Raw genomic sequence first — 69,513 nt, forward strand, 5'->3', positions numbered from 1 at the left:
TCTTCCTCCCCCTAGCAGTTCAAAAATAAAGGAAATGAAACACCAAATTCCTGGGTCGGAGATCTCGAGTGACAAAGCAATGTCCCCAAGGATTTTGGTGCTTCGAAAATATTTTTTGGAAATTAATTTTTTTTTAATTTGTTTGAATTTTCTTGTTTTTTTTTTCTTTTTAAGAAAGCAACTAAACTATTTACATAGCAAATGAGTATCCTCAAGATTTCCTAGGTCAGTGCAAAAATAAATTTTGTTTCCCACTTTACCTGACCTAGGAATTCATTAAGGACATTCATTTGCCCGACCATCCTAAGAAACAATAGCAGATGCATGTAGTGGAGTTTCTTCCACCACATGCATATCTGTATTGTCTCTGTATATCTTCACTCTGTGCCCATTTACCATGAAAGGAACTGAGTTTGGGGCGCTTCCTTAATCTCTACAGCTCCATTTGCTCAAAGGCCAATGATCATGTATGGCCCTTGTTGGAACATATATACTAAAAAGCATTTTTCGAGTTTATTTTTGAATTTGATAAATTGCTTGTATATTGTAAACACTCTTCATTTAATGAGAATAATAAATGTTTTTTTCACACTGTGTATTTTACTTTAATGGGTATTGACCGTATTTAATTATATATTAAATTATATAATTAGAACGCCGGAAAGTAAAATCAGTCTAAGTCTTCTACATTGAAGGTTGGGTCGTGGAACAGGTCATCACAGTAGGTGGCCCAACCGGTACCTTGCAGAAGTAAAACTTTTTCACAACCTAGATAGGCTTTGGCTACCTATCGTGAAAGGTTGCAGTGTCCATCCGAAAAGTCGTCTTTACCTTGAGAATGACTAGTGACACTGGTGTGGTATAGCATTGAATGGATCTATAGTATAGACACGTCTTTGTTGCTATCTACTGTAAGACGATGTCTTGGAGATTTAATATTTCCTAATCTTTGTAATAATATAGGACACACGTTATTTAATCATACGCTGCTTTGACTTATCAATATGTGCGGGTTTTTCGTAACCCAATATTCCTGATATCTTGGGTAGTAGTAATTAATAACTAGAATGGTGTCAGTTTTATTATTACATTGAATCGTGTGCCCGCGTGGTTTGACTATATCCCCAAGAGGTGTTCGAGAGAAGTTCTATTATTCGGAAACCCGGCCGGTTTGGATTTAATCCAAGAATAAATAGAAAAGGAAAAAGTATATTTTTAATATACATCTCGTACTAGACAAACTCTTGGAAATAAAGATATTGATTAATTTAAAGTCTATAGCAGACTACAAATTAATTAATGGATATAGAAAGTCTTAGACACGGGGAAATAATATATTAAAGAGGTTAACCCGGATTGCTTGTAATCACGGATTGGATGGGCGGTCAATATTTCTTCTATAGTGGCACAAGAAATATTCCATTGGCCTTATATTAAATTATGGGTTATAATTTAATTAGTAAAGAAGGTCCAATGGGGGAGGCCCAATCCAAGCCCCATAGATCCCTAACCTAGCCCATCATAAATTCTATAAATAAGAATGTAAGGAGATGAGACAAATGTTATCACAAACCCTAGCCTCCACACTTGGCTTTCTTGTCTTCTCCTTCAAGATTCTTATAATTTCTATGAGATTCCTCCCACAAGGAATTTAGATCTACAGAGTTAAGGGTCATAGGTTAGAAGATCTTTGGTCTTGCATTCATATTCAAGCTTCAAGATCTACACGTGGAGAAGTAGCAAGCCACTTCGATTCTTTGGAGAATCATTGTTGTAAGTATTCAATAACATAATTTAATTTAAATTATGTGATTAATTGCGCAATTATATGTTTCTACATGTTTAAGCATGAAATTGAATCGACCCACATAATCACCTAAATAGATTCTTATGTGGATTTATTTGTTTTGCAATTTCCGGTGCGATTATCCCCAACAGCCCTATCCACTTGGATTTCAACTTACCAGGCATTAGCTTCAGTCGGGATTGAAAAAGGAGTACTTTCTGCCCTACGCGAAGTTCCTTGACTCGGAGATTCTTATCATGCCAGAGCTTTGTTCTTTCTTTATATCACATGGCCGAGTCAAATGCTTCCAACCTTAGCTCTTCCAGTTCTTGTAGTTGCAGTTTCCGTTCTTCTTCACAGGTTGATGCCTTCATATTCATCTCTTTCACAGCCCAGTAAGCCCTATGCTCCACTTCCACGGGTAAATGACACATCTTTCCGAACACCAATCTGTACGGTGACATCCCAATTGGCGTTTTGTAAGCAGTCCTATATGCCCAGAGGGCATCGTCAAAGTGCTTACTCCAATCTTTCCTTGTGGTGTTCACCGTCTTTTCCAAAATGTTTTTGATTTATCTGTTTGAAATCTCTACTTGACCATTCGACTTGGGATGATAGGGTGTGGATAACCGATGATGTACACCATACTTTCTCATCAAAGCTTCTATTGTGCGGTTACAAAAATGCGTACCTTGATTCGAGATGATGGCTCTGGGCACCCCATACCTGTTGAAAATATTTGCCTGCAGAAATTTAGCTACCTCCTTTGACTCGCAGGTGGGTGTAGGCTTTGCTTCTATCCATTTGGAGACGTAATCCACCGCAACCAAAATGTATGTGTTCCCATATGAAGATGATGGGAAAGGGCCCATGAAGTCCATGCCCCAAACATCGAAAATTTCACAAACTATAATCGGATTTTGCGGCATCTCATCTCTTCTAGAAATACCCCCGGTCAGTTGACATCTTTCACAGACTTGACAAAACTCGAAAGAGTCTTTGTTCAGAGTTGGTCAATAAAATCCACTGTCCAAAACCTTTCTGGCAGTTTTCCTAGGCCCAAAATGCCCTCCACAGGCTAAGGCATGGCAGTGGTTCAAGACATCCTTCTGTTCCCACTCAGGGATGCATCGTCGGATAACCTGATCTGAGCACATCTTCCAGAGGTAAGGATCATTCTAGAAGTAGTATTTGGCTTCACTCTTCAGCTTCATTCTCTGGGCCCGGGAAATTTCGTGGGACCCTGGTAGTTCTCCAGTGACTAAGTAATTTGTCAGGTCAGCGAACCATGGCTCAGCATTCATCGGACGCTTCCCCCTGTCTGATGTTCCTAGACCTGTTGCTATGAACACTACTTCCCAGTCAATAGACCTAGCAGACTTCCATACACAATAAAGATGTTCCTCGGGGAAGGCATCCGGTATAGCTTCATCCGTATCCCCTTGGAAAATTCGGCTCAGATGATCTGCAACCTTGTTCTCCGTCCCCTTTTTGTCTTTTACCTCCCAATCAAATTCTTGTAGCAACAACACCCATCTAATCAACCTTGGCTTAGATTCCCGCTTGGCCAGGAGGTACTTAATCGCAGCGTGATCAGTGTAGACTGTCACTTTCGACCCTAGCAGATACGGTCGAAATTTCTCGAATGAGTACACCACTGCCAACATCTCTTTCTCTGTGGTATCATAGTTCTTCTGAGCCTGGTTGAGAATCTTCGAGGCATAAAAAATGACATAGCTTTTTCCGTCAATCCTTTGACCTAGGACTGCTCCCACTGCAAAATCACTGGCATCGCACATTACTTCGAAGGGGTAGTTCCAGTCTGGTGCGCGGATTATCGGGGCGGAGACAAGTCTATCCTTCAGCATCTGGAATGCCTTCTTGCATCCTTCATCAAATTCAAATTCCACATCATTGTGCAAGAGATGCGTTAGTGGTTGGACAATTTTTGCAAAATCCCTGATGAACCGCCTATAGAAACCTGCGTGACCCAGGAACCCTCTAACCTCTTTCTGATTTGTAGGGTAGGGTAGTTTCGAGATAACATCCACCTTAGCCTGGTCCACTTGAATCCCTCTCTCGGAGACTATATGACCAAGGACTATTCCTTCTTTTACCATGAAATGACATTTTTCAAAGTTCAGGACTAAATTCTTCTCTTGACACCTTCTCAATACCAGATCCAAATTTGCCAAGCATGCATCGAAGGAATTCTCATACACCGTGAAATCATCCATAAAAATTTCAATGCATACCTCCAACAGGTCTGAGAAGATGCTCATCATACAGCGCTGGAACGTTCCTGGTGCATTGCATAGTCCAAACGGCATTCTTCTATATGCATAAGTACCAAACGGGCAGGTAAAAGTTGTCTTCTACTGATCTTCTGGATCCACATATATTTGGAAGTATCCACTGTATCCATCTAGGAAGCAAAAATATTGCTTTCCAGCCAACCTCTCCAATATTTGATCAATGAATGGCAAGGGAAAATGATCCTTCTTAGTGGCTTCATTAAGCTTCCTGTAATCAATGCACATCCTCCATCCAGTTACCAATCTAGCAGGCACCAATTCATTCTTATCATTCTCCACAACTTGTATTCCTGATTTCTTTGGTACCATATGAACTGGGCTGACCCATTCGCTGTTTGGAATGGAGTAAATGATCCCTAAGGATAACAACTTCAATACTTCCTTCAGAACTTCTTCCCTCATGTTTGGGTTCATCTTGCGTTGTGGGTCTCTACGCGCCTTCACACCTTCTTCCAGTCGGATGTGGTGCATGTAGAGATCAGGGCTGATTCCCACCAGGTCAAAGAGCGTCCATCCTATGGCTTTCTTGTTCCTCCGGATTACTTCCAATAGATCATTCTCCTGTTCTGCTGTCAAGTGACTGTTGATTATCACTGGGAATGTTTCATCTTCCCCAAGGTAGGCATACTTCAGTGTCTCGGATAGTTCCTTCAACTCTTTCCTTGGTGTGATGGCTTCCTGGGGCAGGGGGTTTTTCTCCAGACTCTTTGTTGCTATCTCATCCAAATTGGTTCCCTTGTCTGGACCCTTCATCTGAACAGACCCCGTAGACTCGAATGACAGTGGTTGGTGGCAGAATGCCATGATCGCTTCATTGATCTGTTCATCTGTCAGGTTCCGAGTCAAAAGGGTTTCACACCATCCTGCCACCTCATTTTCAACATACTGGCTCAGCTCCGAATTATCAAACTGTGTCTGCATTAATTCAGTCTCAAGATATTCCTGGACCAGGGGGTAAATGACATCAACAGAATGCAAATTCTCAACATCCAAGGGTTTCTTCATGGCTTCATTGGTGTTGAATGTATATTTTCCCCCATGATAATCCAGGCATATTGTTCCATCAAACACATCTATTATAGTCTTAGCGGTGCGTAAGAATGGTCTCCCTAACAGCACTCCGCTAGACTCGGCAGATTCATTAACACTAATTTTTATCACATGAAAATCAGTTGGGTACAGGAAATCATGCACTTTCACTATCACGTTCTCCAACACACCTTCGGCTGAAATGCACGTTCTATCGGCTAACTGAATTACCACTTTAGTATCCACCAGACTTACTCCTATCAACTTCTTATAAATCGAAAGTGGTAACACATTTATCGAAGCCCCTAGATCACACATGGCATGGTCAATTTTTATGTCACCCTGAGAAATAGGCAAAGTGAACATACCTGGGTCTGTGCACTTTGATGGCATCCTCCTTTTCTGTATCACCGCTAACACATTTTCTCCAATTACTATCTTCCCGTTGGGTTTGGTTTTTCCTGCTATGAACTCCTTGATGAATTTACTGAATGTCGGCAACTTCAAAGCTTGTAGGAAGGGCAGGTTGATCTCCAGCTTGCCGAAAATCTCCATGAAGTCTTCGGTGCTGTCCTTCTTCTCTTTGGCTTCCCCTCGGTGAGGGAATGGCTTCGTACGCTTCAACGTCCATGCCAGACCTGAGACAGATGGCTCACCGACTTCTTTCCTTCCTTCATCAATTTCCACTTCAGGCTCCGGGTCTAAGAAAAATGGATTGGCCATTCGAGGTAGTGGGTTCTCCATATCCCCTTTTTGAAGACTGTCTTCCTTCCTGACATTGCTTTCCTCAGGCCCCTCTAGATCGAGGGTCTTGCCTTCCTTGCCCATTGATGGAGGTGTATTTTCATCTTTTCTCACCTCCGGACCCTCATAGCCCCGGCCTGACCTCAAAGTTATCTGACTAATATTTGCCCGGTCAGGTGGTTTTACTGAAGCTGGTATCCTTCCTTCGTGTCCCCTCATTTCATTCAGCGAAGTGGACAATTGTGACATTTGCTTGGCTAACATATCCATGGCAGACTTATGCTCCTGTTGAGCATCTTGGATTTTGTGTACCACATCGTTGTTTGCCTGCATATTGTTCTGCATGTGTTGTTGTGAGTTGACTAGGTCATGTACCATCTCATCCAGGTTCCTTGGCGGTTTGTAGTTCGACTGGTTTGAACTTGTCACCTGATTGTGGCTCGGTCCGCTCCCCTGATTTGAGCGATAATTACCCTGACCTCCTTGATTGTTGTTGAACTGATTTCCTGACCCTTGATTCCCTTGGTGTGCATGCTGGAAATTCTGGTTGCTTCCGGTGGCGTTCCTCTAATGTGGTGGCACATAAGAGTTCCCTTGATTACTCTGGTTCCTGTTGTTCCAGTTGGACTGGTCCTCTTGGTTGCGATAACTCCAGTTGTTTGGTCCTTCCTGGTTTTTCCCTGACCAGTTTGAATTATGCTGGGGTCCATCCTGACCACGGCTAGGCCAGTTCTGCGGGATCTCTGCTGGACCTGGGTACTGTAGCTGGAGCTGTTGGTTTCCGTCTGCCCATCTAAAACAAGGGTTGTCTCTCCATGGTGCCTCCTTGATCTTCCACTGATTCCAGTTTGTATTCTGATTGCCTTGATTCCAATTCCCTACTGCATTTGCCTGGGCTTGGAACTCTCCATCGGGCGGTGGACCGTAATAGAGCTGGAGTTGATTTTCCTCTGGGCCTGGCGGCTTCTCTTTCTCCTGCGAGGTCAGGGAACTCTTTTTCTCAATCGCACTAAGAAGTGCCTTCTCCAACCGATCTATCCTATCCCCAACTCCTTCTCCCTCTTGTTCCTTGATTGCGTTTGCCGAACCTCTCCTCGTGATACGCGGGTGATCATAGGCCTTCTTTGCGTCGATCAACCTTCCCAAAATATCTCGTGCTTCACTTGCTTTATTCTTTGTGAAATTCCCCCCATTCGAGGAATTCATTAAATCCTTCGACTCGGGATTAGCTCCTTCATAGAACAAGTAAAAAGTCTCAGCCTCCATCATCCTATGGTTGGGACAGGCGTCGAGCAGCCCCTTAAATCGAGACCAGTATTGACTCAAGGACTCATCGTAATCCTGTTTGCATTCCTGAATCTCCTTCTTCAGGGCATTTGTTTTGTTGGACGGGAAAAAATAATCCAGGAATTCCAGCTTGAAATCCTTCCATGTGTTGATCGAGTCTGGTGGGAGCCTCAGCAGCCAAGTGTTAGCCTCTCCCTTTAGGGCAAACGGGACTGCACGCAAACGGTAGTCCTCCTCAGTAGCCTCGTTGGGTCGCTTTTGGATACTGCACAGCTTACTAAACTCGTTTAGGAATTTGTAGGGACATTCATTCCTTCGTCCAGAGAATGTAGGTAAAACACCCAGTACATTTGTCTTGATATCAATAGACCTCTGGCGCCGGTTCGAAACTATGGCATGGGTGGGCTCACCATCCAGATGCGCGGTGAGTGAACCTATCTCCGGATCGGGATCCTCCAAGTGTGCCATATGTACGTCTTCCTCTTCCTCGGTTTCAGAGTGCTCTGTTTCTATAGACGACTTCGGGTCCTCTCCTCCTGACGAGTACCACTCCTTCTCACTTTCTGATTCGAATGGGAATGGATCTACTGTCGTAAACCCTGATCTGGTGGTAATGGTGGATTTCGATTCCTTAACCCGCCACCTGACCTGAGCGTCCTTTGATCCAGACGGGTTGCTCCAGTTCCCAAATCGTGAGCCCTTGCTCATAAACTGTCAAGAAAAACAAATAACAGAAATTAAACTATATACACCAAATCCTCAAACACGTAAACAAATTACGCCATACATCCCCGGCAACGGCGCCATTTGAAGAGCTGGTATGTTGTTCAGAAGCTAATGATGGTTAGTGAAAGCGTGTTCTTAAAAATAATGATGAAAACCCTCGGTCTAGGAAATCCGCTGGACACTGGGTCCAGGAACTCAGAGAACCTCGAGCTACCTGTCGTCGGGCACACAATCACTTCCTTAACTCCCTCTTCAAAAACCCTCAACCCGCTTAGCTAGAAAAACTAGTACGTGGAAGTAGGTATCGAATCCACAGAGATGAATGTGCAAGCAAACATGTTCAAAGACTCGGGAACTATTTTTTGTTGGCTGCTGCCACACATTTTTAGGGTTGAGCTTTAATTCCTAGACTTGGTAATTGAAATATGTTACTCTAACATCTAGATTTAGGCAGAGACTTAAAAAACATGCATATTAACCGAAAGAGAGCGAGACAATTGCTAGATCAAATGGACAGTTTCTAAATTAACCTAGACCTAGGAAAGCAACTGAATGTGGGGACCATTTCCTGAAAAGGTAGAGTACGATTGAAAAGCTGCAAAATAACTAACTAAAGGTCCAACTAACAGCGACATCATCTTCTTCAACATTTATCAGGAAACAACCAGTTAAAAAGCGGAGCAAAAACATAAATCGAAACGAAGCAGACGGAATTTAAAGCAGTAAAACGAAGAACAGTTAAAGTTAAGGCAGATCTACGGCTACTAGACGAGGTAAAACGAGAATGCAGAATTTAAACAACTAAATGAAACTCAAACAAGCAGATCCAGCCACGGGACGCTTTATCCACTCCGGATCCAAGCCATCCACAACAACCAAACGTCATTTCCACCTCAGATTCTCACTGATCAACGTAGATTTCACCGATCAACAACAAATTTCTCACAAACCAGCTTCAAACTCAGATCAACCAACAAAGATCAGCAAATCAAACCCAAAACAACACAATAAGATAAACGAAACAAAAGCAAACATATCCATTGCAAAATATGAAATATCCAACGATAGAAACAACACAAAAGCCGAGCCTCGAACAGCGAAGACTCGGCGAGTACCAAAAGTAGACAGAAAATAAAAGATAATTGTTTCTTCGCCTCCGTAGAGATGGTGTTGCACCCAAACTTCCTATGAAATGAGAACCCCCAGAAACTTTCCCCCAAATGAGTGTGTAGAAAAATAGAGAACTAAGCTAGGAGCTGGAAAAGGTGATCTCTATCTGCTGGTTGCGTGCTCCTTTTATAGTGGATAGAGCTTCTAGAATGTTCTTGTGATTCCTATTTTGCCCTCCAATCGATGCTCCTCGGTCTAGTGGCTCTTCATCCTTCTGCTTAATTTTCCTTGCCAGCTTCCTTCACCAGGTGATCTATATCTTCTTTCTGGGGCTGACATTTTCTCTACACACCTGGCTCAAAAAAGTTTGTTGGTCCCAGAAAATCACAGAATTTATCTTATAACCAATGCATGAAATTAGCCTTATAAGGGTATAAGATTTACTAGTTCAGATAATTGGGCCAAAGCCTAAGACTGGAAGTATTAGAGCTCAAATTATTTTCTGAAGTGGGCCTGTAATATCTATGAATATATATACATAAATGAAAGCACAATGTTCATTTAATCTTTGTTGAATACACACACACTCACATACTATAAACAATTAAACACTTACCTATTAGTATTCATTTCCTTGAGATAAAACTAAAATTGCATTTTTAGTTTTAGTTACTCATTGTAAGTTATAATTTTACACTAAAATATTTCAACAAATGATTCCGTCGCTTACTCTTCAGGCATACAAAGATGTTTGTTGAGATATTTTATATACAATTGTATCGTCACATCGCAGAAAAAAATACATTAGTAAAGACTATTTTTCTATATTTTATTTCAAAGTGTAAATTGGAATTATCTAGATAATTTAAGTTTGAGTTTGGATAAATATGAAAATTGAATAAAATAATTACTTAAGCGAGGGCCATCGGCTATGCCATAACATGCCTCATACTATTATTTTTTGTTTGTAAACAAAATTATATCACCCCTTCAGGGCTTAATTCATATGGGAGATGCATCAATTTGTATGATTCCGGAGTATTTTGCTGGTGTTAGAAGCCTTACAAACATGCCTAGACGTATAATTTTGTGTGCGCACAAAGTGTAATGCACATAGCACTTGTGTTGTTGATGCTCATAGTTATTGTCTTTTAGTTGAGTACGCATTATTATGTATTACTCCTGTTTTCTATGTTTATCAGCCAATAATGTGGATTCAACATTTCAATTTATTAATAAAATAATATTAATCCCTACATAACATCTGTTTAGTTAAAATTGAGATAAAGAATCTCGTAGTGGGATTAGAGAAATGCACTTGATATATAGTGGGATTCTTGATACATGACTTGTCTTACATATTTATGCATCCGTTGATTCCACTCATTTTTAACTTTTAAGGTGTCTATACTAAAAAGGTTGATAAAGAAAATATTCTTAATTCGATGGAGAATTTTTAATGCCATGTAATTTCCAAACTTGTGTTGTGCAATTATGTATCGTTATCAGGATTAGAAATTTAAAGGCAGAAAAAATTCTCACTAAATATTAATCCATCTGTCTTATAAAAATAAGATTATTTTCTTTTTTCGCCCATCCCATAAAGAAAACCCCTTTCCATTTATGAAAAGTTCTCCCAAATTCACAATCCACATACATGAATTTATTTATAACTTATATCATTAGGACCACTATTAAGCACTAATACTAATGTGAGTCTCATTATCCAGTAAGATTATTTTAACTATCATTCTCTCTATTTCTTTTACTTTTCCAATTATACATTAATTCACGTATCGTTCCAAATATCTTTATTTTCTTTGGGGCGGAGTGAGTAACAAAATTTGATTTGAAATTTTAGACTGATTCAACCAGTGTTCATTCAGTTAAAAGAAAGACGAGATTGTTACCCACTTAAAAAATTAGTTTAGATTGCTTAACAAAATATAAGAGTATCAATGCATGTGTTTTATTACCCTCCTATTTTTTGTTAGTTTCATCTTAATAATTATAATATGAATAGTACTAATATATACCAATTTTTATTTTTAAATAAAAAAACACTATATTAATCCACTTCTTATGATAAAAAAATCACTTGTCCACATATGTGGGTATGTTTTCTTATTTATTTTCTTCCCCAGTTTCTTATTATCAAACTCTATGTTGGTAGTCTAGTCATCCCCATTACCTTGTGAACCATGGCTCTTAATTTTATTCCAAAAAGTGAAAGCATATTAATTATATACTTATCTATACGGAAGCACAAAAAAAAGAGTATATTGCATCCACTATGATGCTTACACCACTGAGTTATTATTGCAAAGAAAAACTGAAACAGACATAACTTTAAAGTGACCTAATCTAACTTCAAGAATGCCTGAAAAAACAAAAAGTTTGTAACTATAAACACACAACATTCCGCATGCATGCTAATATATATAAATACATGTTCATCTCCTTCAAAATTGAAGGTAGAACTTCTTACTTGTAATAAAACATGGAGTTGCCTAATATTGATATTTTGGAATCCCAAAACCATCCACCACAAAAAAATGGTGCTTCTTTCATCACAACTTGCTTCAATGGCCTTAATGCTCTAACTGGTAAATATATATACGTATATATTTCTTAGGTTTCAAAATTGATTTTATTTAATTCTTTTCTTGTTTTAGGTATTGGACTGTTATCGATACCATATGCACTATCACAAGGAGGATGGCTTTCTCTCATAACACTTATTGGTATAGCAATGATATGTTTTTACACAGCTTTACTTCTCAAAAAATGCATGGATTCGAATAGTCTCGTCAAAACTTACCCGGACATAGGCGAGCATGCGTTTGGGAAGAAAGGGAGAGCACTAATATCCATCTTCATGTACCTCGAGCTCTTCCTCCTCGCAGTGGAGTTCCTCATCTTGGAAGGTGACAACTTGCACAAGCTCTTCCCTTACACAAACGTTCACGTTTGGGGGAAGACCATCGGGGGAAAGCCAATGTTCATCATCCTCACCGCGCTAGTGATGCTGCCCACGACGTGGCTGAGAGATCTCTCCCTCCTAGCATATGTCTCTGCAGGTGGGATTCTTGCCTCTCTGATTCTTGTTGCTACGGTTTTTTGGATTGGAGCGTTTGAGAATGTGGGATTTCATGAAAAGGGAGCTCTTTGGAGGTATAATGGAATGCCAAGTGCAGTGAGCTTGTACACATTTTGTTACTGTGGTCATGCTGTTTTCCCTACTATTTGCAATTCAATGAAAGACAAAACACAATTTCCTAAGGTATTTACTACTTATATATACACTTAGTATAATTTTAGTGAACCCTAATATTTTTTTTTCCAACTTATTTTTCAGGTATTGTTGGTGTGCTTTGTTTTTAGTAGTGTAAGCTATGGATCAATGGGTATTATGGGGTACCTAATGTATGGAGAAAATTTGATGTCACAAGTAACTTTAAATCTCCCATTACAAAGCATTGGCACAAAAATTGCAATCTACACAACGCTTATCAATCCCATTACGAAATATGCCATCATTATATCTCCAATCGCAACTGCTCTCGAGGAGAAGTTTGTGCAAGATAATAGTTATGGATTAAGCTTGTTAATTCGAACGAGTTTAGTGGTGTGCAGTGTTGTTATTGCGCTAATTGTGCCATTTTTTGGATATGTGATGGCATTTATTGGAGCGTTCCTGAGCGTGAGTGCATCCATATTGTTTCCATGCCTTTGCTATGTGAAGATCAACAAAGCATCTCGAGGATTAAGGTTGGAGCTTATGTTTATTTTGGTCATTCTTATTTTTGGAATTTTTATTGCCGTCACGGGGACTTTTGTTTCCGTTAGAGACATCGTTCAACATGTTGGTATCAAATAATTAATATTGTATAAATGGGTAGAGGATCAAGTATAATTAAACTCTCTCTCTGTAAAGTCTCATGATGTAGCTGTAATAAAATAGTGCACCAATTTATTGTATAAACCTTATGAATATATACATACTCCCAATAATACATGTTTGGGATAATGCATTAATATATCTTGCATAAGAGACACAAATTTCAATTTTAAACCTATATATATTGGGATAATGCATTAATATATCTTGCATAAGAGACACACTTTTTAAACCTATATAGAGAGAGAGAGATTCAAATATTAACTCTCGTATTTTGAGAACGTGAGAACAATTCAGTACTTTGCAAAAATCTACGATAGATATTGATGCATCATTTTAAATATGAATGTAGTTTCTAGGTCGAATCCTTGGAGTGGAAAAAAATTTAATATTTTTTGAATGAATTAAAGTTAATAGTCTTCTTGCATTTTATTTTTATTTCGATCTAAATCTGTACAGTATGATGTTGATTTCGATTTAGTAATAAAGCTTTACGAACACTTTAGGTTCTTTTCTTTGTTTATATGATATTGAATAATGGTTCTTTTACTAGTACAACTTTTCTGATAATAACATTTTTAACATCACCTTGGTTACGAGTGGAGTTTTATACCTAAAAAGGTGAAAATAGGTGAAAATATGTAAATTTTCTACATGTGAGGTGCACGGATATAATAACTTGACTTCTAAATAGAAAAAAAAAATGCATATACATAGTTAATAGTTTCAAAAAAAAAAGTAATACGCTATATCTCAAACTGAAAATATTAATTTAACAATAAAGAATTACTACTAATAAATATAAAACGGACCGTTGACAAATGAACGTTGGGCTATTCACTACAAAGTAAGTTAATAATGGAAATCTCGAATAATATTATTAATTTGATGAAAAATAGAAAGTTACATTAATTGGATTTGAAGGGAAATGGAAATAAATTTGATTGGATTGTCACTTGCCATTGAAATAATAATTGACTAACATCCCATTTAAGTTTTATTTCTAATGTAAATGTTCGTCTCTAAATATTTATTGCTTTCACATTTTCACACTATCAATTATTGTGATTCCGTAATTAAAATTCATATCCACTCCCAATCCAAACAAATATGCCATAAATGATCCTATTTTTATTTCTATTCCATAAATGGTCTCAATCAAATACAAGCAATATAATGTCATTCTAGAGTTCACATTCATAGAATCGTAGTAACACTTAAATTAATTTTCATTGCCGGCATCGACCGTTTTCATTTTCATATCTGCCTATAAAAGTGACAGAATTGTGTCATTCAATTTAACATATCTCAAAATGGAGAAAGCTAGTGTGACTCTTACTATTAAGTTCTTGCTCTTACAATATCTGTTTGCGTTTTCTATAGCTCAAGATTTTGATTTCTTCTACTTCGTTCAGCAGGTAATAATCGTAGCCCAGTTTTTTACATCACAAATTCGTGAATGGTAGACTTTTAAAAAGTAGTAGTAGAATTATAACGTTATGATTTTAATTTAGTGGCCCGGATCGTATTGTGATACGAAAAAAAGTTGTTGCTATCCAACAACGGGAAAGCCCGCGGCTGATTTTGGCATCCATGGACTCTGGCCGAATTACAAAGACGGCACTTACCCTTCAAATTGCGATCCCAACAATTCCTATGATGAGTCCAAGGTAGCTTTCAAATATGATTTTTTTGCTATTCTAAATTCACATTAACATGTACACATTCTCCTTAATCTTTGAATTTAATATGCAGATATCAGATCTAATTAGCCGAATGCAACAAGACTGGGCTACATTAGCTTGTCCCAGCAACAGCGGCTCGACATTCTGGTCGCACGAGTGGGACAAGCACGGCACGTGCTCAGAATCTAATTTGGACCAACACGGCTACTTCAAAGCCGCTCTAAACCTCAAATCTAAGTTTGATCTCCTTCAAATCCTTCAAAGTGCAGGTAATTCTCCTTCCTAGCCTTTTGTTAATAGTGAAACTGAAAAATAATAATCGAATTTTGAAATTAAGTTGCGGTGAGAAAATGTTACGAAACCTAATTATTTGATTATCAGGGATAAATCCGGACGGAGGTTCTTACAGCTTGAGTGACATAAAAAGTGCAATCAACAATGGGATAGGTTACGATCCATGGATCGAGTGCAATTCCGATGCAGATGGAAACAAACAGTTGTACCAGATATATCTATGCGTTGATACTTCAGGCTCTGATTTGATAGCATGTCCTACTTTTCCACATGGAAAATGTGCACCTACCATCCAGTTTCCATCGTTTTGATATCGATGCTTGTTTTACAATTTCAGAATTTGCGTTGTTACTACAATGTAATATCTCATTGACTATTTGATTGCATATGTAATGACTTTCCATTGCCATGAAATGCATTTTTAATTGCAGTGTTTCCTTTTTAATGAATAGGATTGATTCTATACATATTGTTATTTGCCAGTTATTCAAATCACCATATATTAGATGCGCTTGATACCATAATTATTTTTTTCTTCCAATTATTCAAATCTATAAAAGAATGCAAACACAGACACAGTAGGAGAAATTGGTAGCTATATTAGCCGTGCACGGACTCTCTATGTTGTCAGTTTAATACTTTAAATGACGCACCAAATTTGCAATATATTTAAATAATTTTATTCATTCAACCCATGAATTATACGCTGTAATTATGCAAAAGGACAAATAAATGCATTAGAGCTATTAGTAGCCTAAATACTTGGTTCACACACAAGAAACTTGATGTAGCATTTTTATGAATATTAAACTATGGGTTGTGACGATAAATATTTTTGGGCAAATTTGATGCTATATAAATTTTAGATTTTAAAATACTAGGTGTTCGTAGCGGATTGAATCTATTAATTTGTGTATTAAAAGAAGCTTTGTTTTTAATTTGGGTGGGCCAAAAATGAGCACATCGAATTTATGAATTTGAGCCCAAATTGTTATAAAACCAATTGGGCTTTGGCTTAATTAAGAAGTTCCAATTTAGCATTGGTGTCATCTCCACCGTCCGATCAAATTAGAGAAGGCATCTCCATCTCGATTCCAACTCTGTTCTAAGCTCATCAGCTTAAACCCACAGGTTCTACACAGAGAAACCATCTCTTCCTCTTTCTTCCTTCCTGTTTCCTCTTCCGCAAGGTATTCATATATCTTTATATGTATATTTGTATATGCATTTTTCTGATTGATATCGTCGACTTCTTCAATTAATCACAATGCACCTACATGAGTATTTAACCTCTGATTCGATTCCTCGCGTGCAGCGGTGATTGTAAATGACGGGAGGTGCTACGGCTGCTGGTGGGGCGGGGAATGGTGTCAGAATTGTGGTTGCCGGCGACGCAAAGACGGGAAAATCGAGTTTGATTGTCACGGCAGCTGCTGAAAACTTTCCGACTAATGTACCACCGGTGCTGCCGCCTACGAGGCTCCCCGTGGACTTGTACCCGGAACGTGTTCCTGTCACCATTATTGATACTTCGTCCAGGTATTATTGGTGTTTTTTGTTAATGTGTGTGCACTGTTTTCTGATTGGGAGGTGATGGCAATTTAGTAATTGCTATGAAATGAATTATGGTATTCTGGAAGAAGCTTCCAAGTTTGGCGCGGAGCGAATTAGAGTGCGTGTGTTTGTTAATTGTTGATGTGAAGGGAAGGTTGAACTGTGTTTGTTAATCATGGTGGAAAACTTTGCCCTCAATGCATGCATTGACGAATAGCTAAATTTTGAAATTGTTGTGCTTGTTAATTTGTTTTTGATATTTAGCCTCGTAAAGCCACCCATTGAATTAGTGTATCTGGGTCTGTGAACTGTGATTATAAATTTAATATCTACTTCATTGGCTATCTGGCACATTCTGTTCAGCTTATGAAATTGGAATCAAATGTCACTTGCATGGATTTTCTGTTTATGTGTCTTCAACTCATTATTTATGTGCTTATCCTTCTAAGTTCATTTTGATTTTTGATTAATTATTGTTTCTACCCTTTGGAAATGCAGTCCTGAAAATAGGGGCAGGCTTGTTGAAGACCTCACAAGGGCTGATGCTGTTGTCCTTACTTACGCATGTGATAGGCCCGATACTCTTGATAGATTAAGTACTCATTGGCTTCCTGAACTTCGCCGACTAGAGGTGTCCACTATAAACCCTGTGTAAATTGGTTTGAAGTTTCACAACTGATTTCTTGAGCAAGATATATTAATACTGCACTTGTTGTTCTTTTATACTAGTAGTAGTTAGCTTTGACACACTGGAATCCATTTTTCTTGGTAATTGCGTTGAAAATTTTGTTCGATTTTTATCTTTTGCAGGTTAAAGTGCCTGTTATTGTGGTTGGTTGCATGTTAGATAAGAGAGGTGATCAACAACCAGTTAGCCTGGAGCAAGTTATGTCACCTATAATGCAACAGTTTCGGGAGATCGAAACCTGTATTGAGTGCTCTGCTTTGAACCATATTCAGGTTGAGTTTACTTTGTTTCCAATTAAATATGTGAAGTGGTACTAAACCTAAAATTTTTTTAGGTCAGTAAACATATTATTATTGGAATCTGTCAATATCATGGATTTGTTGTAATAATACCAGCATCTTCTTTGTTATGGAAACTTTATAACGTATATGTCTCCGTTCTTGTATATTATAGTTCCATCCATTTTTTCCTTACCGATACTGGAAATAATATCAACTTTAAATGTGTTATTTAGCTGCACACTATGTCATTATGTCAGTGGCTATATATGCCTTAACATATCGAATTTCCTTTGAAGGAATTTTGATCCTTTTTGTTGACATTCTTTGTTCATGATAGTTTCATCTTGCATTCTTTGTCGATACAAGTTTACTAACTGAATGGAGTTTCATCTTGCAGATTCCAGAGGTTTTCTACTATGCTCAAAAGGCTGTACTCCATCCAACTGCACCCCTATTTGATCAGGAGCAACAAGTTTTGAAACCACGTTGTGTGAGGGCATTAAAAAGGATATTTATTCTCTGCGATCACGATAGGGATGGATCACTCAGTGATGCAGAGTTGAATGAGTTTCAGGTTATTTTCTTCAAATTAAATTTCCCCAATGTTGCATGTGCTTTCTGGTGTAGGAACCAGGACATTCCATGTGCCGTGAATAGTGAATAGTTTCTTTGTGATAATGGACAGTCTAATATGTTAAGTAACAAATATGTAGGTCAAGTGTTTCAATGCTCCACTTCAAGCATCAGAAATAGTGGGCGTTAAAAGGGTCGTGCAAGAGAAATTGCGAGAAGGTGTCGATGATCGGGGACTTACATTGTCGGGCTTTCTATTTCTGCATGCTCTTTTCATTGAGAAAGGGCGTCTGGAGACAACATGGACTGTCCTAAGGAAATTCGGGTACAATAATGAGATCAGATTGCGTGATGATCAATTGCCACCTCCAATAAAGAGATATCCCGACCAGGTAACTTTCCTTGTCTAAAAAACTAGTAATAAAGAGATATGCTGAAATAATATTGTTTGGAGGACGTCCTGATGGAGGCCTTAAGGCCATCTCAGCTTTCCTATCAGAACTAGGAGTGTATCGTATGCTACCTTTTGGCTTTTTCATAAAGTTAACGACTCCTTTTTCTTTGAGGTTCTTCTTTCTATTAGGATTGCTTGTACCTTTTTAGAGACAAGGTCTTGTTTTGACATCTCTAACACTTACGTGTTCATTTGTATAGAGCGTGGAGCTAACTACTGAAGCTACAGAGTTTTTGAGAAAGATTTTCCTCACCTATGATGTTGATTGTGTACGTCTCTTCCAGTTGATTTCTTTAGTTCCTTTTGCTTATGTCATCTTCTTCAGTGTGATTATTTCAAGTCACTTAATTCCATTATGCATCTCCCCATATGAGTACTTTTTAGTCTTCTGTTCCATTTTACTGATTGTAATATTTAGTTGATATCATGACTCTCATTTATAAACTGTACTATATAAAGAATTTCATAACATCACGAGACAAATGCTGCCGTCCATCGGATCTCTTAACTGGGCAATCACCCTGGGTTTCTCAATTCTAATAGTAATTGGATATCCAGATTCCAGGCACCTACGATCTCTTACAGTTCACTTATTGAAGATCATATGAAAACCAGAATTCGGAGATTCATTTCTAACTTTAAATGGTACTATTTTCTTAATGAACTGATCATGTGAATACTAGCATCCAGAGATTTGTTTTTGTTTTCTTGCCATGGCTGGTAGCATAAACATGCCAATCATCTCCTGTATTGTGGGATTGTGGGGACCTGTATATCATAGTCACTTGTCACTATTATCAACTCTGGGAAAAAATCTGATGTATTCATGCATCTCGTAGCAGAATAAATAATCTTTCTGTAAATTGTTTTAGAAATAATCTTGTTCATTCATTTTCCACTCAACATTTCAAGCAATTTTAAACATAATGTTACTGAAAATGCTCAATCATGGATCCAACATTTGCTCGTACAGTACCCTAGTCTGAACTTTGAAGCCAGCATTGTTATCTGGACGTGTACTCAGCAGAATTAGTATTACCTATTTATTCTCTTATGTGTACCTTTACTGGCTTTATGTGAAATTCTTTTGTGTAACTGTAAGACCGAGTACCTTTTTCTTTTCCAAAAAATTGGTGATATTCCCAATTACAAGAAACTGTCAATAAAAACCTGTGAAGCAGTTGAATGTTCACTTGATTGATAACATTTTAATTTATATTACTCCACATTATACTACTCTTTTGCCTGCATCAAATGTTGATCTTTTTTCTAATCGATTTCGTATATCTTAAAAGTCTCAAATGCTGAATATTATTTTGTATGTTCTTCAGGATGGAGCCCTTCTATCTCATGAACTCGAAGATTTATTTTCTACAGCACCTGAAAAGTAATCGTTTTTGCTTTAGTTTTTTAGGATGTCTTGTATTTTATTGTCCTTCGGACCAATCTGCATTAAATTTAAGCTTTAAATTATTTCCCGAGTTAAAAGTTTCTCTTTTGTATCTGATTCTTTTGCTAAAGAAGTTGCATTCTTTTTCCCACTTTTTGCTAATGTGGTTTACTCCTTGAAATTTAGTCCTTGGAATGAAGCTCCATACGTAGATGCTGCAGAGAAGACCGCTCTTGGAGGGCTATCCCTTGATGGATTTTTGTCACTGGTAACTGCTGTGTTTTTTTGTTATAGCTGGTCAATTTACCTACGGTTCGTTAGCTATTTACAAACTTGTAGTCACTTCACTTGGTGGCCGGTTACAGTTTTCCCTGCTGTCCCCCCGTGTCTCTAAAACCTTACTGGGTCTTATAACTGAATATCAGTTGTATACATGAATGTATACTGGGAACAAATCTGACCCCAATAGCATCATTAATAACAGGGGGAAAAGGCCCTAATCCATGACAATGAATTATTAAATATGATTAGTTTTGCACTCTCCCAATAATAATGTTAAATGTCACCAAACATGACATACACAGATTTTGTAATAGAAATCAACAAATACTCCCAATTTAAAACTGCCTTGCACATCATGGATATTAATCTCGAACTTTCCATGCCGAATGGGTCGATAACAAAACTATCTAAATTAACCAATGCAGAAAATATAAATTTTCTGGCTGTTTATGGTATTATTGTTTTTCTTATTATTATTTTCTTTTTGCTGTTTGAGGGAATATTAGCATGGAGTTTAAGCAAAATAATTCTATAAATGCTCAATATTAAATGTATTTAGTGATGAACATACATTCCATTTTAAACTTATTATTGTGTCACGGAATATGATTACCAGATACATGAAGTTGTTACCAGATACTATATGAAGTTAGCATCATATAGCTTGACACAAACACAACACGACACAAATTTGTCAACATGATAACAATTTGGATACAATAGATCTAGATGCGAACCCATTATATTTGTGTCAAAGTCGTGCGATGTTATTGTGGTGTGGCAATCTATGATCGTGTTTTGCTTACTAAACATCTTTTGATGTCTAAACTGAGGATTAAATATATTGCAGTGGGCCCTTATGACGCTTTTGGACCCAATTCGTAGTGTTGAGACCCTCATATACATCGGATATGGTAGTGATCCTTCATCTGCTTTTCATGTAACTCGAAGAAGACGGTTAGATCGCAAGAAGCAGCAAACAGAAAGAACTGTTTATCAATGTTTTGTTTTTGGACCAAAAGAAACTGGAAAATCCGCTTTGCTTAATGCTTTTATTGGAAGGTATGTTTCTGGATATGCACAAGATTCTATCTTCAAATGGAATTTGTTTCATGTATTCACATGGATGTTATTCCATTCTCTAAAACTAGCTTATCAAACAGGTTCCCTGAAGAATATGCTCCAACAATTGGCAGCAGATATGCTGTTAATGTTATCAATCAGCCATCAGTAAGTGCTCGCGTTCGATGGCTTGCAAATGTAGACATGCCAAAGCATAACAACGGTGTCACGTAATAATCATAAGTCCACACATATGTATACATCCAAGTATCTGCAAATGCTTGCCTAGTTACAAAATCTGAGCTCTTCCTCACTGACACTTGGTGTTCTTTCTCATTGAAAACAGAACAATCTAAAAATCAGTAAAAAATAGAACAAACTAAAAACATACTCTCTCCGTCCCTTAAAAATAGGCCACATTTTCCATTTTGGGATGTCCCTTAAATATAGACCATTTCTATTTAAGGAAACTTTCTTTCTCTCTAATGAGGAGGGTCTCATTCTCCACTAACGATACTCCAATCACTTTTTCTTTCCATCTCTCTCTTACTTTACCAAGTGTGCATTAAACCCTTGCCGTTTCATATGTTATCTATTTTTTAGGGACGGAGTATTATGTTCAGTGACTTGAGATGAAACTTATACTAAATGTGTGGCCATTGTATGAGATAAGCGAATGTTTCTGAATGCTCCAAATCCAATTTCGTATGGTGGAATATGAGGGTTTTTAATACAGGGACTTAAGAAGACTCTTGTATTGCGAGAAATTCATGAGGAGGGAGTTAAAGAGTTACTAGCAAAGAAGGATGCTCTGGCTGCATGCGATGTGGCAGTGTTTGTTCATGACAGGTAACTGATTTTTTTGAAAATGTTGTTTTAATTTCACCAAGCTTGTAACATGAAAAATCATAGTATACCTATATAACTGAGTTTTTTTTGCTAATTTAGTTCCCGCAAACCTTCTTGGGAGAAAGCAATGGAGATGCTTGTGGATGTAGCAAGTCGAGGGGAAGCCACTGGTTATGAGGTGACATGCCTCATTGTTGCTGCCAAGGATTCTCTTGACCCTGACTTGTCAGTGATCCAGGATTCTACACGGGTACTAATCCTTGAGTGTGTACATTTGAATATTTTTGGTCTCCCCCTGTCCTGTTACAACTTTTTCGGTTCTAACTTGAGTTTTACAGATGAATCAAGATCTTTGTCTCCTAAAAACCCTTCAAGCTTATATCCACTTATGTAGAATCAATTACCTGCTATGTTGAGCAAATCTGATTCAGAGCTCATGAAAATAGAAAGGTTTTACCAATTACCATGGAAAGCTTGCCTATCAGATTTTTTAAACACATTCGTTAGGTTATCTTTTTTTTCTTCACTTCTATTGTTGATATGTGTCTCACATGTCACATGCCATTAAAAGAAACTCTTCCAGCCATCGAATTATGAAACTACTAAAATAAGATCGATAATGTTTGTTCTCACTTATATACTACTACCATTTAAACTATATTCATGGAGTTATACGATTGTATGCTGTACTTCATGGCGTCGTTGTAGATTTTATGTGAGTTCAGGAAGATGACTACACTTGCGAGCTCGATGATGTTATCATTTTTTTGGGGAATTCTAGTATAGTGTCTTTCAGAAGCTGATAGTGTCGTGAATTCAAACAGGTAAGCCAGGACATGGGAATAGAGGCTCCGATCCCTCTCAGCACAAAGCTCGGAGATTTCAGTAACATATTCGATAGGGTTGTGAGGGCTGCAGAGCACCCTCACTTGAGTATTCCCGAGACGTCAGCTGGGAAAAGCCGTAAGCAATACCACAGGCTGCTTAATCGCTCCCTAGTGTTTATATCTGGTGAGTATAAACAGCATTATCTTATGACAAGCTGTAATGCTTGTTCGAAATACATGTCTTGGATGCTTTCTTCAATGTAACAATGGGTTTTTCTATTGGTCGTGCAGTTGGAGCTGCAGTTGCTGTCGTTGGGTTGGGTGTTTATCGGGTTTATTCTGCAAGAAGGAATTCTTCTAGTTAGGAGGGGGATAGCAAGAGTCCCATCTGCAACACTTCATTTTGGTGGCCTTTGGTGGATTTTCTTATCTTTTATTTTTTAATTTAATTATATTTGGATAAGTTAGATGGGGGATTGCGCTGGGAAATATATAACCTCTTTTGCTGAAATTTATGTTGGCATTTTTTCCATTCTTTGATAAAAAACTGTAATGGGGTTACATTTTAAGGTTTGACTAGTTTGAAGAAATGACAATTTCTTCTGGGAATACCAAAAACCCATGATCGCAATAAGACGAACTATGATACTATTGTCCTTTTTTTTATATACACATTATTATAACAGACTGTATCATATTTCTGAGTATAATACATATGTAGGCAGATATGATTCGTACACGCCATCACACAGATAAAATACTCAAATTCTAACAAGTGTCACTTCTCATATAGTATGAAGCAATATTTTAAAGTTCCGTTTTACATAAACAATAAAATAAAATAAAAAGGAGATGATAATTGACTTGAGATGCACTCCATAACGCTGCCCACTTTGGTGGACGACAATATTAAACAGTAGTCATCAAAGGTTCTTTAAATTAAAAATGAAAGCAGTTGAAACACATTAGATTAAATAAAGGAAACGTGTGCATACGTTAAAACGACTGTGTAACTACTATCCCCACGACCAACCGCCTTTGGCCCTTTGCGTTAAGATTATATACCTATTTTGGATATTACCAAACGATTTCAATTGAATTGTTCATTTTGCAGATAAAACTTTTCTTGAATTATGTATATGGGGCTTGATTATGTTCATTTCAAAATTAATTCCACCATCCTTATCATCCCTATTTGGTTGGGTACAGAATGTGACGCAAAATTAGTTTTGACCCATGAATTGTGACGTTCTCTATAACAAATTTTATTTTTATAATATCAGAAAATTATTTGATCTATAAATCTTGCCATTTTCTCCTTAACAAATTAATTTTGTATAATTATATGTAGCCGCAATTTAATTTCGGATAATATTACTAAGATAAGTACGATATAGTAACCAATAATCCATAAAGTACAAACCTGACAGGAATAAAATGAATCTAGAAATTCCACATTTGACTTGAAGCGAAATCTTTTATAAAGAGAGTTATAATGTCTCAACTTTATTCTTCAAATTAAGCTCTCTAGAAGTGAAACTTTAAATATGCAAATACCAAGAAATATTATTCTATACTGAAAATAAAAATTTATTTACTTTGTCTCAATAAATATGATTTATTACTAAAAATAAAAATCTATTTATCTTTACTTTATTATTTTTTTCTTATTTTATTCTCCTCGTCTAACACAAAAAAAAATGCATAAAATTTAGAATCGTCCAAAGAAAGAGTCATCTTTTTTGAAACAAAGAGAGTAGTTTTATTTGAGCTACTGAGAACCACTCTCATTTTGCTCATGTTATCATTATTCGGTGTCTTACTTATGTTTCCAATACCTCAAAATTATATTGACCTTAAAAATTCTAAAATCACTAAAAAAAAAATCAAATTGCAATCTATTCACTCTCTATAAATCGAATAAATGAGTAAATAATGAATCAAACTTAGATTTTTATGTATTTTATAAAATGAATAGTGTCAAAACAATTTTTAGATATTAATCAATATAAAAGTACAAAACAAAATAAATAACTTAAAAATAATCGAGAGTGGTGGTCGCGCTACTTATAGCATATCATTTCTCTACATATTAATAAATCAAACCTTATCTGAAATTTGAATAATTAACTTTATACGCCAAATATTATTCCACGCAGCCAACCAGAGAAAACACAACACATATCACACGCTTTTACTTTTTCCCACGACGACTACAAATCTTGCTCCCTCGCGGTCCGGTTCCTATTTTTTACGGTTCTTTCCTTTTCCGCAATCAAAGTTTGTAGCAGCAGTCAAGCAAGCTGACATAATTAATGCCATTTTAATGATAAGAAGAAGGCAATTAGCCTTTAATTGCATCTTAATTTCAACCAAACCAAGTATTACTAGTCTACCAAAGTAGCAGGCACCAACTTTGAAGTTGAGTTTCAGGCTAAACTAAAATCATCTGCTTCCTTCACTTTCTCGCTCTAAAACGAGGCTGCGTGTTGCGGTAAGGATCGCTTTTGGATTATGTTTTGAGGCAATGTACTGATTTTTCACGTTGTAACGCTTTTGAAGCAGGAATTGTGGCTTTTCTTGTTTTGTATTTTGGTGTGGGGGTGGCATTTAGTGCATTGCATTTAGATCTGTAAAGTTGTCGGTGTTGATTTCCATGTGTTGCTGTGGAGGGATATGGTTTGTGAAATGCTGGTGGTGCTGTTTTAAGTCGATTGGAAGGTTCATTGAGTTGGATTTTTTCGAGTTTTAGTTTTTGGAACTGCCATGCGGGTTTTGGCTATTCGTAGTCATTTTTATGTGATTTCTGTGTGGAGATTATGATTGTAATTAATTGAGGTTTGAAATCGAGATCTGCGTTTGGAGACTGCAGTCAATTTGTGTTTTTGATTTTTTATTAGGATCTGGAAATCTAGGTGCAAGTTGATAACTTTTGTTAGTTTATGTTTCTGACCATTAATTGGTGTGATTCCACTTGATAATAATCTCTGTAACTTTTTTTTTTTTTTTTTCTGAATGCTGGCTTATAAAGTACTCCTAGAACTTCTGCTTTCGTGCGTTGTAGTGAGTTCAGAAGCATTTGCATCAAATGTTTGATGAACTTCTGCTTTCGGGTGTTGTAATGAGTTATGAAGCACTTGCATCTATTGTTTGTGATATTGCCAAAAGTCGAAACTGTTTGTTTGTCACTTTGAGTGCTGCAGATATGCAGTGTTTGGACTTTCTGAATTTGGGTGGAATACCTAAATGAGTTTGTTGAAGGGGCTGAAATTTTACTTCTAACTTACTTTGCCATTCCAGGTACCTTTTTCTATGTAGTTATCCTGGTTCCACGGAGTTCATGGGTATGTAGGCTCACCATTAATGAGCAGAGATGAAGAAATGGTATGGTGGTGTTCTGACAGCATCTTTGTTGATGTTATTTGTTCTTGGATACTATATTATTAGAAATCCTATAAATGAGAACTACTTCACTAGTCCTGTGATTTTCAATGGGACAAATCCTCTGGAGTGGATAAGTGCAGGTAGTCCTCCTGCAATCCCCAATCCAGAGAAAACTTCTCAAGTCTTCTCTGCTGAAGCTATTGTGGCTAATTTATTTTCTCAAAGGAACTTGTCAAAAGAAGAAAAGACTTCTCTTTACACATGGAACCGTTTGAAACCCCTGGTTATGCATGCGGAGGTCTTACCTAATGCTGTTGAAGCTATCAAAGAAGCTGGTGTAGCCTGGAAAAACTTGATTGCTTCAGTTGAAGAAGAAAAGTTGCAGAGTAATGGAAGTTTACCCAAGAGAGGGAAAGAGAAACAGTGTCCTCATTTTCTTAGTAAAATGAATGCCTCGGAACTTGATGATAATGGATTTAAGTTGCGTGTACCTTGTGGCTTGACTCAAGGCTCGTCAATCACATTGATAGGCATTCCTACTGGCCTTCTTGGTAATTTCCGAATAGACCTGACTGGTGAACCTCTCCCAGGCGAGCCAGATCCTCCTGTTATTTTGCACTACAATGTCAGGCTCCATGGTGATAAAATAACTGAGGATCCTGTAATTGTCCAAAACACCTGGACAATTGCACATGACTGGGGTGACGAAGAGCGCTGTCCAATTCCAGATGAGGGAAAAAGTAAAAAAGGTATAAGCCTTTTTTTCCCACAAGCTTGAGTTATAAGTATTAAAGGAATATCTAATATAGATTGATTTCAAATTTATTGAGTTATTATTATATTTCCTTTTTTTGTTTCCAAGTTTGTTCTATTATTCTGATGATGCTTGTCTTCCTGGCTGCTTGTATGTTGTTGATATCAGTGGATGAGCTGGACCAATGCAACGAGCTTTTGGGTCAAGAGAATAACCATACAGTCAAAGCTAACCGGTATACTGATGGATCGATTTCTTTGGTGCATGATGGGAAACCTAGAAAATATTTTCCTTTTAAGCAAAATGATTTATTTGTTGCTACACTGAGAGTTGGTTCAGAAGGAATCCAAATGACAGTGGATGGAAAGCACATAACTTCGTTTGCTTTCCGTGAAGTAATGATTCTCCACCCCCCTTGATCATAAAAATTTCACTAAATTCTTTAAATTACCCGCACTCAATGATTGACACAATTTTACTTCTGTTAAATGTGCAGACGTTGGAACCGTGGCTTGTTAATGAAGTACGGATTTCTGGGGATATAAATTTAATTTCTGTTGTTTCCAGTGGTTTGCCAACATCAGAGGATTTGGAACATATAATAGACTTGGAAGAGCTTAAAGCTATTCCAATACCTTCTCGAAAACAGCTTAATCTCTTTGTTGGGATTTTCTCCACTGCAAATAATTTCAAGCGTAGGATGGCGATAAGAAGATCCTGGATGCAGTATCCCGAAGTACGATCAGGACAGGTTGCTGTCCGTTTCTTTGTTGGACTGGTATGTTATTTTTCTGGATAAAATTCCTTTCTACTCCCCCTTTGCAATGCTAATAGAAATACAACCTGCATTTTGTAGCATAAAAACCAAATGGTGAATGAGGAGCTCTGGAATGAAGCACGCACCTATCAGGACATCCAACTGATGCCTTTTATGGACTACTACAGTTTGATTACGTGGAAGACCATAGCCATCTGCATCTTTGGGGTAAAGATATCTTACCTTCCTCACTCATGGAGTATTCCTTCAGTACCTCATTGCTGTAGTATCTTGGACAGACCGAGGTTGTTTCAGCTAAGTTTATAATGAAGACAGATGACGATGCATTTGTTCGTATAGATGAAATCTCGAACTCTCTAGGGAGCACCAATGTGACTCGTGGTTTGCTCTATGGCCTCATCAATTCAGACTCACAGCCTCATCGGAATCCAGACAGCAAGTGGTACATTAGCCCTGAGGTATTCAACTTTATTTCAGCATCTTGTTTATTCAGCTTTACACGCAAATCAGATGAATAGATTGTGTAGATCATTATCTAAGTAGATGCATTGAACATATCCTTGAAACTGACAAACTTAAAGCCTATTTCTGTACCGCCGCATTATGGAGATAAGGGCGACGATGCAATATAAAATGATACGAAATGAATATCTCATTATATACAACATGTGGAGTTGGTGGCTAGAAGAGAATGGTGAAATATAGTTACACAAAAGATCTTAAGTGTCTTCTGATGGAAGCATATATATTGTGTGTGTCATACTTTTTATTGTTTTCTACATCAGTAGCCATTAAGGTTTGGATTTTACTTGCAAATATTTCTGGGATAATGGTGGGCTTTTTTATCACTTTCTCCCAATATAATTTGTGAAGTTCCACATGGATACCAATCTAACTTGGTTATAACTGACTTCTTTCAAGGAATGGCAAGAGGAAACATATCCACCTTTTGCCAATGGTCCTGGTTATATTGTGTCAAATGATATAGCAAGGACAGTAAGCAAGAAACATCGGAAGGGTCGCCTGAAGGTAAGACCGTAATTATGCAGATCCTCTCTCTGTGTTGTACATTACAATCAGGTTTTGGGTATCACAAACTCAAGAAACTGTTACTGCAGATATTTAAACTAGAAGATGTTGCCATGGGAATCTGGATCTCGGAGATGAAGAAGAACGGGATGGAGGTGACTTACCATAAGGACGAGAGGATCATCAATGACGGTTGCAGGGATGGCTATGTTGTTGCACATTACCAAGGCCCCAGAGAGCTGCTTTGTTTGTGGCAGAAGATTCAAGAGAAAAAACGCCCCGTTTGCTGCGGCGAATAACTGAATGACAACAGGTGTAGATGATATTTGTTCTAGGAGAAGCGATCATATGAGTATAATATGTATAGTCCTATTATTGCTGTCCTTTTTTTGGACAGCAGCGGAGAGATTTGTATCATATGTATATACCGAGGGAGGCGAAATTTATTAGTACTAGTATGTTATTGATCATATTTTTGGCAGAGAAACAGGATTCCTCCATCAATTGCTAATTAATTTAACGTCTAATTTCTCCACATTGGGAGTGATGATTTGGAGAGATTTGATTGAATCTAAACTAAAGAGAACAGATTTTGGAGTTTGCATTTTATCAAGTCGTTAATTTGCGAAGTGAAATTAAAAAAAAACTTGGGCCAGCTGTCCCACTCATTGAGGTGCCTACAAATCAGCGCGGGAAATAGTCACTGCCTTTGGTAATTACCAAAAAAAAAAAAAACACTTCAACCGTTGATGGTCAACCGTGGGAAGACATTCCCTTGTTTTCGGCAAATATTTGATTGACCCCGGAATCTTTTGATAATTACATATAAAGAGCTAAAAGTTCATATGAAAAACGCAAAAGGTTACTCCCTCCGTCGCCATATTTGACCGACACAAGTTTTAAGAAATTGTTTGATTTTATGAAGTAAAGTGGGTAAAAGAGTTGTGAAATGTGAGACCTACTTTTATACATTAGTTTTATAATAAAATATGAGGGACACGAGTTAGTGGAATGTAGAGTCCACTTACCATAAATAGTAAAAGTGAAATGAGATATTTATTGATGGACTGACTAGAAAGGAAAAATGAGACATTTAATAGTGGACTGAGGGAGTAACAATTAAATTTGAAAATACATTGAGATGGCTGAGTTGGAAGGGTTTTAGAATGACATCTCTAGCGAATTAATAAACCATGCGACCAATGACGGACCTAGGCGGGGTTGCCCGACCCCACCGCAGGTCCATGAGTGCTGGCTTGAAGCTCAATAATCGGCGGCCAACTGAGGGCAACTCCGCCTCCCGACCCCACGAAAGGCAGCTTTATTTCTACTTCAAAGAAATGAGGAAGATAGTAACTAAAAATTTAGAGAAAAATAGAAAGGAAAGGAGAGAAATAAGAGAAAATATTGTTGTAAAAATGAAGAAATGAGGAAGATAGTAACTTGAGGAGAAATTCAAATTCAAGAACTGAGCTTGATGAGAAAGAGTTGCAGACACAGGGAAAAGAGAAATGTGGGAGAAGAGAGAAGCCGTTGTTTTGCGTTAGTAACCATGGAATTTCAATACTACTATTCATTTTTTATTTAATTTATGTTATACACTAACTAATTAATATATTTAAGTATAATAACTAGTTTAATTTATATGCAATTGATATAGCTTTAGTAGATTCCGTGTAAATTATTTTAAAAAACTAGTATTAGTTAGTATGGTAAATAGATTAATTTAATTTTTAGTTGTAGTTAAAATCAATAATAATATTTGTAAAATAACATAAACAAAAGCATGATTAGAACAATAAAACAATAAAATAATTACAAAGCATCACAAATTAAAAATAAATTGAAATATTAAGTACTTAAGATATGAATACTCTCATAGAAATCAACTACTACCCTAAATAATACTAAAACAAAAGTAAATTTTAAATTGTAATGCATATATTTTTTATACTAATAATTTAAATTATTTAATTAAATAATAATAATTTAAATACTATGTATATTACTGATACTAATTCTTTATCCGATCCCACGATTACAATTTTCTGGGTCCGTCGTTGCATGCGACCAATGGAAACGTCAAAGGCTTTCAACCATTCCGATTATATGATGACATCTTAGTTATGTTTGAGATCTTCACATGTCTTGATCCGCTCTTCCCCGACCCTCTTTGTCGCTTCTAGTGGTGGATGATTTTTCATTTGGGGTACAACAAATAATTGTACCACTTTGAAGCTTCAAAATCTTATCTAATCAATTTCTTTTTATTTTCTTTAATTTGTTTTCTCAATCATAATTGATTATTTTATATTTATTATTAAAAACATCATAAAAATTTGCATTAGAAGAGAATTGGAAAGATAAAAAGTTATTACTATATATTATGACGAAATGATATGGAACTAAAATACACTAGAATATTTTTGAAAAGCTAAAATGATGAAGATATAAATATATCTTTTAAAAATTTGAGAAACAGAAAGAATAAATATACGTGTGAATTGTATCGGTTTCAAATACATTAAAATATTCTTAAAATGCTTAAATGATTCAGGTATAAAAATTGTTTTTAAAGATTTGAAAAAATAGAGAAAATAAATATATATGTGAATTTTGTAGATTTCAAATGGATTAGAATATTAAAAAAAACAAAAGAATGAAAAGTATAAAAAATACGTAAGATTTAATAAACAAAAGATGTGTGCATTAAATGGGTTTCTTTGGAGTCCATATAAGAATCATTAAAAAAGATAAAAAGATTTAAAAAAAAAAATAACACACATAGGCCGCTTTGAGAGCATCCACAATAGCGGCTAGCCGATTCGCGTCGCTAGCCAGTCGGCTAGTCGAACTATTGAGAATCGGCTAAAAATCGTCGTGGGCTAGCCGATTTGAGGGCGCTGGCCGATGTGCTGGCCGCCATTGTGGCGTGCCGATCGGCCAGCGCCCAATTTTCATTTTTTTAAAATTTTTTTTTTTGAAAACCTATATATACGCAATTTTAGTTTCATTTTCATTTGCACCACTTGTTTTAACGAGTTTTCTCTCTCTCTAAATTTCTGTACAAGAGCAATATCGAGCGATGGACAACAACAACGAGTCCAGTCCGGCGACGAGCGGATCTCAGACTCCCACGGTACCCGTGGGATCTGGATGGGGCCAGATGGGCGGGCAGATGGGCCCAGGGTTTAACGTCCCTTTGCAACAGTTGATGGGGATGATGACGGGAGTGCAGGGGGGATGCAGGGGGGGAACCCAAGGGGATGCAGTGGGGGATGCCGGGCGGAATGCAGGCCAGCGGCGGGCAGGCAATGCCGGGGTGGGGAGGTATGCCCCAGATGCAGCAGCAAATGATGGGGATGATGTCGGTATGGCACAGTCTATCGTCCCTTTCTTGATTTTTTGACGGCATCGTCTCACACGTCAACCGAAGTGGAGACGCAGTCCACTGACGATGACCTTTTGTCATTGCATGAGATGGGGATCGATCTCGGGGAGCCGGACACTCCCGTTCCAGCGGGTCAGGCCGCGCCAAAGAAGAAGAAGACCAAGGGGAAGGGCAAGGTGGTTGGCGAGTCGTCGCAGCCTGCTATTCACGACACCCCATGCGGAGGAAGTGGACGGAGGATGAGTATGCCGGCGTGGCCAAGGCATGGTTGTCGGTTTGCGACGATCCGCTGGTTGCGAACAACCAGAGGGTCGACAACATGTGGGCGAAGATTAGAGCAGCCTACAGGAGGAACTGCCCGCACGGAAAGGACTACAGCGGGGAGGAGTGTCGGAAGGGGTGGGAACGTATCAGGGCCGCGGTCGGCCGATTTTCGGGGTTGTACGCCAACGCCCTCCGCATGCTGACTAGTGGGCAGAATGAGGAGGACGCCCGGAGGATAGCGGATAGTCAGTTCCCCTTGTCGGGGAGGAAGTATAAGGAGTTCACCTTCTGGGAATGCTATGTGTTGCTGAAGGACTCCGAGAAGTTCCGGGCGGGGTGCGACGCTGGGTGGCAGAAGAAGCAGAGGCTGAACTATTCCGGCGACTACAGCGGCAGCAGCGGCGGATCCCATGACCTCCCCCCGGATGATGAGGAGTTTCCATCCCCTCCAACCTTTACTCGTCGCCCTCGCTCGGTTGGCCAAAAGCGGGCGCAACAGGCAGCGAGGGGAGGATCCCCCCTATCGCCCCAAGAGGTCATCTCGGCACCCCCTCCCCCCCCCTCCCCACGCGCATACACCTTATTCTCGCGTGCAAAAACGGAGGAACGGATGTACAAGGTCTTCCAAGAGTGGAAGGCCGCAACTGACCCCACAGAGAAGAGGTTTCTCCACTCGATGCTCGAGAACATGCAGGTAGATTTGGATGCCACGAGGGCACTGGTGTGGGGTTCAGACGCGGGCTCAGATACCCCGGGTGGCGGCGACGACGACGAGGAGTAGAGAGTGGCGGGGCTCGTGTGTGGAAGCCCGTTTATTTTTTTAAAAAAATCATGTATTTTTTTTATCTATGTACCTTTTTTAATGAAATGAATGAATTTTCCCGTATATGTCTCGTAAATTAAATTCCGTAATATAGCGTAAATTTAATTCCGTAATGCAAACTACATTTACGGAATTAAATTTACGATTAAATTACAGAATTAAATGTACGAGACATATACGGAAAAATTCATTAATTCCATTACAAAAAAGTACATTCATTCAAAAAAAAATTACATAATAAAGAAAAAAACTATCGCCATGCAGTCTTCTGTGCCTACAACTCTTCAATTATATCATTTTGGAGTTGAATATGAGCATCAACTTGGCGCATGTCGGCATGTGCTTGGAGACGGTCGGCTTCATCGTGAGGTACCCTCCTTCGTACGTTGGGGGTGGCCACGCCGTGGCTTGGACCGGCTGCATCAGGATCGTCATTGACCCAATTAGTCTGTTGCACGCCTTCGTCTTCGACGATCATGTTGTGCATGATAATGCAGGCGTACATTATATCAGCAATGCATTTGACATCCCACAAACGCGGTGGACCCTTAATTGCTTCCCATCGACACTGGAGCACACCAAATGTGCGCTCCACGTCCTTGCGCGCCGACTCCTGCCGTTCCGCAAAGTAGGCCTTCCTGTCATCATTTGCGTGCCTGATCGTCTTCACAAAGACAGGCCACCTAAGGTATATCCCATCCGCCAAGTAGTAGCCCATATCATGTCGGTTGTCGTTGGCCACAAATGAGACGGCCGAACCGATGCCCTGACACTTCTCGTTGAAGAGGGGCGACGAGTTGAGGACGTTGAGGTCGTTGTTCGACCCGGCTACCCCAAAATACGCATGCCAGATCCACAGCCGGTAATCAGCTACGGCCTCGAGGGTCATCGTGGGATTCTTTCCCTTGTAGCCGGTCGTGTAGGCCCCCTTCCAGGCAGTTGGATAGTTCTTCCACTCCCAATGCATACAATCTATGCTGCCTAACATTCCAGGGAACCCATGCTGCTCCTCGTGCATCTGCATCAGATACTGACAATCTTGGGAGGTAGGGCTTCGAAGGTACTGCTCAGTGCTCACCGAAAATTTGAATCACGCCCTGACAAAAAAACACTTCAGACATTCCAGAGCAGTCGACTCACCGATGTGGAGGTACTTATCCCACATGTCTGCCGCGCCTCTGTAGGAAAACTGTCTGATTGTCGCCGTGCACTTTTGAATAGGGGTGTGGTCGGGTCTGCCAGCCGCATTGTGCCTGAAGCGAAAATACAGATATCGACGTTCCATAGCGTCAACGACACGCATAAACAACTCCCTGCACATTCTAAAACGCCACCGAAACATGTTTGCGTTAAACCGCGGGTCCGGTGCGAAGTAGTCGTCATATAGCCGCTGATGTGCAGCTACGTGATCCCGATCAATCACTGTTTGGCGGTGGACAACGGGTCGAGGGCGAGGTACCGCCTGCTGTTCGACCCTTTGCATGTACCGCTCTAACTCGCGGTTCATGTAGGCCTCCATAGCCTCGTTCATCCGCCGTTCGTACTCCTCAGCATCCCCACCACTCCCTCCACTACCACCACTGCTACCACCCGTGTTACTCATCGCTCGATGTTGCTCTTGTATAGAAATTTAGAAAGAGAGAAAACTCATTAAAACAAGTGGTGCAAATGAAAATGAAATTAAAATCGCGTATATATAGTATTTCAAAAAAATTCAAAAAATAAAAAATAAAAAACGGTGCTGGCCGATCGCTCACCGATCGATAAAATCGGCGTGCGCTCGCCGATTTACCGTTGGCCGGTCCCTATGGTTCGGCTAGCCGACCGGCTAGCGACGCGAATCGGCTAGCCGGTGCGCTAGCCGCCATTGTGGATGCTCTAAGAGCTGATTACCATTGGACCAAGGATGTGAATTGTTATTGGGCATACCTAAATGCATTATGAGGTACATTTTGAGGGTACAGTGGTACCCCTTGTTCCATGTGGCTCCGCCACTGGTCGCGTCCGAAGAATTCCACACAATTTACTTTCATCCTGCTGCCGACTTTACACAATCAGACGTGCGAGTTTCACATATACCATGCAAATTTCAAGTTTTTTGAGAATCTGTTATTTTTTGTAAATTCGCGATAAAAAAAATGAAAAGTACAAGCAAAGATGAATCCGTATTACTATGACACACGTAATTAAGTAGTAAAAGTGAATTTGAAAATAAATATAAAGACTATTAATGAAGTACTATTAAATAAATGGATTAAAATATTAATTAAGTTTAATTAAGACAATTGATGATAGTTGAAGAAATTAAATACAGCCTTCGTTTTGCGTACGTTATGCAGTTTCACTGCCACACCATCAATATTGTGCATTCACCTATAAAGTAAAACTATTAATACCATTAATTAGAATAATAATAATTATTTTTAGTTGAGGCAATTTATTTCTTCTTGTTTTGCGCATACAAAATGGGTTTAAAGTACTATAACTCTTGTTCAAAAATTGCTTGTCATAAAAAAATAAAACTCCATTTTCACAAACATAAAATCAACTCTACTTTCACACATGGAGTCGCTAGAATATGAATTGGAATCCGAAAATAGTGGTGCTTCTTTCATGACAACTTGCTTCAATGGCCTCAGTGCTCTAACAGGTATATATATGTTACACGTATATATTTCAAGATCCAACAAATTCATTTCGTTGATTTCACATTTAATTTTTGAATTCTTTTTTCTCGTTTTAGGGATTGGACTATTATCCATACCATATGCACTCTCTCAAGGAGGATGGCTCTCTTTCGCATCCCTTTTTGTTGAAGCAATAATCTGTTTCTACGCAGCTTTGCTCATGAAAAAGTGTATGGATTGAAGTGTTGGACATTATTTATCATCGTATATTCAAGATCACATAATTGAATATAAATAAAGCAAGATCTTCGAACATCTTGTATTTCACGTAAAACTATAAACATAATAGGATTGAAATATACCTTGGCAATCCATAGCAGAAGCGATTGGAGAAGACGGAGAGGCGGAAGCGATTGGGGAAGACGGAGAGAACTTCCTCGGACTTTCTTTGGTGTAGTAGCGCAGCTCCAACTCCAAGGATTTGTTTCTCTCTCTTTCCCTCGTTTATGTGTTCTCTTAATGTGTGTGATTTGATGGGATCACCACACTTGTATTTATAGGCAGAGAGAGGACAAACCCTTAATTATGAAACCTTAAAAGCCCTTTCCATCAAAGAGGCCCAAAATAATTAGTAAATACGTTTCTTATTGACCAAGAATATAATCTTCCGTCTATTAATATTACTAATTGATCACAATCAATTCTAATCAAATCTTAATGATATATATGCACGATTCTTTACTTGATGGCCAAGGGAATGAAGATTCATTCCATAAAAAGATTATGTAATCAATCTTTTCCAATCATTGGCAATCAATCGGCACATATATATATGAACATATATTCTCTTTGGAGAAATATAATATGATTATTTAATTAATTGATATGTGACAATAATTAATTGATAGTCAATTAATTAGGGTAAAATGTGTCTTATACCAAATAATGTATTATACTAAAATCCAATTCTATTTAGGATTCTATCACATGTCACATATGTGAGACACAAAACTTACATTCTCCCACTTGGCGAACATGTGGGACACAAAACTTTCTATTCTCCCACTTGTCACACTTGACAGAGCCACAATAAAATAGACATAATAAACATAAGGCGCGCATAATATTGGACTTTATAAATACTTTCATCATTGGTAAACATAAGTATTATATTAGAGAGACTACTAATGTGGGTCATGGCGGGCGTATATCATTCAATCGATATAGTTCCTTCCATGTACCACATCACCAATATCTACTCGAATATAATCTATAAGTGACACCGCGTCCGTAATTGTCTTATTTCAAGACCTCCTGCATTAATACTAAAAACGTATATATGCATATCAAATAATAAGTATATACAGGAAAAGTGGAAACAACTTTATTGAATTCAAAATATCCATAACTTAAGTGTCTGAACCAACATGGAAACATAAAGGTTAGACGTTTCCATACCCAAGACCCATTATGTTAACTTATTCCATAAATGTCTTAGGCGGTAATGCCAAAGTCAATGGATCAGCAACCATAAGCTGTGTGCTTATATATTACATAGATATTCTTTGTTCCCAAACTCCATCTTTCACGATAAGAAACTTTAATTCCATGTGTTTAGCTCCTTGAATACTTGTCATACTTACAGAAAGATATGGTTGCACTATCATCAAAATATAATTTCAACGGCTTGGATATTGAGGAGACAATACCAAGGCCTGAAATAAAATTTTGCAATCATTAATGCTTCAAAGCAAACCATAAATTTAGCTTTAATGGAAATCCAATAATTTCTAGTTGATCAGATTTCCGTAATGTGAGCATAAAATCTTTTGTTCCCTTTAAGTATCTCATTATTATCTTTGCAGTTCTCCAATGTTCAACACCAGAGTTACTTTGGTAACGGCCTAGCATTCCAGCTGCAAAGTTGATGTCTGGTCTAGTACAGACTTAATCATACATCAAACTTCCCACAATAAATGCATAAGGAATATTTTTCATCTTACGTTCTAATTCAGTTTTTGGACATTGATTCAAACTGAATTTGTCACCTTTATGAATTGGAACAACACTTGGAGAACATGCACTCATGCCGTATCTCTCTAAAAGATTCGATCTATGTAGCTTTTATGAGACAATCCAAGAGTCCACGTGATTGATCACAAGATATTTCTATCCTATGACATAGGATGTCTCACACATCTTTTATGTTGAAATTTTTAGAGAGATAATTTTATTGTCATGTAGTAATCCAATGTCACTATTAGCAAGCAATATATCATCAACATACAAAACCAATAATATGAACTTGCTCCCACTAACCTTGAGGTATATACACCGATCAACAGTGTTTTCTTTAAAACCAAAAGCAGTAATAGTGTCATGGAATTTAAAATACCATTGTCGAGAAGCTTGTTTCAGTCCATAAATTGATGTCTTAAGTTTGCAGACTAAAAATTTCATTCAATTTCTTAATGAAGTCTTCAGGTTGTTTCATGAAGACTTCTTCTTACAAATCGCCATTTAGAAAAGCAGTTTTTCACATCCATTTGATGTAGTTCCAAGTCGAAATGGGCTACAAGTGCCAAAATGATTCTAAGTGAGTCCTTCTTTGATACTTGGGAAAGTCTCTTTATAATTAATGCTATCTTTTTTTAGTATAACCTTTGACAACAAGTCTGGCTTTAAATCGTTAGATTAAACCATTTATGTCGAATTTGGTCTTGAAGACCCAATTACACCCAATACACTTTTGTTTATCGGGTAATTCGACAAGGTCCTAGACTTTAATCCATAGATTTTAACTCTTCTATCATGCACCAATCCATTTATTAGAATTATTACACTTAATAGCTAGTAAATATGAAACTGGATCATTATGTATTCCTATATTACATTCGGATTCTTGGAGATATTAGCCACAGACATCAGAAATACCCAACCTTCATTTTTGTAGAAAAGCCTTAATGGCACTTTTGTAGATGTTTCTTTTTTTTCCACACCCATGTTCAATGACTTTGGCATCATCATTAAGTGGTTGGTCATTCAAATATTATTAGGAAGCCTCAACAATATTTGGCACACTTAATTCTTGAGGAAATGAGGGAAGAAGGTTATACCCTTATTTCATTAATGACCGCATTATGAGTGTTAAAACTCCCATTGATCTCACCATTCTCAAAGAATTATATATTTCCAGTTTCCACAATTCCCATGCTATCATTAGGACAATAAAACCTATACCCTTTGGATTTTTCTGGTAACCCATAAAATAACCAATAATTGTCTAAAATCCATTTTTTTCTTTTCTTGCGAAGAGTATACTCTAGTTTCCACTGAACAGCCCCGAACATGAAGGTGCTGCAAACTGGGTTTTCTACCTGTCCAAAGTTCATAATAGAGTCTTTGGTACAACCTTGCTAGAAACCCGGTTTAATGCATAAATAGCGGTTCTAAGAGCATAAATTCACAACGTTATGGGTAAGGTAGAATTATCATACTTCTAACCATTTCCATGAGAGTTCGATTTCGTCTCTCAGCAACATCATTCTGCTGAGACGTACTTGGCATAGCATGAATGCCATGCTTTTCTAAATATTTGGCAAAAGGTCCATGTAATTGACTTATTTTAGTGGTACGACCATAAAATTCACCACATCTATCAGATCGAATAATTTTCACCTTTCTATTTAATTGCCTTTCAACCTCAGTCATAAAATGTTCAACTGTGCCTAAGATTTTTCTTGCAATAAATAAATCAATAACACGAAAAAATCGTCAATAAAGGTGAAAAAATATTTTTCTCCACCAAAAGTCGAGACATCAAAAGGTCCGCAAATATCTGTATGTATAATTTTAAGGAGCTCATTGCTTCTTGTGGCATTTTTAGTAGTGTTTGGTTTGTTTACATTTAATACAATCCACACAAACGGTAATGCTTGTAAAGTCTAAATTCGAATGAATATTATCCTTTATAAGCCTCTTAATTCTTTCACTAGAAACATGATCCAGTTCTTTTATGGCATAAGAATAATAAATTCGAATGAATATTATCCTTTGGATGCTCCTTCGGTTGCAATGTGAGCATGAGATGCACCCATTCCACACTTCTTCATCTTACGCTCCTCCTAGACCAATACGTTTCCCAATTCTTTAAAAGTTCACTAATCTTGTATAGTGAATCAATTTGGAATGGTCCATATTGAGGAGGTAAGGAAATTAGGGTCAATTGGACAAGGAAATCCTCATTCACCTATAATCCTAATTTCAGCTCAGAAGAGATGTTATTTATGTCCATCACATGCTTGTACATAGTCCGAGAACCATTATATTGCATGCTTGTGAGATCCTTCATAAGTTTTCCTGCAATAGCCTTATATGCAGTCGTGAAGCGATCCTCAACATTCAGCAAACTTTCTTTTGCAATATCAGTCGTTGAGAAACTTTATCTGCAACGAACATTCTAATGAAGTGTAAACTTAGTCCTGTTAGATTTTTCCCAAGCATTATGGGCAATCAGCCATCTACTTTGATCATAAGATCATTGGCTTATCATTCAACAGTGTTAGGTCCAAGTCCATTACTCCAAGAGTGAACTTAAGTTTCTCTTTCCATTCAGAGAAGTCAGATCCATTAAGTTGGGGAACGTTTGAGATAAACATACTAGTAGAAAATTATGCTGCAATTATAGGGAAAATTAAGAACATGAGTGCTCACATGAAGCTTTGAATAATAACACGAACATTAATTTGAAAACCCATATCATGAGGCAATTATGAAAACTCCTTTGGGCAGTCTTCATACAATAATAATAATCATGCTTTTAATATACATATCTTAGTTCAATAATTGAGTAATAATAAATTGGCGTTACCTTTGGGTAATCGACACCAATTTAAATTATTAACTCCATTAGTGTTTATTATGTCGCAAAAACTATTTCCTTTGGGAATCTAGACCTTTTATGACAAACAAACTATTTAGATAATGAATAGCCACAACAAACATGATGATTAATTGTATGCATAGATTTTCATATTAACTTGATTATAAACTCTTCCCATTTTACCTCACTTTGGTGATTGCAAAATAAACATAATATAATCAAGAATGCATAGCTATTAATTGCTTAAGCAAATTTTCACTTAATTTGATTATAAAATATTATTTTACCTCACTTTGGTGATTGTAAAATAAACATAATATAATCAAGAACATATAGAGATTAATTGCTTAAACAAATTTTAATATGAGTTTGATTATAGACTCTCCTTATTTTGCCTCACTTTGGTGATTGCAAAATAAACATAATATAATCAAAATACATGTTAAAACGAGAATTGAATTATGTGATCATTCATTCCACCATCTCGGTAGATTCATAATCATAAAACATTTAATTGAAATCTCAATTCATCAATGCATATATTCAAACACAATTTACATAAAAGTATATACACAATCAAAATACCCAAATCAATTCCATATATAAATAGAATCAATATGGAAACAATGTATTTCAAAGAATACAAAATAAACTTTCTTTAATTGATACGGTAATTAACCAGTACAACTCACAAACAAATTATGCGAATACAGTTAAATATTCGGAAGTAACAATTTTCTATAACAACATCCAAACAATAAATAATATTCAGTTTGATAAGTATATGCATAACTAGTCATGTGTACTAAAAATCATGTGTATTCATTAAATACGTAATGAAAATCCAAACTAATTTGAATATATGATTCATTAAAATTTCTCTGCCTAAAGAGGTTCACGAGATCAAAGAAAGCGAGAACCAAAAAATATACACAAACATGATTCTCGATACATCAATAATTTATCAAAATTAAATTCAAAAGAAAATATGGTTTTCTATAATACAAAAATACATGAGTTCTCAACCATGCTCTGATACCACATGTTGGACATTATTTATCATCATATATTCAAGATTACATAATTGAATATAAATAAAGCAAGATCTTCGAACATCGTGTATTTCACGTAAAACCATAAACATAGTAGGATTGAAATATACCTTGGCAATCCATAGCAGAAGCGATTGGAGAAGACGGAAAGGCGGAAGCGATTGGGGAAGACGGAGAGAACTTCCTCGGACTTTCTTTGGTGTAGTAGCGCAGCTCCAACTCCAAGGATTTGTTTTTCTCTCTTTCCCTCGTTTATGTGTTCTCTTAATGTGTGTGATTTGATGGGATCACCACACTTGTATTTATAGGCAGAGAGAGGACAAACCCTAACTATGAAACCTTAAAATCCCTTTCCATCAAAGAGGCCCAAAATAATTAGTAAATACGTTTCTTATTGACCAAGAATATAATCTTCCGTCTATTAATATTACTAATTGATCACAATCAATTCTAATCAAATCTTAATGATATATATGCACGATTCTTTACTTGATGGCCAAGGGAATGAAGATTCATTCCATAAAAAGATTATGTAATCAATCTTTTCCAATCATTGGCAATCAATCGGCACATATATATATGAACATATATTCTCTTTGGAGAAATATAATATGATTATTTAATTAATTGATATGTGACAATAATTAATTGATAGTCAATTAATTAGGGTAAAATGTGTCTTATACCAAATAATGTATTATACTAAAATCCAATTCTATTTAGGATTCTATCACATGTCACATATGTGAGACACAAAACTTACATGAAGCAGTCGGATTAAAACCTACCCCGACATAGGCGAGCATGCATTCGGGAAGAAGGGGAGTGTTCTAATATCTGTCTTCATGTATCTTGAGCTCTTCCTCCTTACACAAGCTCTTCCCTCACACAAACATTCGTGTTTGGGGGAAGACCATCGAAGGGAAGCCGATGTTTATCATTCTTACTGCACTTGTAATGCTGCCAACGACATGGTTGAGAGATCTCTCTATCCTTGCTTATGTCTCTGCAGGTGCAACTATGGCTTTTTTTAAGTATTGTTGCTATGGTTTTTGGTCGAAATTCTATCACTTTGCTTATTTCTTGCTTATTTCTCTGCAGGTGGGGTTTTGGCCTCAATGATTATTATTGCCAATGACGGGCCTAGGTGGGGTCGCGCGACCCCACCGCAGGTCCATGAGTGCTGGCTTGAAGCTCAGTAATCGGCGGCCAACTGAGGGCAACTCCGCCTCCCGACCCCACGAAAGGCAGCTTCATTTCTACTTCAGAGAAATGAGGAAGATAGTAACTAAAAATTTAGAGAAAAATAGAAAGGAAAGGAGAGAAATAAGAGAAAATATTGTTGTAAAAATGAAGAAATGAGGAAGATAGTAACTTGAGGAGAAATTTAAATTCAAGAACTGAGCTTGATGAGAAAGAGTTAGACGCAGGGAAAAGAGAAATGTGGGAGAAGAGAGAAGCTGTTGTTTTGCGTTAGTAACCATGGAATTTCAATACTACTATTCATTTTTTATTTAATTTATGTTATACACTAACTAATTAATATATTTAAGTATAATAACTAGTTTAATTTATATGCAATTGATATAGCTTTAGTAGATTCCGTGTAAATTATTTTAAAAAACTAGTATTAGTTAGTATGGTAAATAGATTAATTTAATTTTTAGTTGTAGTTAAAATCAATAATAATATTTGTAAAATAACATAAACAAAAGCATGATTAGAACAATAAAACAATAAAATAAGTACAAAGCATCACAAATTAAAAATAAATTGAAATATTAAATACTTAGGATATGAATACTCTCATAGAAATCAACTACTACCCTAAATAATACTAAAACAAAAGTAAATTTTAAATTGTAATGCATATATTTTTTATAATAATAATTTAAATATATTTAATTAAATTATAATAATTTAAATACTATATATATTACTGATACTAATTCTTTATCCGATCCCACGATTACAATTTTCTGGGTCCGTCATTGATTATTGCTATGATTGTTTGGATTGGAGCGTTTGAGAATGTTGGATTTCATGAAAAGGGAACTCTTTGGAGGTATAATGTAATGCCAACTGCAGTGAGCTTGTACACATTTTGTTATTGTGGTCATGCTATTTTTCCTACTATTTGCAATTCAATGAGAGACAAAACTAAATTTCCTAAGGTATATATACTCACTTATACCCTTTACTTTTTTTTTTGTAATGAACTTGAATAATTTATTTGCTACACTCTTTTCTTTAGGTATTGGCGGTGTGTTTTGTTTTGAGCACTATAATCTATGGATCAATGGGTGTTGTTGGATACTTAATGTATGGAGAGAATTTAATGTCACAAGTGACTTTAAATCTCCCATTACAAAACATAAGTACCAAAGTTGAAATTTGCATGACGCTTGTCATTCCCATTACAAAACACGCCATCATTATATCTCCCATCGCAACGAACCTTGAAGATAAGTTTGCACGAAATTATAATAGATTACGCTACTTAATCCGTACGAGTGGCTTATAGTGCTATTATTGCGCTAAGTGTACCCTTTTTTGGATACGTGATGGCGTTTATTGGGGGGTTTCTGAGCGTGAGTGCCTCCATATTGTTTCCATGTCTTTGCTATTTGAAGATCAATCGAGTATCTCACAAATTGGGGTTGGAGCTTATACTTATTTTGGTGATTCTTGTTGTTGGAATTTTTGTTGCCATGGCGGGGACTTTTGTTTCGGTTAGGGACATCGTTCTACATCTTTAGGGATGTTATGTATGGGTGAGCTACTCTTGTTAGCTTGTTGTTTCTTTCTATTCCCTTTTGTGTTAGTTGACCGTTGAAATTTTACTATGTTTGTATTGATTTCATTTTAGTAATGCTATGGACACTTTAGGTTATTGTGGTGTACGATTTGCAAACACCGTATGAATTTCAAGTCATTTCTAGAATGTGCTAATTTCAAGCCATTCCTAGAACGTGCTAATTTTAGACACTTTAGGTTATTGTGGTGTACGTTTTGCAAACACCGTGTGAATTTCAAGTCAGTCCTAGAATGTGCTAATTTCAAGTCATTCCTAGAACGTGCTAATTTCGGACACTTTAGGTTTTTGTGGTGTACGTTTTGCAAACACTGTGAATTTCAAGTCAATTCCTAGAGTGTGCTAATTTCAAGCCATTCCTACAACGTGCTAATTTTAAGTCATTCCTCGACGTGCTAATTTCAAGTCATTTTTCCTATTTCAATTTTTTTTTAAATACTACACAATAAAAAAAAATCTATAAAAATACAACCAGCATATATAATATGATGGATCAATATTATGACACACTAACGTGCAAATTTCAAGTTATTATAAGATTATTTTTCTATTTTAGTATTTTATACAAATTGATGTATACAAATTGGACATGTTGACTATGTAGATTCTTTATACTCCCTCCATCCCTAATAATTCGTCATCATTTGATCCGGCAATTTTTAAGAAATGTGATAGAAAGTGGGTTGAAAAAGTTGGTGGCATGTGGGTTCTACTTTTATATATTAGTTTTATAATAAAATTTGGGTGTGAATGAGTTAGTGGAGTGTAGAGTGCACTTCCAAAAAATGGTAAAAATGAAAAATAACAAATTTTTAGTGACGGATGAAAATGGAAATAGGTGACAAATTTTCAGGGACGGAGGGAGTAGTGTTTATATTGATTTTCACAAGTACATATAGAGATTAAGGATTAATATAGGTCTAGTTTTTTGTTATTTTCATATAAAAAATAATTATATAAATATATGCAATTGAGATTTTATTAGAATCTTTATAGAATTACAATTAATTTGATGTATAACACATGTGGTAGATTGTTAGGATATATACAGACAAGATTTAGGCGCTGTTAACATGATTAATATAATTAAGTTTGATATTGACTGTATTGGAAAACAAAACAATATCTCGGACAATCGCAATTGTTATCAACTTAATTTGGTTTACTGGACTGTATTGTTCTGCGTAAATTTGTAAAACTTAAAAGAAATTGATACATACAAAAATTTAAAGTCAACCCTAAATTTCAAAAAAAATTCTTGTATTTAAAAATTTAATTGGTGTCCGTCCGATAATGTTAAGAAGCAAATTCGGCTACAATCATCCAAAATTCTGGTATTACCTTTCACATAAGCTTGGAAAGATTGATGTGACATTGTCATGCCCTGTATTATTGATGATTACCCCTAAATAAGCAAAAAAAAATGTACGGCAAGTTAAACCAACATACAAATTACTCATCTAATCTTTTCTTTTAGAGCATCCTCATCCGTGTTCTTAGCTAAGTGCTAAAAGCACGGAAGTGGGTCCGAACCCACTTTTACTCCTTGTCCTTAGCTAAGAGCACAACACTCACATCTGTGCTCTTAGCTAAGGACAAGCTCAAGGGTTCCACTATTCTATTATTCAATTTAAATATTTCAATTACTAAAAACATTTTTACATTATAAAAAATATATTAAAAAATAAAAATTACATAAATAAAATCCTAAAAAATAAAAATTACATAATTAAAATCCTAAGAAATAAAAATACATAATTAAAATTCTAGAAAATAAAAAAATACATAATTAAAATCCTACAAATTAAAATTTCCTATAATTAAAGTGTTATAGGAATTTTTTGTGTTGAAGTGGGGGTATTTATAGATGAAGATGTGAATTTTTGGGGAAAAAATTGAAAAATAAATTAAAAATGGGTAGAAAACGGATATAATTTTTTGGGAAGTGGGAAAATATTTTTTTTTATTTAAAAACATTTTTTTAAATAAATTTTGAATTTAAAAAAAAATAAAAAACAAAAAATCGAATTTAGCCATTGGCCAATAAGAATACACCACGTAGGGCTGCTCAGCGGCACGGACGTGCTCTTAACTAAGAGCAGCGTCGTGCCGCTGGCACGGACGGACAGCTCACAACAGCGGACGGACGAGCTCGCGCTCAGCGGCACGGACGGACGGACGGACGCCACCGCTGCAGATGCTCTTACGTATAAAAAAATTTAGAATTTGTCCAAATATATGGCTCTTATATTTCAGAGACGCGGAAATTTGTTTTGATAAGGGTGGTACATTTTCAATTTTGATTTCGGTTATACTTTGTTGTAATAATATATAGAGGTGTTTGCATAATAATTTATTAAAAATATTTAAAAGTAGGCGATATTATACTACTCCCTTGTTAGGACTTACAGGGAAGACAAAAAACATGTTTGGAAATTCAAAACAGTCATGAAAGATTAAGATTTGAATCATGTTTTTGTTTTAGTGATAAAGCTTTACCAGCAGTTTAGGTTCTTTGCTTTGTTCATATAACGTACTCCAATCACATCTGTTACGGTTGGTACCAAATTATTATTCGATGCGTGTGAAGCGTGAATTTAATTTTAAAAAATAAATAAAAATATTTTAAAGAAAAATAAATTCAACAATAAAGAATTAATAAGTAGATACAATTTGCCGTTGACATATGTACGTGGGACCAGCCAAACATACAAGGTGAGTTCATGAATTTGATTACTACTACTACTACCTTGACGTGCTTGAAAAGAGGAAGTAATATAAAAGGGAAACGAAAATATATTTGATTGGATTGACACTTAAACGAATTAATGCCAATGAAATTTAGGGAAATTACAATTGAGTTACATCCCATTATTGCCCTAAACCAGAGTGGATTCAGCTGATCAAATTGAAATCCCATCACAAGTTTTATTAATAATGTAAATGTTTATCTCTAAATATTTATTGCTTTTACCTTTCACACTATCAATTATTGTGATTCCGTAATTAAAATTCATATCCACTCCCAATCCAAGGAATATGCCAAAAATGATCCAAAATGCACATACATTATTTTTTATTTTGAGCCATAAATGGTCCCAATCAAATGAAAGCAAGCAATATAATGTCACAATTCATCTATTTCTTGAGTTCACATTCATAGAACCGTAGCAGTTTGATTAAGTTGCTATTGCCGGCATCGACCGTTCACATTTTCATATCTGTCTATAAAACCCACAAAATTGCATCACTCAATATAACACATCTCAAAATGGAGAAAAATACTACTTTAACTCTTACTATTAAGTTCTTGCTCTTACAATATCTTTTTGTGCTGTCTGTTGCTCAAAATTTTGATTTCTTTTACTTTGTTCAACAGGTAATTTAATTATTGCCTAATTCTTTACATTAGAATTTTGTACTAAATCGTAGTTGAATTATAACGTATGATTTTAATTTAGTGGCCTGGATCATATTGTGATACGAAACAAAGTTGTTGCTATCCAACTACGGGGAAGCCCGCAGCTGATTTCGGCATCCACGGACTCTGGCCGAATTACAACGACGGCACTTACCCTTCAAATTGTGACCCCAACAATTTATATGACCAGTCCAAGGTATAACTACTGTAAAAAAATTTCATATATAAACTAATTGTGTAATACTTGTAGGTTTTATTTTTTTCGCTACTCTCCTTTTAAATTGTTTGTAATTTATAATATTTGAATTTATTATGCAGATATCAGACCTAATTAGCCGAATGCAACAAGATTGGCCTACTTTAGCTTGTCCCAGCAACAGTGGCACCACATTCTGGTCACACGAGTGGGACAAACATGGCACATGTTCGGAATCTAATCTGGACCAACATGGCTACTTCAAAGCCACTCTCAACCTCAAATCTAAATATGATCTTCTCCAAATTCTACAAAATGGAGGTAATTCCCATTCCTAGCTTTAATATTAACTGATTTTAGTGTGAACAAACAAAAGTTATTTTGAGTAATTTTTTTTATTAAATCTAAATACTTGATTATCAGGGATAAGTCCGGATGGTGGTTCTTATAGCTTGAGCAGCATAAAGACTACAATAAGTAATGCCATAGGTTATACTCCATGGATCGAGTGCAATTCTGATGCAGATGGCAACAAACAGCTATACCAGATTTATCTATGCATCGATAAATCGGGCTCTAATTTAATCAAATGTCCTATTTTTCCAAATGGGCAATGTGCATCTACCATTCAGTTTCCATCGTTTTAATTTTATTTAGACACATGTTTCTTGGAGTGTAGCATTTGCTTTTGCTACGTCAATGTATTTTTCCTTAACCGTTTGATTGTACCGTACGTATGTAATCACATTTGTCAAATGTATTTTAAATGCGGTGTTTCCTTGTAAGTGAAAATGACTGTTATATTGTCAATTTTTTCTATGTCGATTGTTTAATGAGTACATATTGGATGTGCTTGTTTGCTAAAAAAGGGGACTGATTAGATGAGGATATGAGGGGTTTATTTCGGGGGAAGAGAAGTAGAAACGAAACTAAACACACTAAATAAATTCGATTCATAAAAAAAATAATTAGGGGTATTTTGGTGCAAGAATTAATTAGTAGCTGTTGCCTTGTTGGGATGTGCAAAACAGTTGAAATAATAGGAGTATGTGTGATTTTATTGGGTTATGAGTGATATGGGAAATAGGAGTAATAGTTATTGCATATTAATCGATGAAACTGACCTATCAACTACTCCTACTTATTGATAGTCTTATATAATTATTACTCCATTAATATTAGGATACTTAGTCACCATATCATCATTAGGATTGACTAAATATTTACTTCCTCCGTGCTATTAAATATGACACATTTGATTTTCGACAAGATTTTATGTAATGTTATTGTGTAAGTTATTTGAAGAGATAGTAAAGTAAGAGAGATGAAAAAGTAGAAATGATGTTATTTTCATTTAAAGAAACATTTCATTTTTATAGGACAATCCAAAAAGTAAAACATTTCATTTTTAATGAAACAAAGGGAATATTATTCATTGATTCAGTCATAAAACTAATAAAAAAATAAATACAAGCATATTAATATAACTCTATTTAATTATTAGGTATTATAATAAACAACAATTATATAAAGTTTAATTGTTTTACTATTAAATTATTATCTTAATCCTCGTGAAAATATCAATAAACCCTTTAAAATTTTTAAATGGAGTACTAAGTATGCATATCTCGTGTTTGATAGTTATTGACTATTAAAAGAATATATTTTTTTTTTTTTACCAGAATATGCAATTTTTTACGTACAAATTTTAATGCATAAGTAAAATAAGAGATGGATAGATGGAAAAAGTAAATAAGCCTTAAAATGATTCTTTAAAATGATCACAGTTGAATTATAGTAAAATCATATTCATGGATTAATTGTAGGGAAACAAAAAATATTATTTAAAAATAATTACAATTATGATTCTTTAAAAATGAATACAATTGAATTATAAATTATTTAATTACCATTTGCATTAATCGTGCGACTACTTTTATTTGGAATAGATTATAATAATTAATTAAATTTAGCACCATGAATATATTCATGGATTAATTATAGAGAAACAAAATAAATTAGTCAAATTCTATCCCTTCAATTGTGGAATTTAAATTTGTGTTAAATTTTATATTTACAAACAAAATACAGTTCTTTAAAATTTGGTCACAAATTTTAAGTTTTAAATTTACAAACAAAAGGGCTATTCCCTAAATATCCCAAAATTCCTCTTATTTCCTAAATACCCCTAAAACTCCCCTTTTATATATTATTATATAGATAGATTTTCATTATTTTGCAAGGGACCTTGAATACTTACTTGAAAACCCCAAAATTAGCTCATCGAATTTGGAATTTCAGCCCAGTTTTTACGAAATCAATTGGGCATATAGGCCTAAATAATAACCTTGAAGATGTGAGACTTTGAGGCTTTCTTATGAGAGTTTGAAGACTGAAAGCAAGGAGTTGGACTACAAATTCTTATTCAATTTAATCTCCCACTGCAACTTCTATATTATCCTCAATTTTTCTAATGTCCAAACTATTTTCTTTTACTAACTGTTGGTTCAAAAGTAATCTATTATATAAAAATAAGAAATTATTTTCTGTTGCTTATTCTTATGATCATGGAGTTATAAATAAAGTGGATGTAGGACACTTATTGTCTTCCCACAAAATAAAGAAGGTTTCAGCTGAAACCAGAATGACATCTCTAGCGATTCAAAAAACCATGTCGAGCAATCGCAACTTCAAAGGCTTGCAACCGGTGTCCTACGCTCAGACCATTCCGATCATACGATGATATCTCACTTATGTTGAGACTTTCACAAGCCTTGATCAGCTCTTCCCCAACCCGCTCCGCCGCCTCCTAACATTCCACAATGCCACACATTTCATTCCCATTTCACTACTGAATCTACCCAAGTAATTAAACACTTACAGCAGTGGAGCAACAAGGATCCTTTCGCGCTGTTTTCTGCAGAGTACTTCCATAGAACAAACACTTGTTATTCTGATCATCAACCAACATTGCATACAGCTGCTTCTCCGAGCAGAACACCGATAGCCTCGGCCGCGCTGCTGTTCCGTTAAACTGTCCAAAAAGATATCAGCAACGCCCATATCCATTTATCAGGAGTGACGGATTGTTTTACTACCTTTTTCCTTGTTCTCCTGTTGCGAATTTTCGGGCTCTCCGTCCGTTGATTCGCTCTTGCTTCAATCACCAGAGGCTTCATCGCAACATCTGGAATTAAACTTTCATCACTTTCTCTCTCACAAGCATTAACACAAACACCTTCCTCGCAAAGTAAATAAAACAACACACTCACTTACTTGCAGGGGGGAGAGGAAGGATACTGGAGGTATGAAGACGAGCACAACCATGGAATTTCAATGAATTAAAATAAGAAGCCATCGCCATGTTTAATTCAATCAAACATTCCAGCAGAGCAGAAGCGGTGAGAGAGTGCGTGGCGTTTTGAACTAGAAATTTTTTCTTTTTAAAATAGGGGGCGCCTACTGGAATTGTGGTGAAGCCGCACGTAGTGAATCTTATCCACGCGTGCGACATGGATAAACATAAACAATCAGTCACTCAATCAACAAACACACTAATTTACTTCTAGATCCTTCTACTATCTTCCTGTTGCCGCCCACCTTCATGCTTAAAAATTCCCCAATTTCTTCATCACTCCATTTCCATCTAAATTCTAATCATCAATCCCTAATCCACCTCGCAATCTCTCTTCTCTCTTTTCAATTTCGTCGCAAAAAATGGCTTCGGAGCCCTCTCCCTTCATCGAAAGCCTAATCAATTCGAGAAACAGAGACATCTCCCTCTTCCTACCCTTCCTCCTCGGCCTCAACGCTGCTGCGGCGGAGGATTCTGGCAGCCCGCCTGACCGGATCGTGCTAATCAACCCCTTCACGCAGGGCATGGTAGTGATCGAGAGAAGCAGCAGCGATAATAGCAACAACTCAGGTTTTGAGTCCTTTCTCGAAGAATTGTTCTCTCGCAAGAGCGGCCGGCCGCCGGCGTCAAAAGCGGCAATTGAAGCTATGGAGACCGTAGAAGTGGTGGTCGGCGAAGAAGAAGGCGGCGATCAGTGCGTGATCTGCTTGGAGGACTGGGAAGCTGGGGAGAAGGCGAAACGGATGCCGTGCAAGCATAGGTTTCACGGCGAGTGTATAGAGAAATGGTTGAGAATTCACGGGTCCTGCCCCGTTTGTAGATACGAGATGCCGATGGATGACGAGAAGAAGAGGAGGAAAGAGATTTGGGTGAGTTTTACGTTTGGTGGTGAGAGGAGAAGTGGTGAAACAGGGAGTGAGAATGATGGCGATTCTAGTGATTCCAGTTGAATCTACTTGATTTGTGTATATATCTCTGGTTTTTGTGCAAAGTTATTTGTTTGGTTGATCGAATTGGTGAAGAGAAAAATTGATTCAAATGTTTTCATTAGATGAATGCAAGCTTGGCTCTGAAGGTAGTTTGTGATGTCCCAATGAATTTACTTTCTCATTCACAGAAACTGAACACACAGAATCCCCCAAATTCAGGATAAGATGATCAACATTTCTTAAAATCTTGTAAACTATAGTGAGAATGTAGCTCTGTTAAGAAGAGGTGGAGAATATGCATGAACTAGACTATATACTTAAAAAATAAGGATATCCTGATCTTCCACAAAAGGGTGTACAAAACAATATACATAGTCACGATATATAGGCATCTTATAATTATATTAATAGTATAGCATTAACATGATGAGTATACACACTAAAAAGTTCCATCGGAGTTCAAGTCAATCCCTCTAGGTCTAGGCCCCGAGTCGAATTCATTGAGCGAGTCGCGATTCAAATCTATATCATCCCTTTTCCGTTTCTCCGAAACCGGATTATCATTGATCTCCGAGGAGGTGAGGGAGCTCTCAAAGGAGCAGCCGGCGAAGACCTTGTCGGCGTCACTGTCAGTCATGACGGAGGTGGTGCAGCCGGAGTCGACCATGGAGGCGAGGTGAGAGAGCTGAGCTCGAGCGTGTTCGGCCTCGATGGAGCAGGCTCTGTATCCAGAGAGAGTCTCCTCCGCCTTCTTGAGCACCGACTGGAGATATCTCCCTTGAGCCTCCATCCTCAGCTGTAGATGCTTCTGCACCTCTATCTGCTGATGCAGCTTCCTCTGCACCTCCATCTGCATTTTCAGAGCCTCCGCCACCTGCACACTGCATCCACAAACACAACACACTCAGCCACCACCACCACCCCTTTCTTTAGCTACTAGAGCCTCTAATTGAAGTTATTACTCATTTGTCTTCTCCGCATTGCTCTTCTTGCTAGTTACTATGTTGCTACTCTCCGTCTCTCTGCTGTCGTGGTGGAAGCTCTGCGACGAAGACGACGACTGGTGGCTTCGTCCCAGTCTGTATTTCTGCACAATACAAGAATCCATTCTGTTGTTAAATATGTTTTCATGTCTGAAATGAAGGGAATAGAATATTTGCCTGTAAATGGCTCTTGAGGTGGTAAAGAGTCAATCCTTGAATGCCCATGACCCTCATCAAGGATTTGGGAGTGGCCTCTGCAAATAAAGTTGTTAAGACATTAGACTATATGATTCTACTTTGTAGGAATGGAGAAGTGTGATACTGACTCTCAGGGCCTCCGAGCTGTTTGACAGCGTCGACGAATCGTTGGTGGAGCTGAGGAGTCCATTTGAGTCGGGGCTTGGCGTCGCTGGAGAGGACGAGGTTCATGTCTTGGTTGAGAAGAGCCATGGATGGTAATGATGATGATCATAGGAGGTGATTGAATTCTCTTTATAATTGTTGGCATGTACTATGTTGTCACTCCATATCTGGAAACATAAGTGGGGTTGTGTTGTGAGGGAATATATGCTGTGAGCTGTGGCCCTTTCTTTTCTCCCATTTCCCATTTCCTTTTTTTTTATTTGACTTGAAAGGGTGGGGAGAATCTCTGTGATGCAGCAAAAACAGAGAAAGCAACATACTTCAATTTGGAGTCTCAAAAGGAGAGAAAGAGAGCAAAAAAAAGTGTATGGTTTGTTTTTATCCTCCTGTATTCCCACCTCTCTTTCACTCTTAAGTTATTCCCATAGGAGTTAGGCAGTGCCCACCATGATGTATAATGGGAGCAACTTTTGTAAAACCCCTTAAGAAGCTTTGATGGAAAGAAGAAAGAAAATTTAATCATCATGATATGTTTCTTTTTAAAGATTGAAAGGGATAACAAAATCAATACATATAGACTTATTTAGTTTTTGGGGGATGATTATCACATTTTTCTTTTTCCAATTTCCTTCCTGAGAGGGTGTGGTGTGGATAGATTTGGCCGGTTCTTTTTGTTTCTTGTAGGGATAGAGGAATAAAGGAATCTAGCATTAGATTTTTGGACAAGCAAGTATTAGTGTTATCGATAAGTACTGCATTCATATTAATAATCAGGTATAATATGATTGACATGATAAAAAACAATTTGGTACAATGACCCTTTTGGCCATCTTGTTTTTTTCATTTTGTAGCTGTCTGACACTCTGAACCAAACAATAACAGAAACTCATACTAACATATTTAGGCAGAAACAGAAGCACTATTCAAGAATGAGTTTAGTTATGTCAGAAATTCAATCTGTGCAGCAGTCTTAAAATATGTATTTATATTTTATAGTATTTGAAGTGTCAAAATGATATAAAGAAAGCCCATCTTTTCCTCTTTGCTTAAAGTCCAAGAATTGCATGGATTCTTGCTCAAAGATTTAAAATATTGTGCAGTCAAGTTGATGAAGTGAAGCAGTCTAACCTAGTCTTTTGCCTTTTGATCATTAAGGATTTAATTATTGAAAGTTGTTTCCTGAATATATAAACAATGATGTCTGTTTGGAATTTAATTAAGTGGTAATAGAATCTTTTTTTCCCCTCAATCACAGACACAAGGAAATGACAAAAAGCCTCACATTAATATATGCATCCACACTAAAGCAATCCATGAAAAAGGGAGGGAGAAAATTAAAATTCACACGTAAAAAATTGCATGTCTTGAAATTGCCTATGAAATAAGATAAATTCATTATTATTTTTACAAAAAATTGTAAATCAATAAAAGGAATAGGAGAGAGGCACAATGGCAAACAGCAAATCCCAAAAGTCATTTAGATCAGATCAGTCTTTTGCATTTCTTGGGTTGCGCGCAAAGAGTCGGATCCATGGAATAAAAATTCAATGATTGATCACCAAAAAAGCATTGCCATTACTTATCTTTATAGAGAAGATCATTAGATGCAAAGTAGAAAAAAAAGAAAACAAACGCTTAATGTTTAGCTTTTAGCTCTTACACTCAATACATGTTACATTGCTCACTCGTGTCTAACTATGTTGAGGCGCAACAGTTGACTGAACATCTAGGGGTAAAGCACTGTTTCTATGCACGACGTGAGAGCAGTACCAAATCGAAGTAAACTCTAAACGCAACCTTCAACGAGGCCAATTTAGCTAGCATGGATAACTATGTTGCTTTGTCTATACCGCAATCTAAAAGAAATCAAGTTCACATTGAAAAGGGAAATGGGAAGACATAAGTGGCCCAAAAGTTTGAAAAATGAGGTGAAGAAACAAGAGCTTTCCCTTTAAGCAGGTTGGTGTACTTTTATATATTCCATGGAGAGTAAAGGAGATTCTAGGATGATGCAAAACAAGGCCTTGGGATTTTGAGGGAAGCTCCATTGAATCAAAAGTCATCAAATTATTATTCTCTTTGGGTCCCACTCAGGAATCAACAAAAGGAACTTGTCACAATCTCCCACCAATTGATTTTTCTTATTACTGGTAATATTTATCCACGTTAAATTTTGTGGATATATCATTGTAATCCCTTACGCCAGCATTATGCAAGCATTCGCTTCCTCTCTGGTTGGCTCGAAGCCTTAGATATATCGTTGAGTCAGTTATTTTTCTGTTTCAACAAATGTCATCGCATGTGTTGCTCATCATTTGAGAAACAATTTGTACATAACAACTTTAGACAGCAAGATTTTTGCATTAGGAAGATTAAATAAGATCATACAAGAAAATGTAAATTTGGTATGGTTTCACAAGGGGGAGCTTCCGTTGGATAGAGTGAGGTTGCATAAAGTTGAATATTGTGACCTAATATTTTACTAGTTTTGTAGCCACCCATTTTTCATAGTACTATGCTACATATATCGATCATGTGCAGTCCAATTCTGCTTTAGCATATATCATCAATTCATGTAATGATATTGAGATAATAAGCCCAACTTTATGAATAACAACTGAAAATATAGTGTAGCATATACAGATAGCTAAGTAAGGAAAGCTACTAGTACATTTTTCTCCAAATTCATTAGTGGCAGATAATGTTTCACTCACTCTCTCAGCTATGATAGATCTGCTGATGCAAATAAGTCCGGTTTTCTCTTCTCAGAAGCCGTTTGCCTCCTCCTGCATCCATCTCCGCCTTAAAGCTCTTCTATTCGATGACATGTTTCTACAAGTTTTTGATGACGATATTATTACTAACTTCACCAAATGAAGACTTTGTTGAATGTATTAGTTTACATACTATTAAGTATTTAATTTTACGTTTATGTTTATGTTTATGTTATGTATTATTGTATTATTCGTCGCACTCCAAGCACAAAATTCTGGCTCCGCCTCCTGTGTGTTTAGGATTTGGGAACACGTTCGCATGTGTTCATCAGTTTTCTGAAAACTATACAAGAAATTCATCGAAACATGACCTGCAAATTAATGGATCACACACACATACGCATCAAGAGCAAAGCTCTTCTTCATGTCAAAGTGGCAGACTAATAATAGTTCATCATCTTTCATGAAAAAAATAATAAAATAAAAGTAAGTTTATGATCTTAAAAAAACGTTTATAAAGCGACAAACTTGACCAATGATCAATAAGTCAACTAATCCTCATATTGCTTCAGTTCCTAATCCTAGGTTAATTAGTCAATAATTGTCTGCTAATAATTAAACTCTCTGTCCTAAACCTTGAAAATATCCACCCAAAAACAATCATCATATTTCTGCCACAATTCCACGAGCAAAAATGATATAGCATGAAGATATGGACCTTTTAAGAGAATGGGGCAATGCATGATGCACGCCAAAGGGGAAAACTTTCTAGTTCTGCAACAAGAGACTATACAAGATAAATTGGGGTGTTTATTTCTTTTCTAGTACTAGAAGTGGCTGACACCTCACACCCACTTCCTCCACTTAGGCATTATTATCATTTCATTGTCTCTGCTTTTCTTCTTTGTGGATAGATTTAGGTGGTTTACATAGCATAGCAATAGCATGTTCCTTTTCCAAGCTTTGAATAATTTTTAAAGATATTCCAATATCTTAGATGCTCTCATCCTTTCTTTTCTTTTCAAACCCAATTTTGACATTACAACGCCTTCTTTACCACCGTGTTTCATGCTTCTTATTCGAGGGTGATTCCGGCATCAAACTTAATTTGGTTTAGATACAACATTTCTTGGTTAGGGAGTAACGATGGATTTGATTTTTGGACCTACTACTAAATACAATAATGATAAAACAAATATTTGATTACGGGAATGACAAAATTACCCTTAATGATATTACAATAAAATATTTGAATTTTAGAACTCTCACCATTAAACCTGCGACAACCCTTAATTAAACACATACATGGCTTGCTCGCCTCAAATCAGCATACTTTACTACATTCCAAAAGATTCCATCTTTCTGGTTTTAAAGATTCTTCAACTCTTGTTCATTTTTTCAGTAGCCAAAATTTCGAAAGGCCTTTTTATTTGGATATGTTCTGGACTATGATCTGCTTCTTCTAAACTTTTGCAGAATAATGAGGAAGCAAAAGATTGCTGGTTTTTCTAAACTTTGAAAAAAAAAGAGAATTAGGTTTTTTTTCTAAAATTTCAGAAAGTATTAGGAAGAAGAAGATCAAAATGGATAGATGTGTCATTTTGCATAATTTTTCATGATATAAAGAGTTTTTACATATTTTTTTTATAATAAAAATGAGAAAGGTGGAAGATAATATTTGTAATTACTTTATAGGGATGCCAAAACCCTTTTTGTGATACACTAGCAAATTCATAGTGCGTTCATTCGCATTCCATGGGATAAATCTTGATAAGATATTGGAGTACTTTAATTTTCAAATTTACAGTACTATTAATGAGTTTTTTCGAATCAAATAGTAATATTGTTATGGTCGAATGTACATAGAAATTAATGAATGGAGATGTTGAAGAAAATTAAATCCTGGGAATTAAGGTATTGTCCGGAGCCACAAGTAAAGCACTCAATGCAAATGGTAAATGCAGTTCGGTCAGCCAAATTTGAGAGGAATTTGAAGAATTGAGGTTGACATGTTTGCCATCATCCAAAGTTGTGTGGTCACTTGTGCCTATTGCCGCCTATCCACAACAACTAACAATATCGCATCGCTTATTTTATCTATACATCAGACAACGTTGGATCAAGTAAGGTGGATTCGGGTTTGGCCACAGAGTTGATTAATCCCACTACCAGCTTATCATCAAGGCTAAAATATTTCATTAAAAATCAAACCTTTGAATTTGTCGTTGATCATATAATTAATTAGGTTAAGGTTCACTTTCATATTTCATCTCTCTATCAATCATTCGGCATTCATGACTAGTGATGATCTTTCAACTATTTTTATCTGGAGTTTCTTTTACTCTGGAACGGATCTCCTAATCCATTCCTAATCCACTTTTCGCAACTTAATAAAATAATCTTATAATATAAGTGACCTGTCTAATCTCAGGAATCTATATATGTTGCTAGATCCACTTTGGCATCATAGGGATTTTAGGATTATTTAACGGATCAACATTTGCCACGTAATACTATTTCTAACAGACGTAATGAAAGAAGTGATACATTTGGGGAATCTAGTTTTCACTTGGACCTATTACAAGAATTTTGGCCGACAAGTTCCCAATTTAGTGATGTCATCATAACTTCAATTCAAATTTAATGCTGTGGAGTAATATCTTTAAATGTTTGAATACCGATCGCAGTGGGTCATATAAGTTTTAAAATAAGTTTGGATCATATAATTTAAATAAATTAGTATAATTATTTTTTTTCTTCAAATGATTGTTTATTATTAGGGGTGCTTAAACGGTTTTCCGGTTCCGGTTCCGGTACCGGTTCCAACTTTTTAAATAAAACCGGTTCCGGTTTGGAACCGGTCGGTTCCGGTTCCTAACCGGTAACCGGATCATAATTTAATTTTATTTTTTTATAATTTAATATACTAATACATCTAATTTAATTGAATTAATTTTGAATTAAATTAAAATAATTTGAAACATTGAGTGATTTTTAGATTTAAAAAGTGTTAGATTTGCGAGTTCTGTTTCTGAAGTATTTAAAATGTTTAAACCGTGATATTTTGAATCTACAATTATTTCCCCAATCAATTTTTTATGAACTAATTATAATGAGTAGGACATCATAAGTTTGTTTTTAATTTCCAAAAGAACTTATACAATTACAATATCATTTCATATGATAGAAATTTAACTTTATAACAAATACATGTAACAATTCATTTAACATACGCTTTTAACATGTTTGTGAATAATTTATTAACTGCTGCGTTATAAACCAAAAAGTCACAACAAGATCAATTAGTAATATTAGAAATTCCATTGAATATTTGTTTAGCCAAAAAGGGGAATTGAAATTCAATTTTAAAACTTATTTTTTTTAAAAATTGCTAAAGTTTAGAACTCCTATTTTTTTATTAAAAAATTGCTAACATAAACTAGTCCGACCTACTACACTTGACATCACTCTTATCCATATATGAATATTATTGTATTGTTGGTTTGTACTTTTGTGTATTTACTTGATTTTTTAGGTATTATTTGTTATATTTCTAGATGTTTGGCTTATTATTTTTTTTAGTATTGAACTATTTAAAATTATAAATAAATTCGGATTAAAATTACACATCGGTTCCGGTTCGGAACCGGAATCGACCGGTTCTTAACCGGCCGATTCCAAACCGGAACCGATCGATTTCGGTTCCGGTTCCGGTTCTAGGATTTATGAAAATTTAAAACCGGTTAACCGGTCAACCGGTCCGGTTAGAACCGGAACCGGCCGAATAAGCAGGTCTATTTATTATACTGTTTATACTTACGGTGCCACGCAAATGACGCATTCTCTTATGGAGCACCCTTACTGCTAGGAGCAATTATTTATCCACATTCTGTATCTCAATGACCCGACAATACCTCAAAAAATGTATGCCGACAAATGATTTTTTAATATATATAAAAAAATCACTTTATGCGTAAATGTTTTTATTTATTATTTCACCTATGCATTGACGTTACTTTAAGATTTGTGCAATTTCATTTCAAGTAACCTAAACTCTAATCATAGTTATTTGTTGGTGAATGACGATGACTACGATAAGATGTCTCCAACTCAATTTAATAAGTTGGAGATTTAAGATTTGAAAATTTTGAGTCTATATGTGTTATTTGTATATCTTGAAATAATAAGTTTAAAAAATACAATACTTTGTTTGTTGGTACAAAGTTGGAGTGAGTAGATATATATACGGTAAAATTTCAAATATTCCCTTCGCTCCCGGAAACAGAAAATTATGAACTATGTCTTTTTTAATTCATTTCTGAAAAGTATAAAGTTTTTAATTTTGTAAATTTAATTACACTACAAATAATATGAACCACCATTTTCACTAATACTATTTTCACTATTCTTTCTCTTTCTCTTTCCCACTTGATCAGTTATATACTCCATCCGTCTCATTACAAGTGAGACGTATACCTTTTTAAGACGTCTCACTATAAGTGAGACATTTCCTTTTCATGAAAAAAACAACATTTAATTTCTCTCTTACTTTCTCTTCTTTTTTATTTTTTCTCTCGTCTTTTTTACTCATAAAAATTTATGTTCAAAAGAAATGTTTCACCTATAATAAGACGAAGGGAGGTGAGCAATTTCCCACTTGGGGAATAAAAAACCATATGTAGTAATTAATAAATATGGAAAATGATTTAGCGCACAGGATAATGGAGGAAAAGATACTCCGTGGACCCAGTCTTATCTCTGACACGTGTCAAACACTGGTGAAAGGTATTGCTTCAGTTGGATTTGGATCGACAAACCTCAGCCACGAAAAAATGATTCTCCGCTGTGTGGGCTCATTTGCTTACGTCAGTGGGACACGCGTCCAAAAGCTGTTAGCTGGTTGAGGAGCTAACCTGGGCTGACAGATGGGCTTCTTTCACAAACCTTTTCAGATGGGGCCCTTCACGCCAGCACGCGTGGCCCAACTGCCACGTGCGACTCTTTGTCAGACTTTGACAGCTTGGAAATTTGCTCTGCAAAATATCCTTTATATTCTCTGTATAATTAATTCTCTAAAAGAAATATACTCTGGCTTATACAATTTTGCTTCATAATTCATATGCATATTGGCTTTCTGCAATTTCAACAATCAATACCCTTCCAATCTCCCCCACAAGATCATCCACTCTTTCCCTTTTAATCTATCTGACAAGAATATGCAGCTTCTATTTTTAAAACTTCTTTTTATTTCTAATAAGTTGGGACTTATTATCCACTGATAATACTTTAATTACTTTTTCTTTCTATCTCTCTTACTTTACCAATTTTGCATTAAAATCCATGTCAAACCCAAAGTGTATATTCTTTTGGGATGGAGGGAGTATCATTGTTGATTTTTCTGTTAAAATTTGCCTTAGAGCATCTCCAACAAGGAAGGGTAAATAAAAGAGGTATATCATTTATATACCTCACCAAAAAATGAAATATACTCTTCTTAAAAGAAATATACTCCAAAGAAAAAAGGTATATAGAAAGATAAATGATTTTTTAAACATAAAATAATAGTACAAAATGCATTAAAAACATAATATGTGATACATCCTCAAATACCTTCTCCCTTGGAGAATGGTGAAAAGGAGACAAATATGGTAGTTATAAAATTGAGAGATAAAGATACCTCTTCAAAATGGGAAAATGTTTAATACCTCTCCATTTACCTCTCCCCTTGGTGAATGATTTTTCATAAAAAAAAAAGGTTAATATGGTAGTTATATATATAACTTTACCTCTCCATTTACCTCTCCCCTTGGAGAATAATTTTTCATAAAAAAAAAAAATGACTGGTAGTTATATAACTTTACCTCTCCATTTATCTCTCCCCACGGAGATGCTCTTATACAGTAGACAGTAGTACTAGTATTTGTCAATCTTCTTTACTCATAGGGGGTGTTCGGTTGGCAAGACTAAATCTCATGATTAAATGTGTATCATGTTTGGTTGATAAGATTGTCCCCCACAACTTAATCCTAGATGGATAGCCTCATGATAATTAGACATAGCCTCCCCCCTCCAACTAAAATAATCCCACAACTTAATTCTAGATGGATAGTCTCATGATAATTAGTCATGACAACCGAACGCCATCATAGAGAAGTTTTCATGCGATTTCATCAAAGTTAAACCTTTATTCTCATATATCAAAATTGGTTTGAAGTGTTCATAGGAATATGTTAGAGATAAAATGAGTCTTAACGCCATATCATCATTTCCATTTTCCACAGCGATCCAATATTCATATCCATTTTCCACATCATAGGAATATGTTAGAGATAAAATGAGTCTTAACGCCATATCATCATTCCATTTTCCACACCGATTCAATATTCATATCCATTTTCCACATCGATCCAATATTCATAGTTCACAGATAATGTCATTAAAAATAAGCAAATATTCTGAAAATTCCCATCTATAAAGTATGAAATTTTCCTTCGTATGCAATCAATTTGAAATGCCCTATGCTTGGTCTAGAGCTCCAATTCTTCCTACACTTTTTTCATACTCGAAATCTCATGTACGTTTGAAGATTTTTTTTTTTTTGAGCAAGACTAGAAACATTACTACTTATGTTTCTCTCCCTTAAATTCAAATTATCACAATCTCATCTCTGATACCAGAATCTTTCTAGCTTGTAACTCAGGTTTAATCCGGTTAACTCGTCATAGCCTTATAAACACCAGATTGCATCAACACATTACACATCCTTGACTTACACACCACAAGCAAAGTTGACTTTTTCACCAAACTTTATTGAACTAGAAATCATTTTCACTTATTGTTCTCCAAATATTTGCCACAGAAAAGATACATTTTGATCAAACAATATTGTAAACCACATTATTATACTTCATCCGTCTTACTCAAGATGTCCACATTCTTGAGTGGCACGAGATTTTAGGAAAATTTGTTAGATGGATTAAGTCGAGAGATGGATTTATTTCCAAACTATAAAGAAAAAGTAAATATGTTGAGTGAGACGGAGTGACTACTTAAAATGTCAAGATATCTTAAACAGGGCACATATACTATTTGTTGGAAAATCAACTCCTCAACCAATTTGGAAGAAACAAAAATGACAATCACCAACATAAGAATTTAATCTGAAAAAAATTCAAATTTGGAGAAACACCACAAAGTTCAAAAGAAATTCACCATATGACAAATTTCCACAATTATGCAATATTCATCAAACTCTCCTTCCTTTGGAAAAACTCAAACCCTTACTTAGTTACATAGAGATTTTTCTCACAACGAAACTAAAAATAAAGATTTTTGACTAGGTTCATTTACAAGACTATAGACTAGTGATTGATGTAATTGTATGAAAAGTACTTGAGCTCTTAATTAGTACTCCGTTCTAGTATAATAGTTTAAGAGAATTCTCTTACTTTGATTATACTAACGTCATGGAACAAGTAGTACTATCTTTTATTTTAACACTGGCAAAATCCAACATTTTCGTAGTCAAAAATCCAACAATTTTTCACCTATATGATTGCATTTTTTTTAAAAATGAGAAGAAAGCACATAGAAACATATGGTAAAACAATTGATTTAATAAATAAAATTTATATAATAATCTCTTTTTTTGTTTGTCATGATAAATTTACAATAAAAAAATACTCGCTTATTTATTTAAAATCCATAGAAAGTGAAAATTGGAATACTTTTACGCAGTGAGTCAAGTAATATTTGATGAGTAAAACAAGAAGAAATAGAAACATGAGGTGTAGAAGAAAAAGGCATTTAGTTGAAGAAAAAGGTTGAATTCAAAGGCGGCACTCTGAAATCCATTATTAAGATTTTCGCAAGGCCACAAAACAAACTTGTGGCTCAGAATTCATTTGCACCGCTGACGTGGCTCCCTGGCCCAACTTCCATCTTCCATATACACCGCAAATTCAAAGAAAAAAAGAGAAAAAGGGTAAACCAAAATAACTGAAAATTTCCGAACAGATAGAAGAGGAAAGACGTCTCTCTATTAGGTAGAAAGAGAGATCTTTAAATTGCAGAGACAGAAACTGCTGCTGATCATAAAGAATGTCAGAAGTTATAAAAGATTCAGCAATCAAACTGTTCGGTAAAACCATATCGCCAGACACCCTCTTTCCCGATGATGCATCACTTTCTCATTCCTTCACATCATCCACTTCTCCTGACAGCAAGGTACTTATATATTTCTTGCTCTTTTTTAAGTACTCAATTTAGGCATGAATGTGTTGGTCCACTCTTTTAGTATGAATTATACATACAGGATGAATCGGTAGTTGAGGACAACGGGTCAAGCGAAGATGAAAAGAAGGAGGCGGTGGCGGGGAAGAAGCCGGAGAAGATAATCCCGTGCCCACGGTGCAGCAGCATGGACACCAAATTCTGCTACTTCAACAACTACAACGTCAACCAGCCACGTCACTTCTGCAAGAAGTGCCAGAGATACTGGACAAGCGGCGGCACCATGCGAAACGTCGCCGTCGGATCCGGCCGCCGCAAAACCAAGAACTCCATCCATCCCAACTACCACGCCGATGCTTTGCTCTTCGCCCCCCATCACGGCTTCCCCCTCAGCTTCTATCCCGCCGCATTCTACTGCAGCTCAGGCCTCGGGAAGCACTCGCGAGACGGGGTTTTGGTGCCGAAGACGCTGAGGATTCATGACCCCAGCGAGGCGGCCAAGAGCTCCATATGGACGACTCTGGGGATCAACAAGGACAGCGGGGGCATGTTTGTTGGGAGGAGAGGCGTTGGAGATGATACTACGCTCGCAGCAGCGAAACTGCTGCGGGCGAATCCCGCGGCTTTGTCGCGCTCGCTTAACTTCCATGAAAGGGCCTCAACCTAATTAAACCTTGCTTTTTGGTCTTGTTATATATCTATATATACATTCTAACACTAGATGATAGTATTGTCTAATTTTGGGGATTTTATGAGTTTTTATATATATGGGGATAGAATTTGCATAATATATTTATTCTGCTTGTACAAATGTACATATCTTTCTCTAACTTTGGAAAGCAAATAAATCTTGGGAGTTTTGTAGATTGAAAAGAGCCCTTTCTGTGATTGTCTGTAAGTAGACATCCTTTGTAACAAAAGCATTTTTGGTGAACCCAATGATCAAAAGTTCAAATCTTAGGTTGAGTAAGGTTATGACTATCATATTTTGTTGATTTATTCTGGTTTATTAAATACATGACATTGGTCCTAAATTGCTTCCTACTTTCCTAAGTTTTCAGCATGCACCTGATTGGTGAATCCAAGAATTAATGAATAGAATATGACAATGCATTCCATCTGAATGGAAAATGAATAAACAATCTCCTGGTGCTGAAAATATGGGACCATAAATTATTTTCTTTGCTAAATTTGGCCTATTTAAAATCCATTCCTCCAACGATATTGTAACACGAAAGAATATACTATTAATTACTACCACACAAATCTGTTTAGGAAAATAGCTACTGGCAGTCCGGCAGCAAGTTAGATTCGGAGAAATTATTTTTCTTTAATTTCATAATTTGATTTTCTGTCTTGTTTGGTGTGTTTCAAATTCAATGATCTAAAAGGTGAGAGACAAGTGTGAGACAAGGGAGATATTTAGATGTTGTTTTCAGCAATTGCAGACCACAAACTTTTTTAGCAGTAAATTAGTTGGAATGGGACCAAGCTCTTAAACCATGTGGTGCTGCGACAACTTTTATTTATTCTCTATATTCTTCCGTATCAATATATATACTTTTCTTTATCCTTTTATTTTCTCACATATATAAAGAACGTTAATTGTTTTCATAAATACATGCGACTGAAGATACGTAAATAAAATTTGATTAAGAGATAAAGCACTCCCTACGTCCACAAAAAATAGAGCAATTTGTGTATGACACAGGTTTTAATTTGAAATTGGTAAAGTAAGAGAGAAGGGAAAAAAAAAATGAGAAGTAGTATTAGTGGAATGATGTGTAGGGTTATTATTTGTTGAAATTTTTTTATAAATGATTGTGCTCTATTTTTTGTGGGCTTGGAGAGTATGAGATAAGAAAATTAACATTACTTTTCTTTTAATCATAAATTTAACAATATTGTAATTTACGATTTGTAATTCTTACAGAGTTTGTTTTATTTACATTGGAGAAGGCGACTTAATTAATTATCCGAACTATTGGCTAATGAACACCTTGATTCGACGTCGTTATAACTTATAATATCAACCTAGATTTCACAAAATCGTGATTTTATAATATTTGTAGTTAAATTATACTATACTATTTAATTCTCTTTTAGGGAAAAAGTTATTTGAGTAAGCCCATAATGCTACTCGGATGGGCCAAGCCGAATCAAGATATCAGATAAACCTGGCTAAATTAAATAATTGTATTCTGAAACCCACTGAAATTGTAATTTTTTACATAACTACTTCCTTCTTCGGAAAATAATTTCTTTTGCCGTTTCAGTCTGTGCAAAAAATAATTAATTTTTTATATTTTGGAAATTTTGCCCTCTTATATTATACTATAAGGTTAATCTCACTATTCAATGACACATCCTCAATTATTTTTTTCTTTTTCTCTCGTATTTCAATAATGTTGTATTAAAACTCTCGTTGTCTCATAGTCTCTATTTTAGATAAAAATTAGTCTCTGTTACAAGGATAGAAATTAGTTATCTCATTGAAAAGGAGGAGATAGGTACTTAAGTCGCAATTTTTTTTGGATTGTCTCAAAATGGTTGAGTCATTTTTTTTTTATAAATTTTTTACTCTCTCTCCTACTTTATTCTAGTTCTTTCTCATATTTTATTCTAATACTTTTGTTGGGTTACAAACCCATCCCACATCGGATGAGTGAGGGAAGTTGGAAGGTGTATATAATTCCTGTCCAACCCCAATTAGTATGAGGCATTTTGAGAGTGACCCAAAAACAAATCCATGCGAGCTTGACCCAAAGCGGACAATATCAAATTAATGTTGCGGTCGACGATCCTAACAAGTGGTATCAGAGCCCAGGTGGCTATGGGTCGGGCCTGGATGAGCCCCGGTAAGGGTCGGGCCCTGAAAGACTCAGGTTAGAGTTGGGCCCTGGATGACCTAGGGGCCAGGGCTGGAACGACCCATGTTCGTGTCGACTGCGTTCCCGATGTGGTCTCGGTTTGAGGGGAGGTTTGTTGGGTTACAAACCCATCCCACATCGGATGAGTGAGGGAAGTTGGAAGGTATATATAATTCCTGTCCAACCCCAATTAGTATGAGGCCTTTTGGGAGTGACCTAAAAACAAATCCGTGCGGACTTGACCCAAAACGGACAATATCAAACTAATGTTGCAGTTGACGATCCTTACAACTTTATTCTCTTCAATTTAACTTTTAAATACCATTATCTTAAACCCCTTAACAGAAATATTTTAACTAATTTGAAACTGATGGAGTATACGATTACTTACTTACTTACTGTAATTCGCTAGGAGAAAGACAAAGTGTTGGATAAATAATTCGATAATAAACAAATATACTATCACTACAAAAAACTTACTTCCTCATTTTTCTAAAACTAAAAATTATTTCCTTTTTGGTACATTTCTTAAAATAGAAACTCTCAATTTTAAGAAATAGACCCCACAATCTAGACTAATTCCACTACACATTTTTCATCATCTCTCTTATTTTACCAATTTTACATTAAAACTCGTGTTATTTCCAAAGTTCCTAGTTTTATTAAACAGGAGGAGTATCTTTTAAGAATATAAAATAGAGACCAACTACCTGCATTGGGTTTTTTTGAAAAATACTTATAATTGACACAAAAACAAAGCGTTCCTTAGTTAAAGACTAATTTTCTTAATTTTTTTTTTTTTAACACCTTCATTTGCATTCCCTAATTTTAGATGAGACGCTAAATATGAAGACACTTTTGAAGCATTTGTGGTATTTTTGAACACGTAAACTATAGAGTAGCTCTAAATTCTTGTGCAAATTGTCTTACCATTCAAGGTGACTACAAATTTGCATATGGGATAATCACTTGATCTGCCAATGGATATATGTGATCTAATAATTAAAGAGTAAAAATAAAAATAGAGCATCCTTAATTGCATAAAAAATATTTTTAGCAATCTATTCTTGTTATAGTGTATTATATTGCTAAGTATTGTCAAATTAGTTTAATTGGCCCAGCAAACCATGTCACACGCCACTATTAAACCATGTCACACGCCACTATTACTTTCTATTGTGATAAATACACTGAAAATAAAGGAAATAGGGAAGAAAGAATAGAGAAGGTGGCCAATGAATGAGTGTTAATGCTATTCACCCACCCATTATTAAAAACTCAAGCTTTTAGAGATATATATTCTTTTAATTTATGTTATTGAGTCGGTCTTGATGTTCCCTTTGACACTATTGAGAAATATTCTCTTGAATCTTGACGGGAGGACCGGCCCTTTTTAAATAACTCTAAAAAGTTTAATTACGCTTGACTTAGACCAAGACTTTATTTATATATCCAAAGAAGAAGCAATTTTCAGATTCCCTGAAATTTCTTAGAAAACCAAGCAAAATAGGAGTAGTTATAAATATTCCTTGAAATTTCACATCAATTTCCATTCCATTTCCTAAATCAAATGCACTTTAATTTGTCAGGCGCCAACCCACGTTCGGACGTTCCCATACAAGGAGCTAGACACTATTTCTTTGTCAAATGTACAATTTTCGTAAATTAAAATAGTGATTAGAACATTTCAATTTCCCGGAATTACAAATATCTATTTATAATATGTCGACTGCATCAACGCGCAATTACAAATTAGTTGCACATAAATTCCAGCCGGCTTCATACACAAGCCAAAATCCATACATTTATAAATA

At 36.2% G+C, this 69,513-nt stretch overlaps 9 protein-coding genes and 1 pseudogene across 11 annotated transcripts; 8 read left to right on the top strand and 2 right to left on the bottom strand.

The window, feature by feature from the left end:
• Nucleotides 1-11,459: 11,459 nt before the first annotated feature.
• Nucleotides 11,460-13,035, top strand: LOC125208301 (amino acid transporter AVT1I-like). Its single transcript, XM_048107882.2, has 3 exons — nt 11,460-11,603; nt 11,673-12,280; nt 12,356-13,035. Exons 1-3 carry the CDS (start codon nt 11,498-11,500, stop codon nt 12,875-12,877), a joined length of 1,236 nt encoding a protein of 411 aa, XP_047963839.1. The 5' UTR covers nt 11,460-11,497; the 3' UTR covers nt 12,878-13,035.
• Nucleotides 13,036-14,211: 1,176 nt separating this feature from the next.
• Nucleotides 14,212-15,314, top strand: LOC125208623 (extracellular ribonuclease LE-like). The gene is made up of 4 exons (XM_048108276.1): nt 14,212-14,316; nt 14,413-14,568; nt 14,654-14,852; nt 14,965-15,314. Exons 1-4 carry the CDS (start codon nt 14,212-14,214, stop codon nt 15,186-15,188), a joined length of 684 nt encoding a protein of 227 aa, XP_047964233.1. The 3' UTR covers nt 15,189-15,314.
• Nucleotides 15,315-15,939: 625 nt separating this feature from the next.
• On the top strand, nt 15,940-23,520 carry LOC125203780 (mitochondrial Rho GTPase 1-like). Its single transcript, XM_048102222.2, has 15 exons — nt 15,940-16,067; nt 16,193-16,416; nt 16,930-17,062; nt 17,242-17,391; nt 17,798-17,974; nt 18,114-18,365; nt 18,628-18,696; nt 19,759-19,814; nt 20,004-20,085; nt 20,950-21,161; nt 21,263-21,329; nt 21,898-22,010; nt 22,110-22,260; nt 22,835-23,021; nt 23,129-23,520. Exons 2-15 carry the CDS (start codon nt 16,205-16,207, stop codon nt 23,200-23,202), a joined length of 1,935 nt encoding a protein of 644 aa, XP_047958179.1. The 5' UTR covers nt 15,940-16,067; nt 16,193-16,204; the 3' UTR covers nt 23,203-23,520.
• Nucleotides 23,521-25,056: 1,536 nt separating this feature from the next.
• Nucleotides 25,057-29,254, top strand: GALT1 (galactosyltransferase1). Of its 2 annotated transcripts, none has more exons than XM_048107846.2 (8): nt 25,057-25,331; nt 26,138-26,970; nt 27,144-27,370; nt 27,472-27,753; nt 27,832-27,960; nt 28,032-28,211; nt 28,675-28,782; nt 28,872-29,254. In XM_048107846.2, the coding sequence occupies exons 2-8, from the start codon at nt 26,211-26,213 to the stop codon at nt 29,079-29,081; spliced, it is 1,896 nt and encodes a 631-aa protein (XP_047963803.1). In that variant the 5' UTR covers nt 25,057-25,331; nt 26,138-26,210; the 3' UTR covers nt 29,082-29,254. The 2 variants fall into 2 exon arrangements, with proteins under 2 accessions (XP_047963803.1, XP_088917145.1); XM_089061019.1 differs by lacking the exon at nt 25,057-25,331 and adding an exon at nt 25,538-25,558.
• A 6,568-nt stretch (nt 29,255-35,822) lies between these two features.
• LOC125206417 (amino acid transporter AVT1I-like) lies at nt 35,823-44,580 on the top strand (annotated as a pseudogene).
• A 3,288-nt stretch (nt 44,581-47,868) lies between these two features.
• Nucleotides 47,869-49,072, top strand: LOC125207948 (extracellular ribonuclease LE-like). The gene is made up of 4 exons (XM_048107471.2): nt 47,869-48,015; nt 48,098-48,253; nt 48,376-48,574; nt 48,677-49,072. The coding sequence occupies exons 1-4, from the start codon at nt 47,908-47,910 to the stop codon at nt 48,898-48,900; spliced, it is 687 nt and encodes a 228-aa protein (XP_047963428.1). The 5' UTR covers nt 47,869-47,907; the 3' UTR covers nt 48,901-49,072.
• Nucleotides 49,073-50,755: 1,683 nt separating this feature from the next.
• On the bottom strand, nt 50,756-51,767 carry LOC125205260 (uncharacterized). 2 transcript variants are annotated; one of them, XM_089061020.1, is made up of 4 exons: nt 51,530-51,767; nt 51,352-51,440; nt 51,135-51,287; nt 50,756-51,059 (listed from the first exon to the last, which is right to left on the bottom strand). In XM_089061020.1, exons 1-4 carry the CDS (start codon nt 51,765-51,767, stop codon nt 50,907-50,909), a joined length of 633 nt encoding a protein of 210 aa, XP_088917146.1. In that variant the 3' UTR covers nt 50,756-50,906. The 2 variants fall into 2 exon arrangements, with proteins under 2 accessions (XP_088917146.1, XP_047960045.2); XM_048104088.2 differs by having other exon boundaries at nt 50,756-51,062.
• Nucleotides 51,768-51,970: 203 nt separating this feature from the next.
• Nucleotides 51,971-52,686, top strand: LOC125205261 (E3 ubiquitin-protein ligase MPSR1). The gene has a single exon (XM_048104089.2). The coding sequence runs from the start codon at nt 51,971-51,973 to the stop codon at nt 52,556-52,558; it is 588 nt and encodes a 195-aa protein (XP_047960046.1). The 3' UTR covers nt 52,559-52,686.
• A 165-nt stretch (nt 52,687-52,851) lies between these two features.
• Nucleotides 52,852-54,337, bottom strand: LOC125205259 (Homeodomain-like superfamily protein). Its single transcript, XM_048104087.2, has 4 exons — nt 53,847-54,337; nt 53,698-53,774; nt 53,500-53,624; nt 52,852-53,418 (listed from the first exon to the last, which is right to left on the bottom strand). The coding sequence occupies exons 1-4, from the start codon at nt 53,968-53,970 to the stop codon at nt 52,977-52,979; spliced, it is 768 nt and encodes a 255-aa protein (XP_047960044.1). The 5' UTR covers nt 53,971-54,337; the 3' UTR covers nt 52,852-52,976.
• Nucleotides 54,338-64,565: 10,228 nt separating this feature from the next.
• On the top strand, nt 64,566-65,810 carry LOC125204268 (cyclic dof factor 1). The gene is made up of 2 exons (XM_048102868.2): nt 64,566-64,823; nt 64,912-65,810. The coding sequence occupies exons 1-2, from the start codon at nt 64,698-64,700 to the stop codon at nt 65,494-65,496; spliced, it is 711 nt and encodes a 236-aa protein (XP_047958825.1). The 5' UTR covers nt 64,566-64,697; the 3' UTR covers nt 65,497-65,810.
• Nucleotides 65,811-69,513: the final 3,703 nt, after the last annotated feature.

The sequence above is a fragment of the Salvia hispanica genome, chromosome 6, assembly GCF_029641045.1.
Source record: "Salvia hispanica isolate PSC_SH4W2 chromosome 6, Shi_PSC_v1, whole genome shotgun sequence".
NCBI classification, from domain to species: Eukaryota; Viridiplantae; Streptophyta; class Magnoliopsida; order Lamiales; family Lamiaceae; genus Salvia; species Salvia hispanica.

Excerpts from the sequence above, each read along its gene's own strand:
- GALT1 (XM_048107846.2), top strand. The coding sequence starts at position 26,211 with ATGAAGAAATGGTATGGTGGTGTTCTGACAGCATCTTTGTTGATGTTA. Across the intron at positions 27,371-27,471 it reads CTTCGTTTGCTTTCCGTGAA|ACGTTGGAACCGTGGCTTGT; the intron begins GTAATGATTCTC and ends TTAAATGTGCAG. Across the intron at positions 27,961-28,031 it reads TAGCCATCTGCATCTTTGGG|ACCGAGGTTGTTTCAGCTAA; the intron begins GTAAAGATATCT and ends TATCTTGGACAG.
- LOC125208301 (XM_048107882.2), top strand. The coding sequence starts at position 11,498 with ATGGAGTTGCCTAATATTGATATTTTGGAATCCCAAAACCATCCACCA. Across the intron at positions 11,604-11,672 it reads TGGCCTTAATGCTCTAACTG|GTATTGGACTGTTATCGATA; the intron begins GTAAATATATAT and ends TTCTTGTTTTAG. Across the intron at positions 12,281-12,355 it reads ACAAAACACAATTTCCTAAG|GTATTGTTGGTGTGCTTTGT; the intron begins GTATTTACTACT and ends CTTATTTTTCAG.
- LOC125208623 (XM_048108276.1), top strand. The coding sequence starts at position 14,212 with ATGGAGAAAGCTAGTGTGACTCTTACTATTAAGTTCTTGCTCTTACAA. Across the intron at positions 14,317-14,412 it reads TCTTCTACTTCGTTCAGCAG|TGGCCCGGATCGTATTGTGA; the intron begins GTAATAATCGTA and ends ATTTTAATTTAG. Across the intron at positions 14,569-14,653 it reads ATTCCTATGATGAGTCCAAG|ATATCAGATCTAATTAGCCG; the intron begins GTAGCTTTCAAA and ends TTTAATATGCAG.
- LOC125205260 (XM_048104088.2), bottom strand. The coding sequence starts at position 51,767 with ATGTCGCACGCGTGGATAAGATTCACTACGTGCGGCTTCACCACAATT. Across the intron at positions 51,288-51,351 it reads ACAGGAGAACAAGGAAAAAG|TTTAACGGAACAGCAGCGCG; the intron begins GTAGTAAAACAA and ends CTTTTTGGACAG. Across the intron at positions 51,063-51,134 it reads ATCCTTGTTGCTCCACTGCT|GAGGCGGCGGAGCGGGTTGG; the intron begins GTAAGTGTTTAA and ends GTGGAATGTTAG.
- LOC125204268 (XM_048102868.2), top strand. The coding sequence starts at position 64,698 with ATGTCAGAAGTTATAAAAGATTCAGCAATCAAACTGTTCGGTAAAACC. Across the intron at positions 64,824-64,911 it reads CCACTTCTCCTGACAGCAAG|GATGAATCGGTAGTTGAGGA; the intron begins GTACTTATATAT and ends TTATACATACAG.
- LOC125207948 (XM_048107471.2), top strand. The coding sequence starts at position 47,908 with ATGGAGAAAAATACTACTTTAACTCTTACTATTAAGTTCTTGCTCTTA. Across the intron at positions 48,254-48,375 it reads ATTTATATGACCAGTCCAAG|ATATCAGACCTAATTAGCCG; the intron begins GTATAACTACTG and ends TTTATTATGCAG. Across the intron at positions 48,575-48,676 it reads CCAAATTCTACAAAATGGAG|GGATAAGTCCGGATGGTGGT; the intron begins GTAATTCCCATT and ends CTTGATTATCAG.
- LOC125203780 (XM_048102222.2), top strand. The coding sequence starts at position 16,205 with ATGACGGGAGGTGCTACGGCTGCTGGTGGGGCGGGGAATGGTGTCAGA. Across the intron at positions 17,392-17,797 it reads CTGCTTTGAACCATATTCAG|ATTCCAGAGGTTTTCTACTA; the intron begins GTTGAGTTTACT and ends TTCATCTTGCAG. Across the intron at positions 21,330-21,897 it reads ATGTTATCAATCAGCCATCA|GGACTTAAGAAGACTCTTGT; the intron begins GTAAGTGCTCGC and ends TTTTTAATACAG.
- LOC125205261 (XM_048104089.2), top strand. The coding sequence starts at position 51,971 with ATGGCTTCGGAGCCCTCTCCCTTCATCGAAAGCCTAATCAATTCGAGA.
- LOC125205259 (XM_048104087.2), bottom strand. The coding sequence starts at position 53,970 with ATGGCTCTTCTCAACCAAGACATGAACCTCGTCCTCTCCAGCGACGCC. Across the intron at positions 53,625-53,697 it reads ACCTCAAGAGCCATTTACAG|AAATACAGACTGGGACGAAG; the intron begins GCAAATATTCTA and ends TGTATTGTGCAG. Across the intron at positions 53,419-53,499 it reads AATGCGGAGAAGACAAATGA|TGTGCAGGTGGCGGAGGCTC; the intron begins GTAATAACTTCA and ends TTGTGGATGCAG.